This window comes from Xenopus laevis, chromosome 4S (genome assembly GCF_017654675.1).
Source record: "Xenopus laevis strain J_2021 chromosome 4S, Xenopus_laevis_v10.1, whole genome shotgun sequence".
Classification (NCBI taxonomy): Eukaryota; Metazoa; Chordata; class Amphibia; order Anura; family Pipidae; genus Xenopus; species Xenopus laevis.
In genome coordinates this window covers 8,261,823-8,315,875 of record NC_054378.1, presented here as the reverse complement: position 1 = coordinate 8,315,875, position 54,053 = coordinate 8,261,823, and the positions used below count along the sequence as shown (strand labels likewise).

At 42.1% G+C, this 54,053-nt stretch overlaps 1 protein-coding gene across 1 annotated transcript; it reads left to right on the top strand.

The window, feature by feature from the left end:
* Positions 1 to 7,183: 7,183 nt before the first annotated feature.
* Positions 7,184 to 32,608, top strand: ccdc34.S (coiled-coil domain containing 34 S homeolog; the record flags this gene model as incomplete). Its single annotated transcript, NM_001094377.1, is given in 6 exon segments — positions 7,184 to 7,198; positions 13,813 to 13,948; positions 16,155 to 16,262; positions 25,511 to 25,669; positions 28,757 to 28,898; positions 30,732 to 32,608. Coding segments are annotated over 5 exon segments (717 nt in total). The 5' UTR covers positions 7,184 to 7,198; positions 13,813 to 13,858.
* Between the last annotated feature and the right edge of the window lie 21,445 nt (positions 32,609 to 54,053).

Sequence of the window (54,053 nt, the reverse complement as noted above, 5' to 3'; positions counted from 1 at the left end):
AGTCACATGACTTGGGGCAGCTGGAAAACTGACAATATGTCTAGCCCCATGTCAGATTTCAAAATTGAATATAAAAAAAATCTGTTTGCTCTTTTGAGAAATGGATTTAGTGCAGAATTCTGCTGGAACAGCACTATTAACGGATTCATCTTGAAAAAATTTTCTTTCCCATGACAGTATCCCTTTAATGGAGGTGAATTGCCCTTTAAAGGGATCCTGTCATCAGAAAACAGGTTTTTTTTCAAAATGAATCAGTTAATAGTGCTGCTCCAGCAGAATTCTGCACTGAAATCCATTTCTCAAAAGAGCAAACAGATTTTTTTATATTCAATTTTGAAATCTGACATGGGGCTAGACATATTGTCAATTTCCCAGCTGCCCCCAGTCATGTGACTTGTGCCTGCACTTTAGGAGAGAAATGCTTTCTGGCAGGCTGCTGTTTTTCCTTCTCAATGTAACTGAATGTGTCTCAGTGGGACCTGGATTTTTACTACTGAGTGTTGTTCTTAGATCTACCAGGCAGCTGTTATCTTGATTTGGGGCAGCTGGGAAATTGACAAAATGTCTAGCCCCATGTCAGATTTCAAAATTAAATATAAAAAAAATCTGTTTGCTCTTTTGAGAAACGGATTTCAGTGCAGAATTCTGCTGGAGCAGCACTATTCGGATTCCCATGACCGTATCTAGGGTTGCCAACTGGCCGGTATTTTGGCCGATAAAAATGATGGTTGATCCCAATGTTATTAGACGGTATTTTTTTCCGGAAAAGGTGGCAACCCTAACCGTATCCCTTTAATGAAGGTGAATTGCCCTTTAAGCTGCAAGTCACAGTTTCCCAGAGAGACCTGCTTATCTTAAATTGTTACAATTGCTTCTTTGCTTATCTTAAATTGTTACAAAAATATTCAAGTGCACCTGCCACGTCTTCTGGGCTCTCTGCCAAAAGCCAATACATTTTTTAAAACTTTGTATCTTTTTCTGGCTGTTCAGTGCAGCAGATCAAAGAGAAAGTCGGGATATTTTCAGTAGACTGCGGGTTAAGCTGTCAAAATTGGGACTGTCCTGCGAAAGACAGCGCAGTTGGGAGGTATGTATGGTACAGAACAGCGCATTTTGGCAACAGGAGCTAAAGTTGGGGAATGTTTTAATTACTAACCATGTGTCAATGGAGGTACCTAAGGAAATAGGATTTTATCCTGTCCGTGCCATTTCCTATAATACTCGGGCTTTTATAGAATTATCTTTATTATGACACTGCCAACCAGCCCAGGAAACCGGGATTGAAATGCGCACTAACAGATTTGATGTATTCAAAGAGCGGCGCCAGTATGATTAGCACCTATTGTTGACTGTCTTACTAAATAAATCTTCCTTATACCACTGAGCAAATTGTCCTAGGACACTCTATTAAATGGAGTCTTGTGGGAAGGCTGCTTTAGAAGATTAGCACATTTAATGAGAAGCAGAAGACGGATTTAACATGCGATGTAAATCCCTGGAAGACCTCGGAGGCTACGAATGTTCTGTTGTAACATGTGAGCCGCCTCTCCTGCGTTCTCTGGGTTTTACTGTTTCTGATAACGACAAGATCAATGGGCCAAAGGAGCCTGATTTAAGATGGAATTTGTAACAAATATGTTCAGCATGAAACCTCCGCTGTGTGTAATGTAAGGGCAGAGACACACGATCCGATTCGGGGAGATTAGTCGCCCAACGCCAAATCTCCCCTTCTTCCGGTCGACTAATCTTCCTGTACTGCCTCCCGCCTGCTAGAAAATCGTCGGCGTTATGGCAGTCAGTGCGCTTCATTTTTCAAAGTCGCCTTAAAGGGATACTGTCGTGGGAAAAAATGTTTGTTTTTTTTCAAAATGAATCAGTTAATAGTGCTGCTCCAGCAGAATTCTGCACTGAAATCCATTTCTCAAAAGAGCAAACAGATTTTTTTATATTCAATTTTGAAATCTGACATGGGGCTAGACATATTGTCAATTTCCCAGCTGCCCCCAGTCATGTGACTTGTGCTCTGATAAACTTCAATCACTCTTTACTGCTGTACTGCAAATTGGAGTGATATCACCCCCCTCCCTTTTCCCCCCCAGCAGCCAAACAAAAGAACAATGGAAAGGTAACCAAGATATCAGCTGCTGGTAGATATAAGAACAACACTCAATAGTAAAATCCAGGTCCCACTGAGACACATTCAGTTACATTGAGAAGGAAAAACAGCAGCCTGCCAGAAAGCATTTCTCTCCTAAAGTGCAGGCACAAGTCACATGACTGGGGGCAACTGGGAAATGGACAAAATGTCTAGCCCCATGTCAGATTTCAAAATTGAATATAAAAAAATCTGTTTGCTCTTTTGAGAAATGGATTTCAGTGCAGAATTCTGCTGGAGCAGCACTATTAACTGATTCATTTTGAAAAAAAATTTTTTTCCCATGAGAGTATCCCTTTAAGTTGTCTAACAGGCTCTGTGCGCGCTCGACTGCGCATGCGCTAAGTTTCGCTCCAGCGCGCATGCGAGAAATTTGGCTCCAGCGCGCATGCGCGAAATGTGTGCGCGCATGCACAGAAGAGCATTTATGCGCAAGACACCAGCGGCAGTTGAGGAGAGACGGGACCGGACACGGGGTAGGCGACAGAGCAGGTAAGTGCCTGGCGCCCCCTCAGCTTTGCGCCCTAGGCATGTGCCTACTCTGCCTACCGCTAGTTCCGGCCCTGCCAACAAGGAAACTTCGGGCAACTTCGGAAAACAAAGCTCTCCGAGTGCCGTCCCGCTGGCGAATTAGATTCTAGCTGGCAGAAGGCAGTTCAGGGAGATTGGTCGCCCTGAAGAAGAGACAATTCACCGCCGGGCGACTGAATCTCCTCAAATTGGTGTTTCAAATGGAATTTATAATTTTTTAATGATACCCTGGAGAGTGCTGGAAATAAGGCTCGCCAATAGTGATGGGCGAATTTATTCACCAGGTGCGAATTCCCACGAATAAATTTGCGAAACCGCCGGCATACAAAAATTCGACGACATCAAAAAAAGATGGACGCAGTTTCACGAATTTCGTTGGAAATTCGCAAATTCTTGGGCAAAGCGAAAAACGCCCCAAATTCGCCCATCACTACTCACCAATGGTGAAGTGGAAGGGATCCCATACCGATCGTATATGTTTTACTGAGACACAACCACTAAGCTTATTCACAGTTGTTGTGTATTATATAATGGTAATGGGGGCCTACTAAAGAAACCTGTCGGGAGATGACTGCATCAATGTGCCGCACACGGGACAATAAACTGTCAGCAACGTCTACAGGGACCAAGCTGGTAACTTTAATCGGCCCATGTACAGCAAGTAGGTGGCTCCTTAGCATTTCTTCACAGGCGCAGTGTGTGGCCCTCCCCTATGGCAGATGCACTGCATACCTCCCAACTGTCCCGTTTTCAGCGGGTCAGTCCCGCTTTTGACAGTCCTGATTTTCTCTGCACCGAACAGCTAAAAAAAAGATACAATGTTTCTAAATTAATTGGCTTTTGGCAGAGAGCTCAGAACAGCCACAGGTGCAGATAAGATACTTTTGTAACAATTTTGAGATAATAAGTAATTGTAACAATTTAGATAAGTTGGGAGAAGTTAGACTCACAACTTAAAGGGCAATTTACCTTCACGATAATAACTGGAAGAAAAAAAAAACAGAAATATGTTCAAACTTTCATAACCTGCCAAATGTTGTAAAATGAACATGGTAATTAGGGGGTGTGACCAAAAATGGGTGAGGCCAAAAATTTTGCCGCGAGTACCTCCCTCTTTTTAACTACTAAAATGTTGGGAGGTATGGCTCTGTGTGGAACCCACCCAGCGCTTCATGACGTGCAAACGCTGTGGCTCCTTAGAATTTCATGACAGGTTCAGTTTGTGGCCCCTGCCACTTCGATGAGCGAGAGCTACCATACAGGTTACAGGGTAAAGAAACTGTGCCCTTGTGCCTAAATTGGTAGATTGGCTGGATTAAAAATCTGTTAGACACCGGCAAACCTTGTGTAAGGAGAAGGAACACCCATGTATTGTTAAGGTGGCCATACACGGAGAGATCCGCTCGTTTGGCGATGACGCCAAACGAGCGGATCTCTCCCCGATATGACTACCTTGAGGCGGGCAATATCGGGCGGATCCGATCGTGGGCCCTAGGGCCCAACGATCGGATCCTAACGCATGGTAACGGGCGTTCGGATCGAGGGACCGCATCAACAAACAGATGTGGCCACGATCCGACGGGATTTTTAGTCCCGTTCGGTTGACATCTGCCCGACTTTCAGCCAAATATCGATCGGGGAAGCCCGTCGGAGGGCCCCATACACGGGCCAATAAGCTGATGACTATGTCTGTCGGCCCGTGTCTGGCCACCTTTACCCACATCAATCACTGGATTTTCCTATAAACTAAATAAGAAATTAATGTTTGTTCTGCATCATGAAAACCAATACCTATTTCATCCCTTTCTCACACCCCCATATCTGACACAGAGAGGCTTTCTTTATTCTATAGTAAATCCCAAAGGTTTTCGGGCTCCTTTGTCTGAGTAAATCTCAGTAAAAGACTCTCAGGTTTCAGGCAACATTCTCAGGTCTGAACATGTAACTGATCTGTGCAACAAAAAATGTAAAGAAACCGCAGGTGATCTAATGTGGAACTCCGGTGTTTTCCTCTTTTGTTGCATTAGGTAACGTCCCATTGGTGGATAACGTACCCTCAGCCACATTTCTTTGTTATTTCTGATTGTATTCATATTTATAATTAGTCAGTCGTTACTTATCCCATTCGTTTCTATACCCAGTAATAATGTACTGCACACAATCCCGGATTATTCATGGTTCTACTGTTCCTTATTGTAAAAACGGAGTCCCTTACGTCAGAGAGTAAACTGTTTGTGACGGGCCAATAAAATCGCCAGGCACTAATTTGCGGCGGATTTCCATGTTTTGTCGCCATCGAATCGATTCGCGAAACTGCGGTTAAATTCGCGGACGAAATATCCGCCTCAACAACAAAAAAAATTGCCGTGTATCAGAATAGTCGTCCGCATAAAAATTGTCGGGCACCCATTGATTTTAATGCATTTGGACAAAATAGTCGCGCAGATAAAAATGGTCATTCGCGTCAAAATTGTTGCAAGTCAAAATTATTTTGAAGTCAATGCGTTTCACAAATTTTTTTTCCGTAATTCGCTAAATTTTTCAGCGAAGCGAAACGCCACAGATTCGCCCATCACTATACACTGTCCATATTTGTAAAGATCTCCCGGATCAGAAAAGGGGTCCCGCATGTAAAGTTCACCTTTAAATGAACTGTTAGTAGGATGCAGACAATTTGCAATTGTTTAATTTTTATTATTTGTGGTTTTTGAGGTTATTTCATTTTTTTAATTCAGCAGCCCTCCAGTTTGCAGTTTCAGCAATCTGGTTGCTAGGGTTGAAATTCCCCTAGCAACCAGGCACTGATTTGAATAAGAGACTGGAATATGAATAGGAGAGACCTGAATAGAAAGATGAGTAATAAAAAGTAACAATAACAGAAAATGTGTAGCCTTACAGAGCATTTGCTTTTAAGATGGGGGTCAGTGACCCCTCCCCCATTTTAAATCTGGAAAGAGTCAGAAAAAGGCTATAAACTATAATAAATAAATAATGAAGACCAGTTGAAAAGTTGCATAGAAGTAGCCATTCTATAAAATACTAAAAGTTAAAGGAAAACTATACCCCCCAAACAATGTAGGTAAAACAGCTCATGTGTAAAACCCTGCTTTATATAAATAAACCATTTTCATAATAATATACTTTTTTAGTAGTATGTGCCATTGGGTAATCATAATTAGAAAATTGCCATTTTAAAAAAATAAGGGCCGCCCCCTGGGATCCCAGGATTCACGGTGCACACAAACATACCAAACAAACCATACATGTTAGGTCACATGAGCCAATTAAAAGACAGAGTTGTGTCTTTTGCTTCCAGACTTCTTCCTGTTACAGTCAGGCCCGGATTTGTGGCAAGGCCACAAAGGCCGGAGCCTAGGGCGGAAGATTATTAGGGGTGGCATGCCGCTCGGCCTCTCTATGGGGAGCACTGGGGACGCGCAGCTCCCCAGCGATCCAGTGCATTTGTGCGCCCGTGAGGGGTTGTGTAGGCAGGGGCGCTCCACCAATGAGGCAAGTTGAGACACTTGCCTCAGGCGGCAGCGCCCCCCTGGTTGCCAGTGGCGGCAAAAATGCTGCTCCTGGCAGGGGCGTAACTATAGAGGAAGCAGACCCTGCGGCTGCAGGGGGGCCCAGGAGTTATAGGGGCCCCATGAGGCCCTAATTCATATACAATTTCAATAAATATTGGAGAAACAAGTCAACCTCTTTACATTTTGGGGGCCTGAAAAATAATTTGCTGTGGGGCCCAGTAATATCTAGTTACGCCACCGCCTCCTGGTAACTAAGAGACAAATTTCCGATTTTCAACCTGGAAATTCGGCACTTCTAGTGCAGAGAGCGCAATTGCGCCCACTCAGTTAATCCAGCGCTGGTTACAGTTAGAGCTGTAGTATTTCTGGTCAGGTGATCTCTTTCTGTTACAGTTAGAGCTGCAGTATTTCTGGTCAGGTGATCTCTGAGGCAGCACACAGACCATCACAAAATGGTGGCACAAGGCAAGAGATGTAAAGGGCAATATTTACTTAAGTATATATTCCAGTTTGGAAAGATTCATTAATATGCAACTAAATATGATATAAACTATCTGTTGCTTAAGTGTTCATTTAACTTAAAGGTGAACCACCCCTGTAATATGCGATAAAGGTTTTCTGCAGCAGAGGTAAACTCATTGCCAGTGTGGAGGTTTAGGCACTATTGTTGTATAAATGAGACTTTTCTGTGTTTTGCTTCCCCTTTAATAACAGAGGGGGGAGGTAATATGTCTTCTGAGCAGGGGAAGGAGGAGGAGCTGTCAGTAAACAAGAGTAATAAATGGGCAGGAGCTGGAGATTGACAAGGAGCAGGACTGACAACATTCACAGGCTGCCCTCCCCCTCTCCTTAAACTCCCGCTCAAACTCTGGTGATGTCACACGGCAACGCTCCTGGGTGCTTAGCAACGGAGCAGCGGAAGTGCATTCAGTAGTGTCTGCAGTTGGTCAGAGGGAAGCTGCTTCTACTTGTCCTTTGCATGGTGAGCTCAGCTGCCTCTCTCCCATTCCTTCAGCGCCCGGATGCTGATTTTATCTCTGTGTTTGGGAGTCTTGAGGGAGTATTTATTTCTATGTGTTGGAGGGAGCGCTTAAAGGAATTGTTCAGGGTAAAAATAAAAACTGGGTAAATAAATAGACTGTGCTAAATAACAAATGTATCTAATATAGTTAGTTAGCCAAAAATGTAATGTATAAAGGCTGGAGTGACTGGATGTGTAACATAATAGCCAGAACACTACTTCCTGCTTTTCAGCTCTCTAACTCGGAGTTAGTCAGTGACTTTAAAGGCGAACTAAACCCCTTTCTAATAAAAACCCCTGCCCTCCATATTTTGCACAGTCCTATCCTAATTAAAACGTATTGTGGTGTGCGCTGAGTTTAGCCTGAAAATCCAATCTTTTTGGGCAAAAACCTACGATTCGCGAAAAAGACCGAAAAAATCATACAATACGATTTTTTGGGGGTTTTGCCTAAACCAATTCATTCATTCTTTTTAAATGATAAATAAGGTCAAATTGTGGATTCTATTTTGGTCAGACTTTTTTTAATTTAAAGAAATCTGAAAAATGTGGATTCTCCTTAAAGGAGAAACAAACCCCTTATTTAAAAAAAAACCCTACTCCACATAGACCCCCCTCCCTCCTCACCCCCAGCCTAACTGCTACCCCAGGCAAATGCCGCTAACTTTTTACTTACCCCTCGGTGCAGATTCAGGGATTGGAGTACACGGCAGCCATCTTCCGGGTCTTCTTCTGGCACGTCGGCAATTTCCATCCATTTCGGCGCAGTTGTTGCAAACAGGGTAATTGCTCCAAATGTGCATGTGCCGCATCGTTGGTCTCATTCTCACATTACCGAAGACCCGGAAGATGGTTGCCGTGAATGCCGATTCCTGAATCTGCACCGAGGGGTAAGTAACAAGTTAGGGGCAATTCCCCCGGGGTAGCAGCTAGGCTGGGGGGGAGGAGGAGGGAGGGAGGTCTATGTGGGGTGGGGTTTTTTTTAATAAGGGGGTTGTTTCTCCTTTAGGGCTCTTACTGACGAGCGTTTGAAGCTGCGCTCCCCTGCTTTCCGTTTTTCTGCGTTCAGCCGCAGGGGAGAGCAGGAATAGACGCATTACTTTTTTTCCAACGGGGCTGTACTCACACAGGTTCGTGTAGGCGCCGAACGCAGGAAAAATGCAGCATGTTGCATCTCAACCTGCGTTCGGCGCCTACACGCGCCTGTGTGAGTACAGCCCCATTGGAAAAAACTTAATGTGTCTATTCCTGCGCTCCCCTGCGGCTGAACGCTGAAAAACGGAACACAGGGGAGCGCAGCTTCAAACACTCGTCAGTAAGAGCCCTTAATGTTTAAAAGATGGAGATCCAAATTATGGAAAGGCCCCTTATCCAGAAAACCAAGGTCCCAAGTGTTCTGAATAACAGATCCTATACCCGTATATTTATTTGGCTGAAGTACTTTCTTGATAAAATCAAATAACTTGACAGATAGTTAAGATGCTTTGTTTTAGAGGAGGGATCCCCAACCTTTTTTTTTACCCGTGAGCCAAATTCAAATATAAAGAAAGTTGGGGAGCAAACACAAACATCCAAAACGTTCCTGGGGTGCCAAATAAGGGCTGTGATTGGCTATTTGGTGGTCCCTATGTTCTAGGCCAGTGATCCCCAACCAGTAGCTCGCGAGCAACATGTTGCTCTCCAACCCCTTGGATGTTGCTCCCAGTGGCCTCAAAGCAGGTGCTTATTTTTGAATTCCAGGCTTGGAGGCAAGTTTTGGTTGGATAAAAACCAGGTGCACTGCCAAATCAAGCCTCAATGTAGGTTGACAATCCACATAAGGGCCACCAAATGGCCAATCACAGCCCTTATTTGGCACCCCAGGAACATTTTTCATGCTAGTGTTGCTCCCCAACTCCTTTTACTTCTGAATGTTGCTCACGGGTTCTAAAGGTTGGGGATCCCTGTTCTAGGCACTGCACCTGGTTCATATGCAATTTAAGCTTTACTTCAAACCAGCAATTCAAAATGCAAAAATAATCACCTGCTTTGAGGCCACTGAGAGCAACATCCAAGGGGTTTGTGAGCAACATGTCACTCGTGAGCCACTGATTGGAGTTCACCGTCTCAGAGACTGCAACAAGCAGTTGCTGAATGGGTGTGGCTAAACTCTGGCAGTTACGTCACTAAGCAACAAGCAAAGTCCCACCCTCCCCCGCTCCATGTTGTTGAATTCAAAGCAGCTTCACATAAACTGAAAGCTCTGGAAAATCTTTCTGAGCTTCTGTCCAGTCCAGACCGAGATCCCAAATAGGCCCTGGTGTATTAGTCGCACAGGGGCCCAAACTGACACGAGAGAGCTGGTAAATATTGTACTGATGTGTTTCTTGTGCTTTGTCTTCTTTTTGTTTAAATCCTCAGATCTGTTCGTATAAAGCTGCCCATTGTTTATACATCTGTTATCTCCTCTAGTAGTTTGAATAATATGAAACAAGAGAACAGTTATTTTTTATAGCATATGATATATATTCGTAGATCTGTCTTTATGTAAGTAATGATATTGTTTGCATTGGGTTGTGGTCAGGGACGGGACTATTTTTTGTGTCAGACCCCCGTATCACTGGCCTCTGTAGGGCACAATATTGCTACTGACTTTCCAAGTTGCTAAGAGCAGCCAGTATTCAAAAACATCTGTTATTACATATTTCTACTTCAAACTATCACACTGCTGAACTGAGTGCGGTGTGACTGGGTGTGTAACTGTGAGTGTGGCGTGACTGTGTGTGTAACTGTGTGCGGTGTGACTGAGTACGGTGTAATGGTGAGTGTAACTGAGTGCGGTGTAACTGAGTGTGTAACTGTGAGTGTGGCGTGACTGGGTGTGTAACTGAGTGCGATGTGACTGAGTGCAGTGTAACTGAGTGCGGTGTGACTGGGTGTGTAACTGTGAGTGTGGTGTGACTGTCTGTGTAACTGTGTGCGGTGTGACTGCGTGTGTAACTGAGTGCAGTGTAACTGAGTGCGGTGTAATGGTGAGTGTAACTGAGTGCGGTGTGACTGGGTGTGTAACTGAGTGCAGTGTAACTGAGTGTGGTGTGACTGGGTGTGTAACTGAGTGCAGTGTAACTGAGTGCGGTGTAATGGTGAGTGTAACTGAGTGCGGTGTGACTGGGTGTGTAACTGTGAGTGTGGCTTGACTGTGTGTGTAACTGAGTGCGGTGTGACTGGGTGTGTAACTGAGTGCAGTGTAACTGAGTGCGGTGTAATGGTGAGTGTAACTGAGTGCGGTGTGACTGCGTGTGTAACTGTGAGTGTGGCGTGACTGTGTGTGTAACTGAGTGCAGTGTGACTGCCGGTGTGACTGGGTGTGTAACTGAGTGCGGTGTAACTTGAGTGCAGTGTAACTGAGTACGGTGTGACTGCGTGTGTAACTGTGAGTGCGGCGTGACTGAGTGCCACGATGTCACCAAACGAGCAAATCTCTCCCCGATATGCGCACATTGGGGTGGGCAATATTGGGCTGATCAGTTCGTGGGCCCTAGGGCCTAACAATCAGATCAGAATGGAGGCAATACAGGCATTTGAATCACGGGCGGATCGACTTGATTTTTTAACCTGCCCGTTCTGCATGTGCCCGACTTCCGACCAGCTATAGATCAGGGAGGCCCGTCGGATGGTCCCACACACGAGCCAATAAGCTGCTGGACTGCCGTTAGGCTGATGGATCCCACCAATTAGCCATTGTTTTGCCAGTTTCTGCCCTATAGTCAAGCATCCCTCAACCAGCTTTGTGTTTAATCTAAACATTTTTCTCCCACGTTAGGGTCGAAAGAAATACAATGTCTTGTTCTCCAGTCAACCAGCGTTTGTCCGAAGCGGCATCTTCTCACAGTCATTCTACCCCATGCGGCCGGGGTACAACAGAAAGGAAAGAGCCCTACAGGGATCATGAGCTCAGTGTTTCTGTCAATTCTACTTCTTCCCTCTTATCCCCAATTTACCATGAAAGCTATGAGAGTGATGATGATGATGATGATTTGCAGAGACTAGAAGACAATAATTCAGCTGGAAGTCATAGGTAAATACTGAAATATATACGAATACTTGCGTTTGACCCGGGGCCAAAAGATCAGATCACAACGATGTTCTTCAGACCGTCTGGGCCAGGACTGTATCAATGATCCGCGATGGAATTTTGAAACCTGCCTCATCAACATATGGCTGATCTTTATCCAGGTGTTTTGAAACCTGCCTCATCAACATATGGCTGATCTTTATCCAGGTGTTCAGTGGCATAACTAGTGTGCGATGGGCTACCGCAGCAGCACAAATTCCGCCCCCCTCTCCTGCTCCGCGCTTATAAATCAACATCGAAGCGGGTCAAATGGGGGCAGCATCGCTAGTGCATTGAGCGCAATGGCGCTCTATCACTAGTAGAGCCGAATTTCCATGTTCAGCTCTTAAAGGGCATGTAGAGGCAAAAAATAAAATCCCATTTTTACTTTCTTTAATGAAAAAGAAACCTATCTCCAATATACTTTAATTAAAAAATGTGTACTGTTTTTTTAAGAAACCTGACTGTATGCAGTGAAATTCTCCCTTCATTTACTGCTGTGGATAGGAATTGTCAGACGGTCCCTAACTGCTCTGCAGGGAAACAATCATACTTATGAACAGCAGGGGGAGCCCCCGCCTTACTTCCCAGCCATGCAGAACTCAAGCAGCTTTGTTTGTTTCCCTGTAGAGCAGTCGGCGACTGTGTAGAGATTTGTATTGGATTTTATTTTTGCCTTTACATCCCCTTTACTGTTTCCAACTCCAGCTGCAGGGACAAAGATCATGGAGCCAGATTTAAACAGATAAACTGGGATTCTATTTGGAGGATTATTTTGCTGCAGCCACTGGTTCTGCAGAGTTGGAGAAAGTTTGTATTAAACAATACAAAAACTATAAAATCCACATTAGATTACATGACAACACAGGACCCAGTGCAGTCTGTATATTCTGATTATTAATCAGTCTTGTTGTATCGGCTTCTGGCAGATATTATTTGACTTGTTTTGATTATTTATGACGGTCCCTAAGCAGCCCAGACCACACTGAGCATGTGCACAGTCTTGGTCTTGCAAAGATGTATAACAAAGTTACAAGATGGTGACCCCCTGTGGCCAACTTTGAAAGCATAAATCATTTGTTTGATTAGGCTTGTGGTGCAGTAAGTTCATGTTTATGTTTAGTATACAAAATACAGCATTTCTAGCCTTATTCTATTTTAGACTTTACTTCCCCTTTAAAGTTACAAGAGGTGGCTTTGTGCCGCCGCTTGTAACTGGCTACTTGCTGCCGTCTGAGGGAAGCTTCTCATCTTGCCTCATGGCAGGAGCGGCCCTGCTGCCCCCCCTGCAAATAGATAATCAGAGGAGCCCAGCTTACTCCGATCCCCATCCTCCCGCCCACTTCCCGTCTCCGCCCACTCCACTTCAATGTACCTGTTTTATAGTGTATTGCTGGTTGTACAGGTAGGGGATCCGTTATCTGGAAACCTGTTATTCAGAAAGCACCAAATTACGGGAAGGCCGTCCCCCATAGACTCCATTTTATCCAAATAATCGAAATTTTTAAAAAATCATTTCCTTTTTCTGTGTAATAATAAAACAGTTGCTTGTAATTGATCCCAACTAAGATATAATTAATCCTTATTGGAGGCAAAACCAGCCTATTGGGTTTATTTAGAGGCACATTTATCAAAGGTCAAAGTTTCTAAAAACTACCATAAAAAAAAAAAAAAATCGAAAATTCAAATTCTAATTTTCAATTCGACCCTTGATAAATCTGCCCCTTAAAGGGGTGGTTCACCTTTAAGTTAACATCCAGTATGGCCAACTTTTCAATTGGTCTTCATTATTTATTTTTCATCGTTTCTGAATTATTTGCCTTTTTCTTCTGACTTTTTCCAGCTTTCAAACGGGGGTCACTGACCCCACCTAACAACAAATGCTCTGTAAGGCTATAAATGTATTGTTATTGCTGCTTTTTATGACTCCTCTTTGTATATGGACGTCTCCTATTCATATTCCAGTCTCTTATTCAAATCAGTGCATGGTTGCTAGGGTCATTTGGACCCTAGCAACCAGATGGCTAAAATTGCAAACTGGAGAGCTGCTGAATAAAAAGCTAAATAACTCAAAAACCACAAATAATAAAAAATGAAAATGAATTGCAAATTGTCTCAGAATATCCCTCTCTACATCATGCTATGTTTTATCTCAAAACTAAACATCCCCTTTATAGGTATGAATATCCGAATTACAGAAAGATCAGTTATCCGGAAAACCCCAGGTCCCGAGCATTCTGGATAACAGGTCCTATACCTGTACTGGGCACATTTTCTATGCTTTCAATATACTGTGAGGCAGACGTAGCAGCACTAACTCGTATTAAAATGAACGTGGAAATAAAATAAGAATATTTCCCCCTATATTTAGTAAGTGGGGTGATTTATGCAGCGGTGTGTAATAAATCATTGTTGGTGGACAGCAGCCAATACTTCCTTTGGGGCACAATAAATATGGATAAGTCATGTAAATATTTTGCAGAACTCTCCGGCCTCCAGAGGAAGGAAGGCACAGCCAGACCCACTCGATGGAAAACTTGAACCTCACTCCCTGGGAGGCATGGCTGCTGCATAAAGAGAGAGAAGGGCGCGTTGAGTTGCAGAGGAAAATCTCGGAGGTAGGTTTGTTTGCACTGGAATAAACATAAACTTTGTGGAGCCCACTAGTGATTCCATATATTACAGTTAAATCTGGAGTTAAATCTGGAGTCAAAGCGGCAATGAATGGTGGTTATTACATTCATCCGCAAGAATTCCATGTTGGGAGCTTAAAGTCACAAAAGAAGAATGTGTTTGACATAACGTTGGCTCGGAAATTAGGGATGCACCGAATTCAGGATTCTGCCTTTTTCAGCAGGAATCGGCCTGGCCGAACCGAATCCGAATTTTCATTTGCATATGCCAATTAGGGGCAGGAGGGAAATTGCGTTCCTTTTTGTCACAAAACAAGGAAGTAAAAAATGTTTTCACACCCCTAATTTGCATATGCAAATTCGGTTCGGTATTCGGACAATTCCAAAAATAGTGGATTCGGTGCATCCCCATCGCAAATCAGACGAGGAAAAAGAAAATAAACTTCACGGCACACAGTTTTTGATTGTGCTACTTGTTATAAGATTCTCAATGCCATCGCATGTCTCTTCCCATTGAATAAGAATTAACTAGGGATGCACCAAATCCTTTGTGAAAGATTCGGCGGATACTGAATCCTAATTTGGGAAGGGGAAGACCATTTTTACTTTCTTGTTTTGTGACAAAAAAGTCTCATGATTTCTCTCCCTGCCCCTAATTTGCATATGCAAGTTAGGGTTCGGCCGGGCAGTCGGATTCGGCCGAATCCCGAACCGAATCCTGGATTCTGTGCATCCCTGGCCATAACCGTACTACAGACTGCCTGATTTTTTTGTTTTTATACAATTTGGTAATCGCTGTCAGATTGCATGCTCTTTAGCCAATGCGAATGCCCTGCCTTATATCATCTCGGCCACTAAAACACAGGTGTAACTAAAGTACTATGTCATAATATGATAATACAGGTATGGGACCTGTTATCCAGAATGCTTGGCACCTGGGAGTTTCCGGATAACTGATCTTTCTGTAATTTGAATCTTCATACATTAAGGGGCAGAATTATCAAGGGTCAAATTGAACATTTGAAATCCAATTTTTAAATAGTTAAAGAGTTATTGAAATAAAAATCGATTTCGAGTTTTTGAAAAAAATTGACATTGGATTTTCAAGATTTATCCTGGCCCTTTATGAACTCAAATAACACCTGCAAGAATTGCTCTTTTAAGGGGTTGTTCACCTTTAAATTAACTTTGAGTATGATGTAGAGAGGGATATTCTGAGACAATTTGCAATTCATTTTCATTTATTATTATTCGTGGTTTTTGAGTTATTTAGCTTTTTATTCAGCACCTCTCCAGATTGCAATTTTAGCCATCTGGTTGCTAGGGTCCCAATTACCCAAGCAACTGTGCACTGATTTTAATAAGAGACTGGAATATGAATAGGAGATGCTTTACAGAGCATTTGTTTTTAGATGGGGTCAGTGACCCCCGTTTGAAAGCTGGAAAGAGTCAGAAGAAAAAGGCAAATAATTCAGAAACTATGAAAAATAAATAATGAAGACCAACTAAAAAGTTGCTTAGGATTGGCCATTCTGTAACATACTGAAAGTTAACTTAAAGGTGAACCACCCCTTTATGTCGCTGGGAGAGTTCCGGGGATCAATTTGGAGTTGTTTGCAGCCTTCCTGACATTCAAGTTTTTTTTCGGAGAAAAAACTCGAATCAAGATTTTTAAATTCATATCGAATTAGATTCGAGTTTTCGGGTCGATCAAATTCATTTGCGTTGTAAAAATTCAATTTTTTTAAAAGTAAATTTCGATTCATCTAATTCATGGGAGTTTAGGGGAGTTTTTAAAAACTCGCATGAATTTGAAATTTGACTTTTAATAAATGTGCCTCCCAGTCTACTAAAAAAAAAATCATTTAAAGATTAAATGGTTTTGCCTCCAATAAGGATTAATTATATCTTAGTTGGGATCAAGTACAAGTTACTGTTTTATTATTACAGAGATAAAGGAAATCCATTTGAAAAATCGGGACTATTTTAATATAATGGAGTCTATGGGAGTTGGCCTTTCCGTAATTCAGAGCTTTCTGGATAACGGGTGTCCGGATAACGGATCCCATACCTGTATAGGAGCAATGCAATCATTTAAATGTTAATGGTTGGAGAAGAGGGAACTGACGGGAGCTTGAAGGCAGAAGGAGTGTAGTTTGACTTTATCGTCTGCATTTATTATTTTCTTTAGCAATTGAAACAAGAGGAAGAACTGTTAAAAGAACAGCAGCATAAGGAAAAGAAAAAACTACTTGCAGAGGAACAGCGCAAAGAATGGGTCCGGAAAAAGAAAGAGCAGGTAATGCTAGCTCCACTTCCACTCTCTGATATATATGTGTGTATCTGTCTTCCATCTATGGGGCAGATTTACTAAAGGGCGAATTGTCGCCAGGCGCAAATTCGCTGACACTACGCTAATTCACTAAAATGTAAAGTTGTGTCCTGGGCGTTGAATGCTGGCGACTTTACACTAGCGATACTTCTTCAGTGCGAGCATTTCATAGAGGAGATTAACTAGCGTTCGTTTATGCCAAGCGAAAAGTCGCTAGTGATCTTACGCTTAGGTCAATTTAAATAGGGCGGGTACATTAAAGTTGTATGGACGTCTTTATTAGAGATGTTGGTGCAAATGCTTGAAGTGGCCTTTTTTTTTTATTACAAATGTCCAAGGCAGGGCCGGAACTAGGGGTAGGCACGCGCCTAGGGCGCAAAGCTGAGGGGGCGCCAGGCACTTACCTGCTCTGTCGCCTACCCCTGTCTCCCTTCATTTACTGCTGTGGATAGGAATTGTCAGACGGTCCCTAACTGCTCTGCAGGGAAACAATCATACTTATGAACAGCAGGGGGAGCCCCACCTTACTTCCCAGCCATGCAGAACTCAAGCAGCTTTGTTTGTTTCCCTGTAGAGCAGTCGGCGACTGTGTAAAGATTTGTATTGGATTTTATTTTTGCCTTTACATCCCCTTTACTGTTTCCATCTCCAGCTGCAGGGACAAAGATCATGGAGCCAGATTTAAACAGATAAACTGGGATTCTATTTGGAGGATTATTTTGCTGCAGCCACTGGTTGTGCAGAGTTGGAGAAAGTTTGTATTAAACAATACAAAAACTATAAAATCCACATTAGATTACATGACAACACAGGATCCAGTGCAGTCTGTATATTCTGATTATTAATCAGTCTTGCTGTATCGGCTTCTGGCAGTTATTATTTGACTTGTGCTGTTTTGATCATTGATGACGATCCCTAAGCAGCCCAGACCACACTGAGCATGTGCACAGTCTTGGTCTTGCAAAGATGTATAACAAAGTGACAAGATGGTGACCCCCTGTGGCCAACTTTGAAAGCATAAATCATTTGTTTGATTAGGCTTGTGGTGCAGTAAGTTTATGTTTAGTATACAAAATACAGCATTTCTAGCCTTATTCTGTTTTAGACTTTACTTCCCCTTTAATACATCTGTCCCTAAATGTAGCAAAAGCATGTGGTGTGCACACAGAAAACCGCACTTCAATTTTTTGCCTATGCGCTGCTCTACAAAATAAGATAAAAAAACATCTCGAAGGAATCAAAGTCTGGGGTCTGACACAGGTTGCTGGCACTCTAAGCTTTGTTCTGCGCTGCTAAGATAATACAGGTAAGTATCAGTCTTGTGTTCTGCAGATGTTTAAATTGGCAAAATCAGTTCGATACAAGATAATTCATTACTGTTAACCATATTTTGATAACATGATATGAGCTTTGTTGTTCATGTTCAAACAGAGCTCTGGTATGTGAAGGTGCAACTGTTTTTTAATAATCCGACCCAACCCCACTTCTCGGAGAAACAATAGCGCAGGTGTCGGTGCCAACATGTTGCACAGGGTTAATCCGGCATGAGATAATTAAAGCCATTGTTCAGCAGTCATTGGTGCACAAAACACATTACTCAATTACTGACGATTTATAATGTGCTTTTGTTCCACAAAAGTTAATGTGTCCTCAAATCCTAAAAAGTGGCTTGGAGTGTTGCCATCTGCTCAATTCAGAACTTGTCTTAAAGTGAAACTGCTACGAAATTCTGAAACTAATTAAACAATGACCTGTGTTGGCCAATATTTCATTATACGTTCTGGGACGTTTGATGTAATTTATCAATTTTTCTTTTGAATAAGGGCTCTTACACACGGGTGGTTTTTTTCTGCGCTCCCCTGCGCTGCGCTTTCTTCCGTTCAGCCGCAGGGGAGCGCAGGAGTAGACGCAGTCAATTATTGTGAAGGGGGCTATACTCAAACAGACCCATGTAAGCACTAAACGCAGGTTGGGACGCAGCATGTTGCATTTCACCTACGTTTGGTGCTTACATGCGTCTGTGTGAGTACAGCCCCCTTCACAATAATTGACTGTGTCTACTCCTGCGCTCCCCTGCGGCTGAACGGGAGAAAGCGCAACGCAGGGGAGTGCAGGAGTAGACGCACTCCATTATTGTGAAGGGGTCTTTACTCACACAGACGCATGTAAGCACCAAACTCAGGTTTGGACGCAGCATGTTGCATTTCACCTGCGTTCGGCGCATACATGCTTCTGTGTGAGTACACCCCCCTTCACAATAATGGACTGTTCTACTCCTGCAATCCCCTACGGAAGAAAGCGCAACGCAGGGGAGTGCAGGAGTAGACGCAGTTAATTATTGTGAAGGGGGCTGTACTCACACAGACACATGTATGCGCCAAACGTAGGTGAGACGCAGCATGTTGCATTTCACCTGCGTTCAGCGCATACATACGTCTCCCCTGCGTTGTGCTTTCCTCCGTTCAGCCGCAGGGGAGCACAGGAGTAGACGCACTCCATTATTGTGAAGGGGGCTGTACCCACACAGACGTATGTAAGCGCCAAACACAGGTTGGGACGCAGCATGTTGCATTTCACCTGCGTTCAGCACATACATGCATCTACTTCTGCTCTCCCCTGCGGCTGAACGGAAGAAAGCACAACGCAAGGGAGTGCAGGAGTAGACGCCGTCAATTATTGTGAAAGGGGCTGTACTTACACAGACGCATTTAAGCGCCAAACACAGGTGGGACGCAGCATGTTGCATTTCACCTGAGTTCAGCGCATACATGCGTCTGTGTGAGTACAGCCCCCTTCACAATAATTGAGTGCCTGTACTCCTGCGCTCCCCTGCGGCTGAACGGAAGAAAACACAACGCAGGGGAGCGCAGAAAAAAACCGTCGCATGTAAGAGCCCTAAAGCATCTCTCTCCAAACACAGCAGTGCTCTCATGCTCATCAATGCTGGATCCTTTGCTAATTTATTATTAACAATTTGTTCCACGATACAATAAACCTTTAGCCCAGTGGGTATTTTTTTTCATATGTCTGTAAGACACTTATTAAAAATACAGGTCATAAATACATTAAAGGAATGGTTCACCTTTAGGTTAACTTTGGATATGTTAAAGAATCGTCAATTCTAAGCAACTTTTCAATTGGTCTCCAATTTTGATCTTTTATGGTTTTTGAATTATTTGCCTTTCTTTTTCTTACTCTTTTCACCTTTCAAACGGTGATCACTGACCCCCATCTAAAAACAAATACAGGTATGTGGGACCTATTATCCAGAATGCTTTGGACCTGGGGTTTTCCCTTCACAATAATTGACTGTGTCTACTCCTGCGCTCCCCTGCGGCTGAACGGAGGAAAGCGCAACGCAGGGGAGCGCAGGCGTAGACGCACTCCATTATTGTGAAGGGGGCTGTACTCACACAGACGCATGTAAGCACCAAACGCAGTTTGGGACGCAGCATGTTGCATTTCACCTGCGTTCGGCGCATACATGCTTCTGTGTGAGTACAGCCCCCTTCACAATAATGGAGTGCGTCTACGCCTGCGCTCCCCTGCGTTGCGCTTTCCTCCGTTCAGCCGCAGGGGAGAGCAGGAGTAGACGCACTCCATTATTGTGAAGGGGGCTGTACTCACACAGACGCATGTAAGCACCAAACGCAATTAAAAAATGCTAAATAATAAAAAAAAATGAAGACCAGTTGCAAATTGTCTCAGAAAATGACTCTTCACGTACTCAAAGTTTAATGTGAACAACCCTTTAAATATTTCCCTTCTGTATTTCATACCCTTGGGTACTTTAGAGTGAAGTCTGGATATGATCCCCGGAACCTAAAAGGGATACTGTCATGGGAAAACATGTTTTTTTCAAAATGCATCCGTTATTTGGCTGCTCCAGCAGAATTCTGCACTGAAATCCATTTTTCAAAAACAGATTTTTTTTTATATTTAATTTTGAAATCTGACATAGGGCTAGACATATTGTCAATTTCCCAGCTGCCCCCAGTCATGTGACTTGTTATCTGATAAACTTCAATCACTCTTTACTGCTGTACTGCAAGTTGGAGTGATATCACCCCCTCCCTTCCCCCCCCAGCAGCCAAACAACAGAACAATGGGAAGGTAACCAGATAGCAGCTCCCTAACACAAAATAACAGCTCCCTGGTATATATAAGCAGTGTCGGACTGGGATACCAGGGGCCCACCCAAAAACCTTAGTCCAGGGGCCCACCAAGAAAATTTAGACCAGGGACCCACTGTCAGTACTAATATTCTTTATCTCCTAGCTCAACCTCTATTTATAGTTTTACATACTATAATCTTATTCCATCTATTTAGCCTCTTTGTTCCCATAGACATAGGGAATGGCCATGAAATAGGCCAAATGTTTAGCAGCACAAGAGCCCACTGACACCTTGGCCCACCGGGAGTTTTCCTGGTATCCCTGTTGTATAAGAACAACAATCAATAGTAAAATCCAGGTCCCACTGGGACAAATTCAGTTACATTAAGTAGGAGAAATAACTGTCTGTAGTTCCATCCTAAAGTACAGGCACAAGTCACATGACTGGGGGCAGCTGGGAAACTGACAATATGTCTAGCCCCATGTCAGATTTCAAAATTAAATATAAAAAAATCTGTTTGCTCTTTTGAGAAATGGATTTCAGTGCAGAATTCTGCTGGAGCAGCGCTATTAACTGATGTGTTTTGGAAAAAACATGTTTTCCCATGACAGTATCCCTTTAATAATCTCCAAAACAGTGAACATAGGACGTGCGGTTCAATAAACCACTCTGAAACAGAAATACAGCTTTTATTTTTCCAGCAGTCCCGTGCCTTTAAGGAATGGTTTTCATTTGTACTCAAGGAATGCGTTTTAATCTCTCTTCAAATCTCTTCTATCAAATTTTATTGAAAATGAAGACTATTTCCTTTATGATCTAAAACTATGACCTGTGCTCCGAGGTAATTGTACAGTTGCGCTCAGTGAGTTGTCTGGTTCCTAATCAAGCTTGTGCGCCATATATTTGGATTTCAATCTCTAGGAGATCATTTCCAGTCTGTCGCCTAGAATTCCACTGTCAGATTCTCTTTAAACTGTCATACAGGTAAATCTAGGCATCCGGTCATAGGAAATAACTTACCTACAACTAGGGTTGCCACCTTTTGCAAATTTTTTTTCCGGGTGGTGGGGGGTGGGTACAAAAAGGGGCGTGGTGTGATGTCAAAGGGGGCGGGGTTGTGATGCAAAGGGGCGGGGCGTGGCCAGGACAAAAACCGAAGGACAAGCTAAGTTTATAGGGGATGGGGGGCGGGCCGAGGGGTCTTTTTAAGGGTATTACAAATTTACCAGCAGCTACATTGCCGGTAAATTTGTAATACCGGCCCCGGCCTTGGCAGGTGTTTCACCGGCTAGGCCGGTAAAATACCGGCCGGGTGGCCACCCTATTTACAACAAATATTTCATCTCTCAATCTACAGTTGTGTTGAGAATAATTAGCAGTCGGCCATCACTATCCTGATCAATCGCTGGTTTTGGTAGAAATGATATTTCTACATGGCAAATCATTAACTAGTAGTTTTAGTAGCTCAATAGAAACCCACCATGACCTGCTGCTGATTCTGTGGAATTGAATCATTAACCGAGGCTTGTGCCAAATAATAGCAGTGTGGCGTTCAGTTAGTGAGCTCATTCGTTCTGTGAAAAAAAACAGGGGTCAATTACAGCCCTTATTTAAAGGAATTAACACCAAAAATAAAAGCATTTTAAAGTAATGAAAATATAATGTACTGTTGCCCTGCACTGGTAAATGTCTGTGTTTGCTTCAGAAAGACTACTGTAGCTTCTAGAAATAGGCTGCTGTGTGGCCATGGGGGCAGCCATTGAGGTTGAAAAAGGAGAAAAAGACGCAGGTTACTCAGCAGATATCAGATAAGCTTTGTAATAGAATACCATGGAATAGAATGGATCTGTCATCTGCTATGTATCCTGTGCTTGAATGGCTGCCCCCATGGCTACACAGCAGCTTGTTTATATAAACTATAGTAGTACTTATCTGTTATCTACTGTGTATCCTGTGCTTGAATGGCTGCCCCCATGGCTACACAGCAGCTTGTTTATATAAACTATAGTAGTACTTATCTGTTATCTACTGTGTATCCTGTGCTTGAATGGCTGCCCCCATGGCTACACAGCAGCTTGTTTATATAAACTATAGTAGTACTTATCTGTTATCTACTGTGTATCCTGTGCTTGAATGGCTGCCCCCATGGCTACACAGCAGCTTGTTTATATAAACTATAGTAGTACTTATCTGTTATCTACTGTGTATCCTGTGCTTGAATGGCTGCCCCCATGGCTACACAGCAGCTTGTTTATATAAACTATAGTAGTACTTATCTGTTATCTACTGTGTATCCTGTGCTTGAATGGCTGCCCCCATGGCTACAGCTTGTTTATATAAACTATAGTGTATATATAACAATTGTTGTCAGTCTTTCTAAAGCAAACACACCAGTTGTACCAGTGGAAGGCAACAGTACATTACATTGTCATTCCTTTAAAACACTTAGTGGGTTATTTATCAAAGGCCGAATGGCAAAAACTCGAATTCGCAAGTTTTTTTTTTTTTTTTTACTATAAAAAACAAAAAATTATTAAACTGCATAAAGTCATAATCTGACTTTATCTAAACTCCGAGGTTGTATATAAGTCAATGGGAGAGGTCCCTATCCTATTTGGAAGGTTCTGTTGTCTGCGCTGGAATTAGCCTGAAAATCTGACTTTTTTTGGCCAAAAATCAGGCTTTTCGGGAAAAAAAAGGGGAAACTGAAAAAATAATGCGTTATAGTTTTCGTATGATTTTTTCAAGTTTGTCCTCGATCTGATTTAATTCATGCTTTTTTAATAGTAAATAAGGTCACATTGTGGATTCTAGTTTGATCTGACCTTTTTTTCATTTAAAAAAGAATCAGGATTTTGATAAATAACCCCCTTAGATTTTTTGGTGTTACTGTTCCTTTAAGGGATCATCCATCCTCAGTGTATATCTTGAAAGGTCTGTGGTATAAATAAATATATATTGTATCCGCACCCCAAACACAGTGACAATCGGCAACAAAGTGTTAACTGCATTGAGTAACTGCGTGAGTAAATGAAATCTGCGCTATAAATATAGTTTATACCAATATAAATCTTGCCTATAAAATGCTAAATCCTGCACATCTGATTGTTTTATAAGCTTTGCTGTGACATATAAACCTGCCAGGTGAGAAGCAGGATTAGTCTGCGCAACTTTACAGTGAAAGACGCGCAATTAACATTTTTTGGCAGAGGAGCCCGACTTCTACTTTAGCTTCTAAATTATTCGGCTCCAAGAAACTGGCTATTTGAAAAGATATAATTAGTAAATCCAAAGCCTTACGGTGGCCATACACGGGCAGATTAAAGCTGTTGATAGCGGTCCTTTAAAGGAGAACTAAACCCTAAACATAAATATGGCTAAAAATGGCATCTTTTATATAGTGAACTTATTGCACGAGGCTAAAGTTTGAGCTTGTCAATAGCAGCAATGATCCAGGACTTCAAACTTGTCACAGGGGGTCACCATCTTGGAAAGTGTCTGTGACACTCACATGCTCAGTGGGCTCTGATTGGCTGTTGAGAAGCTAAGCTTAGGGCTCGTCACTAATCATCCAGCAGAAAATGAGCTTCCCCTGTAATATAAGCTGATGCTTACATTTTCTAACCTGCCCGAATTTTCTGATCAATGTCGGACGAAAAATCGTCAGATGCACGGACGTTTGATTCCCACTAACCTCACGATTATTTTACGGATAGGTCGGATCACACTTAAATCAGCCATTCATCAAAGAAAAATCTTTGCGTCTATGGGGACCTTAAAGTAGAACAAAAGCCTAACTAAAGAAGTAGCTAGAAATGTTGTACATGATGTTTTGTGCTTCTGTACCAGCCCAAGGCAACCACAACCCTTTAGCAGTAAAGATCTGTGTCTCCAAAGATGCCCCAGTAGCTCCCCATCTTCTTTTCTGCTGATTCACTGCACATGCTCTGTGCTGCTGTCACTTACTGAGCTTAGGGAGCCACTCACAATATACAGTACACATAGAATAGAAATGTCACAATATAAGGCTGATTAGTAATTAATACACATAATTACTACATGGCAGCACAGAAACCAGTGCAATTAGCATCAGAATTGAATAATCAGCAAACCTGTAGCATCAGCTTATATTACAGCCAGGGAAGCTCATTTTCTGCTGGATAATTAGTGACGAGCCCTAAGCTTAGCTTCTCAACAGCCAATCAGAGCCCACTGAGCATGTGAGTGTCACAGACACTTTCCAAGATGGTGACCCCCTGTGACAAGTTTGAAGTCCTGGATCATTGCTGCTATTGACAAGCTCAAACTTTAGCCTCGTGCAATAAACTCATTATATAAAATATAGGGATGCAACGAATCCGGGATTCGGACAGGATTCGGCCTTTTTCAGCAGGGTTCGGATTTGGCCGAATCCTTCTGTCCGGCCAATCCGAATCCTAATTTGCATATGCAAATTAGGGGAGGAGAGGGAAATCACGTGACTTTTTGTCACAAAACAAGGAAGTAAAAAATGTTTTCCCCTTCCTATCCCTAATTTGCATATGCAAATTAGGATTTGGTTCGGTATTCGGCCGAATCCTTCGTGAAGGATTCGGGGGTTCGGCCGAACCCAAAATAGTGGATTCGGTGCATCCCTAATAAAATATGGCATTTTCAGCCATATTCATTTTTTAGGGTTAAGTCCTCCTTTAAAGACACCAGCGTTTTTTACGGCATACAGGATATGATGTCACTGACATTGAGGAAGCTGTAGCTTCATCTTATCACTTCGCCAGGTCTTAGCTGTCTAAGGAAAAGAGGTAACGTTCTATAAAATTCGCACTTTAGTGAATTTGCAAATTCACCTGGCGATAGGGCGTGAAACTGCGCTACTGACAGTCTCTTTCGCTAGCGAATTGTCCTCTGCACCTGTTAGTAATTTATCGATGTCCCTGCGGATGGGAGTTCTGGCGACTTTATGCTAGTGACGCCCACTTCGCCCTTTAGTAAATGGGAGATGAACCACATTTGTAATTTGACGCTTCTCCAGTGGTCTGACTTTGCTTCCGTTCGTTATTATCCGCCAATCGATGCAAACGAAGTTTTATTTTTTTTCTTAGGAGCGAAAAGAAAAAGAAGAGAGACTTCTGAAAGAGCAACGGGACAAGGAGGCAGAGGAACGGGGCCGAATCTCTGCACAAGAGAAGGGCAAAGAGAAATACGAGGCCTGGCTGAGAAAAAAGAAAATGGAGGAGCAAGAACGGAAGAGAAAAGAGAAGGTGGTTTCCTCTTATTGCTCTACATTTGCACTGTAGCCATTATATAAGGCAATTTTAGGTGAAAGTCATTTTTCATGATCAAGCAGGCCGTCATTAATCACCGCCGTGCAATCCATGGCAGCCCCCCTCCCCCGCAGGCAGTAATTAAACTGTCACTCTCCATTTTGTTCAGCTCCACGCGTTCGGTAAAATAGCAATTCCTTAACCCGTTCCTTTATTCAAGCTGTTTCCTGTGGCGGCAGCACGTTCCTTTAAGATCATGTTCAAGTCCTTCCGGAAATGTAGAGGATATTAATATTTTCCTTCAATCGCTGGAAACGTTTGTAAAATGTCAACTAACAAGTGTCAGCGCGGTTGCGGGACTCATGGGAGATTACGCAGTCGCCTTTTTCTCTTTATGGACTGTTCGCTGATAGGAAACAGTTGGCTTTTCGTTGAAAATTGTGGGCGCACTTCAGTAGCCGAAAGTAGTGCACCACTATTTAGTGGCGATGTTTTCTTGGACCCCCTGCTGAAAACTGTGTTAATCTTACCTTTTTGGTTCAAAAATACTGGAATTACGACCTTCTACGTTAACTTCCTTGTTACGGAAAAGCCTGTTTTATAGAATTTTTTTGAATTGTTTGCCTTACTCTTCTTTTAGATCAGGGGCAGTAGCCTCAACAGCTAAAACCTGCAGCTCTATAAGGTTTTATTATGTATCATTTATTCCGGCCTCTCCCAGTCTCACATTCAAACCACTGGGTTCGGAAGAGTAAATTGGACCCATCGATATTAATTCGTTTTCTTGCCAGGCAGTTGGTTAACACATTTCCAGTAAATGTAAAATATTTGGCACTGGTTCTTGACTTCCAGTATCCTAGATCGTATGATCTGTAGGGTAACGGTGGCCATAGACTTTACAAATACGTTTTTTCTTGGAAAAGATCCGAAAAAAGATTGTTTGTTCCAATACACACGTGTAGAGCTAAATCGTCAGATATACATATAGAAACAGTAGAATTCTACACTTGAGCACTAACAATGGACGATGTTCGGGTGCCTTCAGTGGCGCCCTATCAATATTTTCTGGCCACCTGGATGGACAAGATTCTGCAGATATCTGTCCCTTGTCTCCCACCATACACACACACCGAATATTGTACTAATATTATTTTGGAAAATCGTCTGTGGCCACCTTAAGACTTTTTATGTGTTTTACCAAAGATGCGAATGTAATCACTAGTGTTTATTTTCTCAAAAGGCAATTAAAACACAGATTCTATACATTTTCTTTTATATTTTTAGCACTATTTTGGTATTTTTGGCCGATTCATTAACTGCGAGTGAAGGATTCGAAGGTAAAAAGCTTAGAATTTCGAAGTTTTTTTGGGCTACTTCGACCATCGAATGGGCTACTTCGACCTTCGACTACGACTATCGCAGGATTCGAACTAAATATCGTTCGACTATTCGACCATTCGATAGTCGAAGTACTGTCTCTTTAAAAAAAACTTCGACCCCCCTAGTTCGGCAGCTAAAAGCTACCGAAGTCAATGTTAGCCTATGGGGAAGGTCCCCATAGGCTTTCCTAAGTTTTTTTGATCGAAGGATATTCCTTCGATCGTTGGATTCAAATCCTTCGAATCGTTCGATTCGAAGGATTTAATCGTTCCATCGAAGGAATAATCCTTCGATCGTACGATCGCTAAATCCTTCGACTTTGATATTCGAAGTCGAAGGATTTTAGTTCCTAGTCGAATATCGAGGGTTAATTAACCCTCGATATTCGACTCTTGATGAATCGGCCCCTTAGTAAGCCAGTGTCTCCCAAGTTGTAGCCCATAAATATTACCTTAACCGACAGATTATATAATCTATGGAAGTCAAGAACGACCCAAACTAAAGGGGGTGTTCCATTATCTGTGCCAGGTAATTACCACAGGTAGTAACTTTTTATCCCTCTTGAGTTGCAGTTTTTGGTTCCCTTAAACTTGGGTCTTCTTTCTACTCTATTTGGGTCAACATTTTGTTTTCCTCGATTTCACGCCACTTTATCAGCCTTGTCCCTTGATTTATATGTTTTTAGCGTGCATCATAAAGCCTTCTAAAAACAACGAGGCAAGCAGGGGCGATCCTGGCCCCTCCACCGCCTGAGGCAACAGCAGTTGAAGCTGCCCCCCCTCCCCCGGATATTCGCTCTTAAAGTACCAGGAGCAGCATTTTTGCTGTCCCTGGTACCTAATGGGGCGCTGCCGCCTGAGGCAACAGCCTCAACTTGCCTCATTGGCGAAGCACCCCTGGAGGCAAGTAAATACCTTCTGTTTTTAGAAGACGTTATGGTGCATGTCTTGCACGTGAAGGGCTTTTTGGCTCCTTTTAGCCTGTCTCACACTAACCAGGATAAGTTTTCTGCTTTGCTTCTCCACAAGTCCTGATGCAAGATGTAATGGGGGAAAGCACAAGGCTGTTAGGGCAGAGACGCACGCGGAAATTCGGGGAAATTAGTCGTCCGGCGACAAATCACCTCTTCTTCGGGACGACTAATCTCCCCGAACTGCCTTCCCGCCGGCTAGAATCTAAATCGCTGGCGGGATGGCACTCGGAGCGCTTTGTTTTCCGAAGTTTCCTTGTGGGGCAACTCCAAGTGCCATCCCGCCAGCGATTTACATTCTTGCCGTTGGGAAGACAGTTCGGGGAGATTAGTCGTCCGAAGAAGAGGCCATTTGTCGCCGGCGACTAAATCTCCCCGAATCTCCACGTGTCTCTGCCCTGAGAAGTGATTGGAAGGGGCAAACTGTGCTGGTTGGCGAGAGGCTACAACTGCAAGAAGTCACCTAAAGGGGCAAACTCCATTATTTTACGTTTTCCTGGATTTTATGTTTTTCTTGCATTTTTCCCTGGTCTTTTAAAAACCATAAAATTCTACTGTATATAATTCACGATAAAGCGGTTTACAGTCAAGATCCCATTTAATAAACATAATCGACCGAAATCATATTATGCGTATCTTTTAATTACTCTAATCGCTTAAGGTGGGACCGTGTCGCTGATTAATCGAGGGCCATCGGATGAAATGTCATCAAGAAATGATTTATTCTCTTTCAGGAACAAGAGGAAAAGTCCCTGACTGAACAAAGAGAGAAAAAGGACAAAGCAAGTCAAGTGTTTAAAGAGTGGCTGGAACAAGCCAAGAACAAGCCACGTCCAGTATTAAACAGCTATGGCTACGTCAATGGGAAACTAACAGGTTTTGTGTTCTCGTTGCCAACGTCATTTCAAGATGTCATGGTGTAGTACTGAGATTTATACCTACTGTATAGTCATTTATACCAGCCATAGCTCTGCATGAGATCTGTATTAAGGGGTCATTTATAATTTTTGGCTGTGCCTCTCTTCTACTTTTCTTGTCCTTCTCCATATGGAAACCATGGGGGGCTAATAAATCCATTTGCTCACTACTCTTATTTTCTCCTTGAGGTTGTCAGCAGCTCTCATATCCTTCCCTTTCCTCTAGTTTAGTCGTATTGGGTTTAATCATTAGTGATCACTTCTCCCTGGATTCAAACTCCAGGCACATGCAGTGAATTGTGCATTTTATTTCACTCATATTTGTGTCTACATCTGCCACAACTGGATCTCATGGGACTTTAAGTCCCCCATACACGGGCCGATAAAATCTGCTGACAGACCGAGTCGTCAGTTTATTGGCCAGTGTGTGTGGCCATCCGACGGGCTTTCCCGATCGATATCTGGCCGAAAGTCGGCCAGATTAAGATCAGGCAGGTTAAAAAATCCCGTCGGATGAGGTCCCGCGATCTGACCGCCCGTATCGGATGCATTATGATCTGATCGTTGGGCCCTAGGGCCCATGATCGCATCAGCCCGATCAGGGGCGCGCCGCCAATGAGGCAAGCTTGAAAGGATTCCAGGGGCGGCAAAAAGCCGCTCCTGCACCTTTAAGAGCCGAATTTCCGGTTTTTGAACCGGAAATTCGGCTGTACTATTGCGAGAGAGTGCAATAGTGTTTCTGCCTCCCCTCCCGACACGTAAGTTGGTGAGGGGGGGCGCCATTGCAGGAACCGCCTCAGGCGGCTCCTTAGTCAGAATCGGCGCTGAGCCCGATATTGGCCACTTCAGTGTGGGCATACCAGGGAGAGATCGCCAAGCAAGTGGATCTCTACGTCTATGGCCACCTTTAAACTGGCCGTAGACGCAAAGATTTGATTGTACGAATCTCACGATTTTCGGGCCGTGTGTGGAGAGTCCCGACATTTTTCGTGCCATGGCGATCGGTTGTTCAGACGATTGGTCAGGTTAGAAAATTTCTATCGGCTGCGGATAATATCTCTATCTACTTTATTTGATCAGAATGGTTAGTGGCAGGTCGAGAGATGGACCGAACGATCGTTCGTCCGATAGGAATGTAAATCTGGTCACCTTTAAACAAAATTCTGGGGTGGGGTAAATCATACATCAAACTGTTTAGTAGACCCCTGGCGTTCATATTTAGTGATTTGCCTTTGATCTTGCGCTACAGTCCTGGCGACTAATCTCCTCGAATCTTTCCGCATGTCTCGGCCCTAAGGGTTAGGGCATAGTGGATTCTTAAAGCAACAGTGCACAATGAAACTTAGTTGTCCTCCAGGGACATAGACCCAAATGGTGCAAGAGCAACCTCCAATAGGAATCCTGCTTGTTGTTTAACACTTAATTCTCTCTTCTTGGATAGGTACGTGTCGCCAAAACATCTAGACCGCAATATAGTAGCCTCCATTGTGAGGCCATATTGCTCTTGTATAATCAAACTGCAAATACGTCTCATTGTCTCAGCAGATGTGAGCTGACCTGGACATAAACTTGTTATGTATTTGTTCATTATATCATAATTCTCAAAAATTGGGATTCTGTATCCATCCCCGATGGAGCCCCAAGCCTTCCTACCTTGCTTGGGGCCTTCACCCTTCTCTGGCCTTGTGTTCTTTGCCCTCATGCCGCCTCTCAATTTGCAGATCTCAGAGTAACATTGAGTTTAGCGCCGTTTCCTCTATTATAACGAAGCTTTCTCGTTTTGTTTATTCAGGTTATTATGACGCAAGCTCCTATCCTGCTCCAGCATTCTATAATCCCATCCCGTGGAAACCAATTCCCGTACCACCTCCACCGAAAGAAGCCACCAAGAACGTCTCTGCAAAGAAGAAAAAAAGACCGGTTTCCAGCCAGTCGTATCGACCAAACGTGAGGTCACTTAATAAACCTAAGGACAATCTCCATGTGGCTGGGAGAATACTGAAAAGATGACGGATATGCTGTGGATAAGGCTGGTTTTGTTCATCCACAGCAAATCATTATAATGTTTTAAACCATCCAGACAAATGCACAACCGCTTTTTGTTTTGCAATTATTTAATATAGTACAATATGGGATCCTAGTGTTGTTTGAGCATCAAGCATTATCTCTATATAGATCTGGCACGTTTCTTCTCTACAGTAGAGCAATGCAGAATGAGTCCTTGTTCTGTTGTTGGAATGAGGGTCTCACCAATCCTTTCATCAGTGATTATGGGGCTTCATACTAAGTTAGCAGAGCCCACCACCCTACAGGCCTCAACTATTAACCCACCAGTCCACTTAATCCTCAGGTGGTGGACACTGCCAACAAGTAGCAAGGGGTCCAAGATATTAAGGGATACATGTGCTGTTAATATGAATGAATTGTGTTACAACAGCGCCACCTGCTGGTCATTTTCCCACCAGTTTGACCACCAAGTAGTCAAGGAAGTTGTCAGGAGAAAGAAAGAGGCAGCTCTGATGTTCTTCTACTTAGGAAGAAAACCTTTCTCAAACTTTTCCTAAGCAGAAGAACATCAGAGCAGCCTCTTTCTTTCTCCTGACAACTTCCTTGACTACTTGGTGGTCAGACTGGTGGGAAACTGACCAGCAGGTGGCGCTGTTGTAACAAAATTTATTCATGTTAACAGTACATGTATCCCTTAATATCTTGGAATTAAAAAATAATAAACAATGAATGTACATTGCAAACATTCTCAGAATAGTACTCTCATCAATTTTACATTCACTTGTTTTAAAGGTTTACTTATCCTTTAAGACTCCATTAAACCCCACTCGCAAGTCCTGTTCATTTTGCAATTCTGCTTTTCCATCTGTCATGGGACCCCAGAGTCCGGCCAAAGAAGCCAAGCCTATATTTTACTCACTGATTAAGGGAAAATACATTTAGTAGATACAGTATTTACCTTCCCATTGCAAATAATGGGGTATATTTAATTCTAAAATGTTTTTTATAAGGATCCTGAAATATCCCCATGTTCATAAGAAATTGCATATATTCAGTTAGTGATTTCCTTAGTCATTTTAAAAAAAATCCAATTTGATCTTTTAGGAGTTATTTATTAAAGTCTAAATGCCAAAAACTTGAAAAATTCACGTTTTTTTTTTTAAATTTAATTTTTTGGGAATAAATTAAACCCCAAGGGTGTTAAAAGTCAGAATAAAAAAGTAGTCCAACTCAGACCTGCCGAGTTCATGGAGAAATCCCGAAGATATCCCGATCTGCGCTGGTTTTCGTGAAATAATGCGAAGATGTCATGGTTTTCGGGCATCAAATCTTAAAAAAATGTGTACGGTTTGAATTTTTTCGCGATTTTATCGAGTTTTTTTTCCTGCACAGGAAATTTTCGGAAAAATGTATTGAGAAATAAAGGGAAAAAAATCAGTGCGGATCTGGTCGGACTATTTTACCGAAAATTATCAGAAATTTAGGGGGTTATTTATTAAGGTCTGAATGCCAAAAACTTGAAAAATTCACTTTTTTTTTTTACTATAAAATCAAAGTTTTTAGCGGTTTAATTTTTCGGGAATAAATTAAACCCCAAGGGTGTTAAAAGTCAGAATAAAAAAGGACTCCAACTCAGACCTGTCGAGTTTATGTAGAAGTCAATGGGAGAAGTCCCAAAGATCTGCGCTGAGTTTCGTGAAATAATGCGAAGATGTCATGGTTTTCGTGCAAAAATATTTAAAAATCTGAGTTTTCGGGCATCCTATTCGAAAAATGTGTATGATTCGAATTCTTCACAATTTTTGTCGAGTTTTTTTCCTGCGCAGGAAATTTTCGGAAAAAATGTGTTGATAAATAAAGGGGAAAAAATCAGTGTGGATTTGGTCGGACTATTTTACCAAAAATTATCAGAAATGTTTAGATTTTGATAAATACTCCCCCCCCCATCTAGATATGTAAATAGATCCATGGTGTTTACCCTATGATAAATATGCCCATTAGTACAGGTATAGGACGCGTTATCCGTTTTCCAGATAAGGAGTCTTTCCATAATTTAGATCTCCTATTAACTCTTTATCTAAAATTAAAAGGGCCCTAGCAAAAGGGCGACTTCGGAAAACGAAGACTCTTCGGGGAGATTAGTCGCCCGAAGAAGAGGCGATTTGTTGCTGGGAGACTAATCTCCCCCAATCTTCGTGTGTCTCTGCCCTTAGGAGAGGGATGTGCTACTGATTCAGTTGTAATATTTCAGATTTTTTTAAAAACTTTATTTGACCCAATATGTTTCGTAATGTTTCAGTGTGAGAATTTAATCGATTGTTATTTTTAGATTGCTGCTAGATTTCATTCTATTGCTGTTTTTTTTTTTAACCGTGATTGTTAAATACTGTTTTTCTATTTTTATACAAACTATTTATTGAAATTCAATAATTGTGACTTAATTATTACAATATTTATTTGTGTCTCAAAATGCTAGAAAATACTTTACACTGCAACTTACCTGAACGTCTTGGCCCAAACCATTTACATCCTGTGATTGTGTAAAAATACAGAAGACGCCATTATTGTGCGATTACACCAATGAAATCATTTGGACCTGGGATTCAGGCAAAGTATCTTGCAACGGTATCATTGGGCAAGAGTTCCCCTGTGTGACAAAATATCCCATGTCTCACCCTAAAAAAGCTTAAAGGAGAACTAAACCCTAAAAATGAATAGGGCTAAAAATGTCATATTTTATATAGTGAACTTATTGCACGAGGCTAAAGTTTGAGCTTGTCAATAGCAGCAATGATCCAGGACTTCAAACTTGTCACAGGGGGTCACCATCTTGGAAAGTGTCTGTGACACTCACATGCTCAGTGGGCTCTGATTGGCTGTTGAGAAGCTAAGCTTAGGGCTCGTCACTAATTATCCAGCAGAAAATGAGCTTCCCTGGCTGTAATATAAGCTGATGCTACAGGTTTGCTGATTATTCAATTCTGATGCTAATTGCACTGGTTTCTGTGCTGCCATGTAGTAATTATGTGTATTAATTACTAATCAGCCTTATATTGTGACATTTCTATTCTATGTGTACTGTATATTGTGAGTGGTTCCCTAAGCTCAGTAAGTGACAGCAGCACAGAGCATGTGCAGTGAATCAGCAGAAAAGAAGATGGGGAGCTACTGGGGCATCTTTGGAGACACAGATCTTCCCTTCCCATTTCTACCCTACTTCTTTAGTTAAGCTTTAGTTCTCCTTTAAAGGAGAAAGAAAGCTATGGAGGCATTTTATTGCCAATAGATTAGCTGCAATAGTGCAAGCTATAAGACTATATTTATTATGTAGAATGCTTTACCATACCTGATTAAGTTCTATAAGCTCTCTGTTTGTTTAGGATAGCAGCTGCCATATTAGCTTGGTGTGACATCACTTCCTGCCTGAGTCTCTCCCTGCTCGCTCATAGCTCTGGGCTCAGATTACAGCAGGGAGGGAGAGGAACAAACTGAGCATGCTCAAGCCCTAGCCCTGGAGGTTTAATCTGAAAACAGTAAGTCTGATACAGAAGCCCATGAGTACACAATAGAAGGAAAGAAATGTGGTGTTTCTTTTGACAGAAGACTCAGAGCAGCATTACTTTGAGGGTTTACTGGTGTATTTATATAGACCTTTCTGATAAAGCTTACTTACTTTTAGCCTTTACTTCTCCTTCAAGAGATGAGGTGGCGAGTTCCCTTTACCATTGCACTATAAGAGTGAGCCCATGGCCAACTGTCCCTTTAATGACATAAATGCCCCTCTTCTAAAACACCCTGTGCCAACATGTAGCAATTTGTGTGACTTTCTGCAGGGAACTGGACTTTTGGGAAATACCGCCGTAATGTGGGAAAAAGAACCTGGCAGCTCATGTCACTTGACCTTTGTTAAATTTTGCCCAAAGTTGTTGTACATCATCATGGATCATTGCAAGTGTATAACATACATGTATAAGTACATTGGCTGATCTGATCTAAAGCCCCCCCAGCAGCCAAACACCCTGTAAGCTGGCCTTAACTGTATCTCAACAAATTTCCAAAAGGTGAACTCCAGTTGGCCAATATATAACCCTACACCGTCAAATTCTATTTCAGTGTGGCTGATCACTTGAGCCCTCACAGGAGAGAGCAAAGTGGGAATTAAGCCCTACTCACCTTCCTCCGCACTTTTTCAATATCTACAATGGACCTTGCCCCCCTCCAGACCTGCCTTGGGATCATCTGGGACCAAATAAATTCAACCCCTGGCTAAAAACGTTACCCGTCTAAAGCCCTCCGCTCTCACGGTGATCCCCAACCAGTGGCTCGTCAGCAACATGTTTCCTTCCATCCCCATGGATGTTGCTCCCAGTGGCCTCAAGGAAGGTGCTTCTTTTTTAATTGCTAGCTTGAAGGCAAGCTTTAGTTGCATAAAAACCAGGTGAACTGTCAAACAGAGCTTCCTGTAGGCTTCAAGTCCACATAGGGGCTACCAATAGCCAATCACAGCCTATATTCGGAACTTTTTGCATGCTTATGTTGCCATTTTTTTACAGTTTCTGTCCAATGTTAATATTTTCTCACCAGGCACATGTTCTTGAATGATATTTGGCACAGCAAAGATTTCCTTTGAAGTGAGTTCAATGTGCAGAACCTTCCCCAAGGCCATGAATCAGTTTGAAGTGGAGATTCTGATGGAGGAGTCTAACAATGGCATGTAAACTGGATTCACGTTTTTTATGTGGTGGCAATTAAGGCACAAATCAAGCTGGAGCTTGTAGAGCCCAGAGATTTATCCAACTTATTATACTCAGGGTAGTAGAAAGGTGTGAACGTTCAGGGACTAGACCTATACATGCCGACTGCAACGGCTTCTGCTGCACCGTTAGAACCGATATATAAAAGTTCATTTAGACTCTTCTTTTCATTAAAGGGGCTGTTCACCTTCCAAAACGTTTTTTAAGTTCAGTTGTTTTCAGATAGTTCCCCAGAAATAAAGACATTTTTCAATTACTTTCCATTATTTTTATACTGTTTTTCCCCAAAATCTACGTTTACGGTCAAGGCACGCAGGCAGATTCAGGGAGATTAGTCGCCCGGCGATAAATCTCGTTTTCAGGGCAGAAGAAGAGATTTTTTGTCAGGCAACTAATCTCCCCGAATCTGCCTGTGTGCCCTGACTCTTAGGAGCAGATTTATCAAAGGTTGAGGTCCATTTTCTAATGAAAAAAATTGGAATTTCAAGCTATTTTTTGTGTACTTTGACTAGGGAATAGTCCAAATTCGATTTGAATTGGGAAAAAAGTCTAAAATTCGAATATCGAAATTTATCATGTACTGTCTCTAAAAAATTCGACTTCGACCAGTCGCCACCTAAAACCTGCCGAATTGCTGTTTTAGCCGATGGGGGACCTCCTAGAATCTATTTGGAGTCAATTGGTGGACTTTGAAAATCTAAGTTTCAAATTTGATCGAATGCTCTTTCCTTCGATTCATAAGATTTCGATTTCGGCCAAATACCGACCTATTCGATCAAAAACGGACCTATTCAACCAAAAAAAAAAACAGCTTTAATTTCAGTTGGTCTTTTTTAATTCGAAATTCGAAGTTTTTTCAATTAGAAATTCGACAATTGATGTCCCTTAAAGTTGAATGTATGTGTCTCTGGTGTTTGCAAGACCGCCATCAGAAATCACAGGGCCCCATACGACAACATTTCCTGGGCTGCGCCCACCGCAAGCCCCACCTACAGGTCCGCCCTCCCCACCACACAGTAAAAAAACAAAAAAAATATTGGTGGCTAGGGTTCCCACATGTTAATAAAAAATAAAAAGATATTGGTGGTCAGGGCCCCCCATAAAAAAACATTTGTGGCCAGGGCCCCCCCATTAAAAAATATTGTTGGCTAGGACCCCACATGAGAAAAAAATTGGTGGCCAGGCCCCTCCCCCCACATTATAAGAAAATTGGTGGCCAGGGCCCCTTAAACATCCATGCCTTCCCGAAGTCAGCAGCTCTCAGAAAGATGGGGCCCAGCTAATCAAGTAAGTGTGGCGTGGCCAGGCCCCCCTTACCCTCGGGGCCCCCTACAACTCTCCCCCCTGTACCCCCCTGATGGCTGCCCTGGGTGTTTGAGTCTGGCAGCTCAGTAATTCAGGTGCAGACCCTGAACTGTTACAATTTTGCAACATTTAGGGGCCCATTTACTTAGCTCGAGTGAAGGAATAGAGGAAAAATAGTTAGAATTTAGAATGGTCGAATATGGCTACTTTGACCATCGGATTGGCTACTTCGACCTTCGACTACGAATGATTCGAACTAAAAATCGTTCGACCATTCGATAGTCAAAGTACTGTCTCTTTAAAAAAATCTTCGAACCCCCAGTTCGCCACCTAAAAGCTACCGAGGCCAATGTTAGCCTATGGGGAAGGTCCCCATAGGCTTCCTCACAATTTCCTGATCGAAGGACTATCCTATCGATGGATTAAAATCCTTCGAATCGTTCGTTTCGAAGGATTTAATCGTTCGATCGTAGGAATAGCGGTAAATCCTTCGACTTCGATGTTCGAAGTCGAAGGATTTTACTTTGACTGTCGAATATCGAGGGTTAATTAACCCTCGATATTCGACCCTAGGTAAACGTGCCCCTTAGTTAATCCATTTCTCAGCAGCATCTCTGGAGTATCAGCAACTATTGTATCAATTCTAACAGCTGCCTATTCTAACAGCTGTCCCTATGCCAGGGACAAAGATAAGAAATGTATCAACTAAATGTATCAATTTAGAACAATTTACAGGGTCGGCGACCCCACCTCCCAGAACTGATTTAGAAGGTGAAAAACAACATTTTACACTTCAATATTAGAAAAACGGTCACAAATAGAAATAGAAAGTAATTGGAAAAAGTTGTTATTTCGGATGATCTATCTGAAAACAACTAGTTGTTTGAAGGTGAACCGCCCCTTTAATGGTTCCCGTGTCTATACTTATTGCCGTATTGACTGCGAGGATTTATTGGTTTTTTTTTCTAAGGGAAATGAACACCTTAAACCATTAAATACCTTATAAATTTTATATATTCTGCAACCTTTGCCAGAATCTATAAATCTCGCCGTAAATGACTTATTTCAGAAATGCAAAAGCGAATCATAAAACTCTCTCCTAGTTACGCTTTCCTGGATTCAGTTGAATATTCCTTGATCTTTGCTATTTAATTGAAAGGAAAATGATATTCCTGGAATTATTTCGGTTGCATCTCATAAATTAGAACTGAATCCATTCAATTTAATGAACTGATAAAACTGCCAAAACGCAGATTTCTATAAAAGCAGATTGGAGAATTTGCCAACACTTGAGGGCCTATTTAGTAACGTTTGGATTTTACATATTTGACGAATCCTATTTTTTCCTCTAAATTTTTTTTAAAAAATTTAAAGCTCTAAAAAAAAGTGTTGAAACCACAAAAAAAAAAACGAATAGAAAAGTTAAAAGCTGTATTGGTCCTATCGATGTCAGTGGAATCTTGAGTTTTAGAGGTTTTCCGATTTTTTCCTCAAGTAAAAATCTGTTAATGACTTTCATCAGCATCGCTGGCGAAGTCATTTTTGCAACTTTAAAAATTTACAATCAAAAATTCGCCAGCGATGCTGATAGACTAGCGCGACGCTGGCGGTTTTTGGGTGATAGGCTGAAAAAGATTGAACTTTTTTTTAGGGTGCCCACCTTTCCCCCGACATTTGTGGCACCTAAACTGTACCGTGGGCATTAGAACACCTAAAAAAAACCTTTTATTACGTTTCCCTGCGCCTGTGTAGTGTTTTGTATGCGCTGCTGCATACACGTCCATTGAAATTCAAATTTGGCGCCGTATGCAAATTAGCCTTGGAAACGATCGGTAACTAGAGTTGCCACCCGGCCGGTATTTTACCAGCATAGCCGGTAAAACACCTGCCAAGGCCAAGGCAATTGCCAGTAATTTGAAATACCCTTTAGAAAAAGCCCCTGGCCTGCCCCCAATTCGAAAATAACTTACCTTTTTTCCAGCGCGGTGCGATGTTGCTCCGCCTCTTTTAGTGTCGTGTAGCCCCACCCCTTTTAGTGTCCTGCCGTGTAGCTCTGCCCACTTTGAGTCACGGACCGCCCCCTTTTGGTGCCCGCCCCCCACTGGCAGGTAAAAATTTTTAATAAAGGTGGCAACCCTATCGGTAACTTGTGCGGAACTTCAGATCTTCGTGAATTTGCGATGTCCTGACAAATCTACACCTGGCGAAGTGTGGCGAAGACGTTGGTGGATCTACGGAGGGTAAGTAAATTTGCCCTTATGTCTACCCCAAGTCAGATTTCAAAATGATATATATATAAAACAAAAGAACAATGGGAAGGTAACCAGATAGCAGCTCCCTAACACAAGATAACAGCTGCCTGGTAGCTCTAAGAACAACACTCAATAGTAAAATCCCATGTCCCACTGAGACACATTCAGTTACATTGAGAAGGAAAAACAGCAGCCTGCCAGAAAGCATTTCTCTCCTAAAGTGCAGGCACAAGTCACATGACTGGGGGCAGCTGGGAAATTGACAAAATGTCTAGCCTCATGTCAGATTTCAAAATTGAATATAAAAAAATCTGTTTGCTCTTTTGAGAAATGGATTTCAGTGCAGAATTCTGCTGGAGCAGCACTATTAAACGATGCGTTTTTTTTTTAAAGAAAACATTTTTTCCCATGACAGTTCTCCTTTAAGGATGATTTTTCTGTTGTTTCAGGTGCTCTGGGTGTGTGTATTGCTTCTCTTATATAACATCGATACGGCTAATTCAGGGCCGATTCCATCAGTTCACATGTCAGGATTGAAATATGAAGCAGGTTACAACACCTATTACAATATTTCTCTGTTACGCATTCCAACGCTTTATACCTTTCACACGAGTTGGACAGATTTTAGGTGAATAATCCTATTAAATAGAATGTAATACTAACACAGAACCTGATCTCACAGGAGGGAGCACACTGGAACATAAACACACACACAGTTACTTATATAAATGCAAATAATTCAATATATTCAGCTCTGTCCTATAACATATACACTATAAAGGAGTGGTTCGTCTTTAAGTTAACGTTTAGTCTGTTATAGAATGACCTATTCTGAGCAACTTTTCAATTGGTCTTTGTTATTTTTTTTTTTTACAGGTTGTTTTAATTATCTACACTTTTCTTCTTAATCTTTCCAGCTTTCAAACGGGGGTCACTGACCCCATCTAAAAAACAAATTCTCTGTAAGGCTACCCATTTATTGTTACTGCTACTTTTTATTACTCATCTTTCTATTCAGGCCTCTCCTATTCATATTCCAGTAGTCTGTTATAGAATGACCCATTCTGAGCAACTTTTCAATTGGTCTTCGTAGTTTTTTTTATCTGCCCATTTCTTCTGACTCTTTCCAGCTTTCAAATTGGGGGTCACTGACCCCATCTAAAAAACTAATGCTCTGTAAGGCTACAAATTTATTGTAAATGTTATATTTTATATATGTTATATGTTATATTTTAGTCTCTTATTTAAATCCATGCATGGTTGCTAGGGTAATTTGGACCATAGCAACCAGATTACTGCAACTTCAAACTGGAGGGCCGCTGAATAAAAAACGAAATAACTCAAAAAGCTGCCAAATTGCTGTTTTAGCCTATGGGGAACCTCCTAGAACCTATTTGGAGTCAATTGGTGGTCTTGAAAAATCAACCCTGTGGTCCAATATACCTCCCAACAGTCCCGATTTTGACCCTGATTGCTACTGAAATGTCCCGACTTTCTCTTTGATCTCCTGTACTGAACAGCCAGAAACATATGAAAACTTTCTAAAACTCAATTGGCTTTTGGCAGAGAGCCCAGAATATGTGGCACTTGGATACATTTGTTACAATTGTTTCTTTGCTTATCTCAAATTGTAATTATTTAAGATAAGCAGGTCTCTTGGGGAAACTGTGACTTGTAGTAATTCACCTTCATTAGCAAAACTGTAATAACACATTATAAAACCTGAACCTAAAAACCCCCCAGAAATGTGTTCAAACTTTCCATAAACTGTCATATTGGGGTTGAGTCAGACTGCATTAGACATCGCTCACTTCAAGCAATCCCCACAACTTTTGGAACCTGACAGTAGGTCTAAAAACCTGACTGTCAGATTACAACCCTACATATGCCCCCCTCTGATAACAGTGTGATATTTGCAAGCCATCACCCTCTTACCATACCTCCCAACTGTCTTGTTTTTAGAGGGACAGTCCCTCTTTTGACAGCTCAACCCGCAGTCCCTCGTTTGTACTGGAAAGTCCCGATTTCCTCAGCACTGAACAGCCAGAAAAATAAACAATGTTTCTAACTTATTTGGCTTTTGGCAGAGAGCCCAGAACAGCCACAGCAGCAGATAAGATACTTTTGTAACAATTTTGAGATAAGCAAATAAGCCATTGTAACAATTTAGATAGGGAGGTCCCTTGGGAAAAGTTAGACTCACAGCTTAAAGGGCAATGCACCTTCATTAGCAAAACTGTAATAACTGGAGAAAAAAAAACACAGAAATATGTTCCAACTTTCATAACCTTTTTTGTCCCTCTTTTTATTTCCAAAATGTTGGGAGTAGAGATGCACTGAATCCAGGATTCGGTTCGGGATTCGGCCTTTTTCAGCAGGATTCGGATTTGGCTGAATCCTTCTTCCTGGCCGAACCAAATCCGAATTTGCATATGCAAATTAGGGACGGGGAGGGAAATCAAGGAAGCAAGAAATGTTTCCCCTTCCCACCCCTGATTTGCTTATGCAAATTAGGATTCAGTTCGGTATTCTGACGAATCTTTCATGAAGGATTCGGGGGTTCGGTGCATCCCTAGTTGGGAGGTATGCTCTTACCAGTCATGGGGCAAATAAAGGTACCAGTTAGCCTTGGTTAAAGGGCATGTAAAGTCTAAAATAGAATAAGGCTAGAAATGCTGTATTTTGTATACTAAATATAAACATGAACTTACTGCACCACAAGCCTAATCAAACAAATAATTTATGCTTTCAAAGTTGGCCACAGGGGGTCACCATCTTGTAACTTTGTTAAACATCTTTGCAAGACTAAGACTGTGCACATGCTCAGTGTGGTCTGGGCTGCTTAGGGATCATCATAAACAAAGCTGCTTGAGTTCTGCATGGCTGGGAAGTAAGGCGGGGGCTCCCCCTGCTGTTCATAAGTATGATTGTTTCCCTGCAGAGCAGTTAGGGACCGTCTGACAATTCCTATCCACAGCAGTAAATGAAGGGAGAATTTCACTGCATACAGTCAGGTTTCTTATAAAAATGGTACAGATTTATTAATTAAAGTATATAGGAGATAGGTTTCTTTTTCATTTAAGAAAGTAAAAATGGGATTTTTTTTTTTTTGCCTTTACATGCCCTTTAAGAGGAAAATGAACCTGTAAGAGCCTCGTTATTCATCTCGCCCTGACCACGTCCGTCCCGGGCTCCGTAGGATCAGTTACAAATGAGAAAATCAGCAATGAGTCGTTTATTACTTATAAAAACTCGGGGAGGATTACTGAGCGGGATCAGACATAGAGAAGGATTCAGATTCATTTCTACTGACATAATATTAGGCTCAGTATAGATTTTTCAATGACCTTTAATCACACAGTTTTTTTTGTATTTTAGAGAGAGAGGGTCTGTTGCCTGCGCATGAATGTTGCCGTTCAGACTGAAAAAGGGGCCCATTCACTCGTGGTCCTACAAAAGCAAATATGGAAAAATGTGCCTTGGAACGTCGCCTGGGCTCATCTGCTTCTCATTTCACGGAGACTTCCCCAAAAAGTCTTCATTATCCATTTTGTACAGTGACTCGGCCAGGGGGGAACGGAAAAAGAAACTGGATACACCGGATCAGGTCACCCTTGTATTTCCAATAACGGTTTTATCCACGGGAGTCAATATTCAGTTTAGTCATCTATACGGGGGCTAACACACTGCCTGACAGCTGTTTTAAAGGGGTTCGCCTTTCAGTTAACTTTTAGTATGTTATAGAATGGACAACTTTTCAATTGGTCTTCATTATTTGGTTTATTTCTTTTAGTTTTTGAATTATTTGCCTTTTCTTTCTGACTAGCGATGGGCGAATTTCTCCATTTTCGCTTCGACGAAAAATTCACGAATTTCCTGTGAAAAATCAGTGAAACTCGAAAACTGACGCCCGCGTCAATTGTGACGCCGGCGTTAAAGTCAATGGGCATCCGAACAGTGTTGACGTACGGCGATTTTGACACGATCGATTCTCCAGACGTGCGTCAAAAATTTTTTGATGCCGCCGAATTTCGCAGATTTATTCGCGATACACAGAAATTCGCTGCAAATGTTTTCGCCAATCACTACTTCTGCCTCTTTTCAGCTTTCAAAGGGGGAGGGGGGCACTGACCCCGTCTACAAACAAATGCTCTGTAAGGCTACACATTTATTGGTACTTCATACCTCCCAACTTTTGGGAAATATAATTTTTGCCACGCCCATTTCTGTGGCCACACCCCCTAATTACCGTGTTCATTTTATCAAATTTGGCAGGTTATGAAAGTTTGAACACATCTCTGTGTTTTTTTTTAATTACAGTTTTGCTAATGAAGGCGAATTGCCCTTTAAGGGCAGAGACACACGCAAAGATTCGGGGAGATTTAGCTGCCCGGACGACAAATTTCCTCTTCTTCGGGCGACTAATCCCCCCTGAAAAGCCTTCCCACCGGCTAGAATCGAAATCACCAGAGGGATGGCACTCGGAGCACTTCGTCTTCCGAAGTTTCCTCGTGAGGAAAAAAACTAAGCGATTTGTGTGCCATCCCGTCGGCAATTTACATTCTAGCAGGCATTAACATAAGATTAGTCGCCGAAGAAGAGGCGATTTGTCGATGGGCTCCTAAATCTCCCCAAACTTTAGCACGTGGCCTTACCCGAAATACATGGGTCGATAAAAGCTGCCGACAGACCGAGTCGGCAGCTTATTGGTCCGTGTGTGGGGCCATCCAATGGGCTTTCCCAATTGATATCTGCCCATCTTGATTGGGCGGGTTAAAAAATCCCATCGGATCCTGCGATCCAACTGCCTGTTCTTCTGCATTATGTTCCGATCGTTGGGCCCTAGGGCCCACGATCGGATCAGCCTGATATCGCCCACTTCTCCCAAGTTCTCCCAAGAGACATTTTGATTTTAATTGTTACAATTACTTATTTGCTTATCTAAAAATTGTTACAAAAGGATCTTAGTGCACCTGGGGTACCTTTCTGTGCAGGAGATCAAAGAGAAAGTTGGGACATTTCAGTAACAAGCGGGTTGAGCTGTCAAAAGCGGAACTGTCCCGTGCAAAGTAGGACAGTTGAATGGTATGGACTACTTTTTATTCCTCATTTTTCTAATCAGGCCTCTCCTATTCATATTCCAGTCTCTCTTTCAAATCAATGCATGGTTGCTAGGGGAATTTGGACCTTAGCAGCCAGATTGCTTAAATTGAACAACATAATAATTTGTTTAGACATGTGGAAAAGCTCATCCAACTTGCCACAGTGATGTTGCTCTACCCTGACTAAATGGGGTATGTGAAAATAACCGTGCCCTTTGCATACGCAAACAATCATGAATATGCTGACAGACGGGAAACATTTCCATCTCACTTGCTTATAAATAACGTTGTTTATAGCGGCACCAAAAACCTACACAGAAACACCGTCATGCTACAGTGAGTACGGAACGTCTGCCTGGAATAACAGTAAACATAGCAACATGAATTATGAGTTGGGGATATTTGATTTCACTTTAATAACAACTCACACCTTTTTTCACTGAAATGTTTCACCTCGCAGGAATTGGTATGACGATATTTTAAAAATGGTATTAAAGGGCATGTAAAGGCAAAAAAAAAAAAATCCCATTTTTACTTTCTTTAATGAAAAAGAAACCTATCTCCAATATACTTTATTTAAAAAATGTGTAGCGTTTTTATAAAAAACCTGACTGTATGCAGTGAAATTCTCCCTTCATGTACTGCTGTGGATAGGAATTGTCAGACGGTCCCTAACTGCTCTGCAGGGAAACAATCATACTTATGAACAGCAGGGGGAGCCCCCGCCTTACTTCCCAGCCATGCAGAACTCAAGCAGCTTTGTTTGTTTCCCTGTAGAGCAGTCGGCGACTGTTTAGAGATTTGTATTGGATTTTATTTTTGCCATTACATCTCTCCATACGTGCGCCACTCAGCCATGCAAGTTAGGGAGCGTCAGGAGCGGCAGCCCTGTCCTTAAGTATTTGAGATTTGTAGTTAAGCAAAGTGTAAATGAGTACTGATTGTACTACTAGCAGGGGCACTAGCGGTGCCAGAATAAATCTAGCAGACCAGCAACAGAAAATCAATAGTGAGATTGGATCAGACTGTGAATACTGTGAATTATTATGCTGTATACTGCTCTGAAATGAGGCTGCTCTACTCTACTTGACTTCTATTGCAGTTATTATATTGTACATTAACAATTAAATTCTCTTTAAAGGAGAAGGAAAGGCTAAAACTAAGTAAGCCTTATCATAAAGTTCCATCTAAATACACCTGTATCAGACTTCCTGTTTTCATCTTAAACCTCCAGGGCTAGGGCTTGAGCATGCTCAGTTTGCTCCTCCCCTCCTCCCTTTTCCCCCTTCCTGCTTTAATCTGAGCCTAGAGCTATGAGTGAGCAGGGAGAGACTCAGACAGGAAGTGATGTCACACACGCATTTCTTTCCTTCTATTGTGTACTCATGTGTATCAGACTTTCTGCCTTCAGCTTAAACCTCCTTGCCCTGGGTGTGAGCATGCTCAGTTTGCTCCTCTCCCCCCCCTCCCTTCTCTGCTGTAATCTGAGCCCCGAACTATGAGTGAGCAGTGAGAGATGGAAGTGATGTCACACCAAGCTAATATGGCAGCTGCTATCCTTAACAAACAGAGAGCTTCTAGAGCTTTTTACTCAGGTATGGTAAAACATTTTACAGAATAAATATAGTGTTATAGCTTGCACTATTGCAGATAATCTTTTAAAGAGGGGTTGAGTTCTTCTTTAAAGGAGAACTCAACCCCCACTAATGAGACCCCTACTCATTACCCTACATATCCCCCCTCCCTGCTCCTCCCCTGCATATGTGATAACACTTATAAGTCCCCCTAAACCTTTACTCTCCTATAGGTGCAGAGTAAGCACAGAAGAGCTCATGGGCACCATCTTCCAGCCCGATTTCATCGGGAAGTGAGCACCGTATTGGCGCATGTGCAGTTGGAGCAGTCCTCCTGTTTGTAGCTACTGCGCATGCACCAAAAGTGACGGAATTAACCGAAGGGAAGGAAAAGGACCCGAAGAAATCCGAAGAGCTGGAAGATGGTGCCCATGAGTGAAGGATTAGGGGCACTTATAGGTGTTATCGCCTAGCAGGGAGGAGATTAACTATGTAGGGTTTTGGGAGTTTTATTAGTGGTTAGGTTGAGTTCTCCTTTAATATAAAGACTGTTTCAGTCCTACTCTAACGTCAGACTGGGGATTATCACTTAGGGAAGCATGCAGTGATGTGCAGCGGTGGAAGCAGCGGTCGTATGTATCACTTGAGCAGTTTTACCTGGCCGCCTTCCAGAACTGCACATTCCCCCACATAAAATATTCAGGTTTGGGCCCTTCAGCAGTTTCCCACAGCAGCTTTTCTGTCAGCTGTAGAAACAATAAGGCTGCTGCCTGCACTTACTTAACCTCCCTGTGTTTGTGCTTGAGAATTATTCACTCCACAGAAGCAAAGACTTCTAGCTTCAAGAAAGGCCTATTTTCTCTTTTGAAGGAGAAGGAAAGCTACCAAAGCAGTTTATTGCTAATAGATTTGCCACAATAGTGCAAGCTATATAAGACTATATTTATTCTGCAGAATGCTTTACCATACCTGAGTAAACAGCTCTAGAAGCTCTCTCTGCTTGTTTAGGATAGCAGCTGCCATATTAGCTTAATGTGACATCACTTCCTGCCTGAGTCTCTCCCAGCTCACTCATAGCTCTGGGCTCATATTACAGCAGGGAGGAGGGAGAGAGGAGCAAACTGAGCATGCTCAAGCCCCAGCCCTGGAGGTTTAAGCTGAAAACAGGAAGTCTGATACAGAAGCCCATGAGTACACAATAGAAGGAAAGAAATGTGATGTTTCTTTTGACAGAGGACTCAGAGCAGCATTACTTTGAGGGGTTACTGGTGTATTTATATAGACCTTTCTGATAAAGCTTACTTACTTTTAGCCTTTCCTTCAACTTTAAAGGACCATAGGCATACATGTATATACCGGTACATACAGAATTTACTACTACTCATTTACATAGGGCCCAACGGTCGGATCAGAATGGAGGCTATACGAGTGGGCAGATCGTGGGACTGCATCAACGAACAGATGCGGCCACGATCCAACAGGATGTTTTACCCTGCCCGATTGGCATGGACAGATATTGATTGGGCGCACGTCAGATGGCCCCACACACGACTCGGTCTTTCGGCAGCTTTTATTGGCCCATGTACGGGGGCTTTAGGTGAGCAGAGCTTGTGGGCGCCAATTTCAGGATCTCTGGTCTTCTTCAGATTCCTCTTCCTTCCTTTCGCCAATTTCCGGCTCCATCTGCATAAGCGCCAATATGGCGCTCACTTACAGAAGAATACTTGAGATCCGGAAGGTGACGCCCACGCGCTTACTCTGCACCTATACGCGAGCAAACTTTTAGGGGCAATTTAGTAACTAGAGTAATAGGTAGGGGATTTTCTTATTGGGGGGGTTTAATTCTCTTTTAAAAAATCTGGTGTATTTCTTATTTTTATGTATCCCAAAACGCATTAGGTCTACTTCTGCAATCTGTATAGTTAGGGGCAAATTTACTTAAGGTCGAATATCGAGGGTTAATTAACCCTCGATATTCGACTGCCGAATTGAAATCCTTCGACTTTGAATATTGAAGTCGAAGGATTTACTGCAATTAGTTTGATCGAACAAAAAATCGTTCGATTCGAAGGATTTTAATCCATCGATCGAACGATTTTTCGTCGACCAAAAAAAGATAGCAAAGCCTATGGGGACCTTCCCCATAGGCTAACATTGACTTCGGTAGGTTTTAAGTGGCGAACTAGGGGGTCGAAGTTTTTTTTTAAAGAGACAGTACTTCGACTATCGAATGGTCGAATAGTCGAACGATTTTTAGTTTGAATCGTTCAATCCAAAGTCGAAGTAGCCCATTCCATGGTCAAAGTAGCCAAAAAAACCATTCGAAATTCAAAGTTTTTTTTCCCTCTATTCCTTCACTGGAGCTAAGTAAATGGGCCCCTTAATGTCCATTCTGCAGTCTATTTTCTCCAGTTCTATTTCGGCATGTTAGTTCCGTGGGCAGCCACAGTATTTTAATGACTGGGAAACACTAACATATTTAACCGTCTAATGTAAAGTCTGCATCCCAGACCCCGTAATTGGAAACGAAATATGAACCTGTTTGTGGACTTATAGCTCCGACGGAATCTCATTTTAGATGCAGAGGAAGAAATAATGACAAACACTTGTGCAAAAATGAAATTCCAGTTAAAGAAACGGATCAAATGCAAAATAACTTGTCTGCAAAAATGAGTATTTCTCTAATGCCATCGAGCAATACTGGTGCGACATGGGAATACTACGAAAATGAAAACATTATCCAAAGTAGGGAAGAACAGTAGGGATGTAGCGAACGGCGGAAAAAATGTTCGCGAACATATTCGCGAACTTGCGTTAAAAATGCGAACGGTTCGCGAACGTCGCGAACCCCATAGACTTCAATGGGAAGGCGAATTTTAAAAGCTAGAAAAGACATTTCTGGCCAGAAAAATGATTTTAAAGTTGTTTAAAGGGTGCAACGACCTGGACAGTGGCATGCCAGAGGGGGATCAAGGGCAAAAATGTATCTGAAAAATACATTGTTGACACAGCGCTGCGTTTTGTGCTGTAAAGGGCAGAAATCACACTACGTCACTCAGGTGATGTTTCTGGACACGGAATGTGAAAAAGCTCACACAGCTAGGTGGCAGTTGTTTGAAGAACACACTGGGCAAACAATGCCTGCAAGGTCAACGTATACACTACAGCAGTGGATACGGAATATATTATTGCTGCTTGGAAAACATCACTCAGGTGGTGTTTCTGGAGACGGTATTATTATTGATATTTAGACAGAATGTGAACAAGCTCACACAGCTAGGTGGCAGTTGTTTGAAGAACACACTGGGCAAACAATGCCTGCAAGTGCACTACTATTGGTGCACTACTATGAAGAACAGCAAACAGCACTGGACACGTTAAAGAACAGTAAGATAAGTAAAATAAAAAAAAATATATATATGTATATTAAAAAAAAAAAATTACTCTGGTTGGTGCTGAACTACTAGGAGCAGCACACCAGTCCCACTCCCCAACACAGCTAGACTAATAGCACTGGGCTCTTATAGTAGCAAAGTAAAAAAACAAAAAAGAAAATAAAAGCAGTCCTTACAAGGACTATTGGGTTATTACAGCAGTCAGCAGATGAGATCAGAAGAGATCAGTGCCCACAGCAGCTACATACAGAGCACTGCAGTAGAAGGTAGATTACTAGTCAGCAAAGCTAACTAACCTAAACTCACTGTCCCTCAAATCCCTGCAGAGTTCTGTCCCTACAATACAGAGCAGTATCAAGTAGATTACTAGCCAGCAAAGTTACTATCAACTGTCCCTCAAATCACTAACAGCTCTCTCCCTACACTAGCTCTTCCAAGCACACACAGGCAGAATGAAAAAACGCTGCAGGGCTTCAGTTTATATATGGAAGGGGAGTGGTCCAGGGGGTGTGGGGGTGGTCCAGGAGGGAGAGCTTCCTGATTGGCTGCCATGTATCTGCTGCTCTGGGGTGAGAGGGCAAAAATAAGCGCCAGCTAAGGTGAACCCAAATTGGCGAACGTCGCGCGACATTCGTGAACATTCGGCGGACGCGAACGGTCGATGTTCGCGCAAATTAGTTCGCGGGCAAACAGTCCGCGACATCCCTAAAGAACAGGCAAAAGAGTTTCTCCAAAATAGAAGCACATTTTCTATCTACATTGCTACATAGTGCATCACTCCTGGACAACTATTTACACATAAACGTGGACACACTAAGGGGGTTATTTATTAAACCTTGATTGTTTTTGTGGTTGAGGTTTTTTGTGGGGCAAAAATTTTAAAGGGAAAAAAAAGTAGAATTTTTCAAGATTTATTATACTCTGAAGCTGCTAAAAGTCCGAATCCGAAAATCTGCCATCTCAAACCTGTGTCGAGGTCCTGTAGAAGTCAATGGCCGATGTCCCCTTTATAATTTGAAGATATCGTTAACTTGCGTTGGGTTTCGTCCCATAATCTGAAAAATTAGGGGTTTTTGGGCAATAACCAAAAAAAAAAAAACGGATTGGTGTCAAATCTGGAAAATTTGTACGATTGGAGTTTTCTCTTGATTTTATCGCGTTTTTTTCCCCAAACTGACTTTTTCTGAGTTATTTTTTCAAAATTGTGGATGGGAGTTTGGTTGAGCTTGGTTTAACAAAAATATGAGATAAATACAATTTTTAAAGGAGAAGGAAAGCTACTGAAGCAGTTTATTGCTAATATATTATCCACAATAGTACAAGCTATAAGACTATATTTATTCTACAAATGTTTTACCATACCTGAGTGACAGCTCTAGAAACTTTCTCTGTTTGTTTAGGATAGCAGCTGCCATATTAGCTTAGTGTTACATCACTTCGTGCCTGAGTCTCTCCCTGCTCACTCATAGCTCTGGGCTCAGATTACAGCAGGGAGGAGGGAGAGAGGAGCAAACTGAGCATGCTCAAGCCCTAGCCCTGGAGGTTTAAGGTGAAAGCAGGAAGTCTGATACAGAAGCCCATGAGTACACAATAGAAGGAAAGAAATGTGCTGTTTCTTTTGACAGAGGACTCAGAGCAGCATTACTTTGAGGGGTTACTGGTGTATTTATATAGACCTTTCTGATAAAGCTTACTTACTTTTAGCCTTTCCTTTTCCTTTAATAACTAACCCCCAAAATGTCATTTTTTCTTACTTTGAGGAACTCAGAGTTGTATCTGCATAATACACTTTGGGGGTTATTTATCAAGGTCCGAATATCCGATCCTCGAACAATTCTTGATTTTCAGAGGAAAAAAAAAAACTATAAATTTTTCGAGATTCGAGTCCAATGGTCTAAAAACTCAGAACCCGGATCTAAAGCTCTCGAGGTTCTGTATAAGTCAAAGGGGAATGGGAAAAAAACGCCCATTGACTAGTTTAAAGGGATACTGTCATGGCAAAAAATGTTTTGTTTTTTTCCCCAAAACACATCAGTTAATAGTGCTGCTCCAGCAGAATTCTGCACTGAAAACATTTCTCGAAAGAGCAAACAAATTTTTTCTATATTTAATTTTGAAATCTGACATGGGGCTAGACAAATTGTCAATTTCCCAGCTACCCCAAGTCATGTGACTTGTGCTCTGATAAACTTCATTCACTCTTTACTGCTGTACTGCAAGTTGGAGTGATATCACCCCCTCCCTTTCCCCCCCAGCAGCTAAACAAAAGAACAATGGGAAGGTAACCAGATAACAGCTCCCTAACACAAGATAACAGCTGCCTGGTAGATCTAAGAACAACACTCAATAGTAAAAACCAGGTCCCACTGAGACACATTCAGCACCTTTTTTAGCGCTGATGTCTGTGTGGTCTTTTAACTGTGATGTAGAGTGGGCGGGATCTGGGGTGGGGCTTGGGGGCCAGGGTGGGCAGCAGGGGGCCCCAAAAATGTTGTTGTACGGGGCCCCATGATTTCTAATGGAGGCCCTGGGTAGCCATACTCCCTGTGATTTTTTTTTTTTTAATTTAAAATGGAGCCACTGACTTTTTCCATCAATAATCATGCGGATACAGGTATGGGACCTGTTATCCAGAATGCTCAGGGAGGGAGCCATGTCCGGTCACTCCCTACTATACCGGCTTTCCTTCCTGCACAGTCAAAAGGGAAATTACTATAAAATTCACCTTAACTTCAGTTCTCCCCAAAAAACGGCTGAACCAGGACTGAGGAACACCAGTTGCCCGGCGATACTTTTGTTTTAATAATTTTCTGGCAAAACAGACTGGAAAAGATACTCTGTGCTTCTACCTCCTCCCGTTACCTTAATGCTAAACACAATATTACATTGGCTCAAGATAGGGAATCGTTATCCAATACTCGTCTAATTAACTGGAAAGGATTAAGAGGAATTTCATCATCTGCAAATGAACTTGTTGGTTTGGGAGGAATTTTTGCGCGACTCTCTTGATTTAATGTGGGAAAGTCACTGATGTAACGGAAACAAACAAGAATTAATTCTGGTTTTGATAGATGAAGATTCGCTCAGACACTCGATACAAGTGGAATTCTCTGTAATGGGGTTTAATCTCTACATTTATGAATATCCCATAATAGCAACATACGAAGGAATTCAAGGGGAACTTTGCCTTTGTACGATAATAAAGCAACCTTTCATAAGGTAAAAAAAGCCAATAACGAAATAACGAAATACTGCAAAACAAATATGAACTGTCCTTTGTTATAATCCTTATATAAGATCTTTGATATTAAAACAACCCTGGGATTTTTAAAAAGCTCATCACATGTTGATGAGATTCACTAAAGGGCGAATTGTCGCCAGCAACCGCTTTGCACACATCGCACCACTTTGCCAGGCGCAAATTCGCTACCACTGCGCTAATTCACTAATATGCGAAGTTGCGTCCTGGGCACCAAACGCTGGCGACTTTTCAATATCGTTACTTCGGCTGTGCGAGCATTTCATAGGGAAGATGCGCTAGCGTTTATTTGTGCCTAGCGAAAATTCGCTTGTTATCTTGCGCTTAGGTCAATTTGCATAGGGCGAGAAATTTAAAGTTGTATGGACGTCTTTATTATAAATGTTGGTGCAAATGCTTTAAAGGGATACTCTCATGGGAAAAAAACATTTTTTCAAAATGAATCAGTTAATAGTGCTGCTCCAGCAGAATTCTGCACTGAAATCCATTTCTCAAAAAAGCAAACAGATTTTTTTATATTCAATTTTGAAATCTGACATGGGGCTAGACATTTTGTCAATTTCCCAGCTGCCCCAGTCATGTGACTTGTGCCTGCACATTAGGAGAGAAATGCTTTCTGGCAGGCTGCTGTTTTTCCTTCACAATGTAACTAAATGTGTCTCAGTAGGACCTGGATTTTACTATTGAGTGTTGTTCTTAGATCTACCAGGCAGCTGTTATCTTGTGTTAGGGAGCTGCTATCTGGTTACCTTCCCATTGTTCTGTTGTTAGGCTGCTGGGGGGAAAGGGAGGGGGTGATATCAGTCCAACTTGCAGTGCAGCAGTAAAGAGTGACTGAAGTTTATCAGAGCACAAGTCACATGACTTGGGGCAGCCGGGAAATTGACAATATGTCTAGCCCCATGTCAGATTTCAAAATTGAATATAAAAAAATCTGTTTGCTCTTTTGAGAAATGGATTTCACTGCAGAATTCTGCTGGAGCAGCACTATTAACTGATTCATTTTGAAAAAAATGTTTTTTCCCATAACAGTATCCCTTTAAGTTACCACTTTTCATTACAAATGTCCAGGGAACCTTAATAAAGACAAGAGAGTTTATATAATGCAAAAAAACAAAAAAGTTGTAATTTTTTCTTCAAGAGAAATTACCAAAAGCCTATGGGACAAATTCACTAACCTCCGAATATTCGCCAGCGACGGCTTCACTCACATCGCAACACTTCGCCAGGCGAAAATTTGCCAGGACAACGCTAATTCACTAAAATGCAAAGTTGCGTCCAGGGTGCTGAACGATGGCGAATTTTCGCTACCGTTGATTAATTTACATACGGCGGGAAGTTAGATTTAAATGGACGTATATGTTGCAGCAAATACATGACATTACACAAGTCCAGGGAACCTTAATAAAATAAAATAGAGTTGTTACATTGCCCTACACATGAGCCCAGTGTATAGTTTATGTGCC